We start from the raw sequence: 72089 nt of genomic DNA, 5'->3' as shown, positions 1-72089 counted from the left end.
ATCTCCAGTCTGCCCTCTCCCTCTCCTTACTCTCCTCTTTCCCCATTCCATTGCCCTCTCCCAGACACATTTCTCTTTTTTATCTTCTTGATCCTCAGCAGATAGCACAGTGAGGGTCCATCAGGGTTTTCCTCCCAAGTCCTTGTTGAAGCTGCCAGAGATTGCTTGAGGCGAAAGTATATAGGGCAGGCCTAAAGCGGAAATGCCTCCCCCTTTTCTGACTTGATCCGTCACTGTTAAGAAGGGGCCTCAAAATGGTTTAAGTATCTGTGCTTTAATATTTAGCATCACATTTGTTATTTTATGAACTAATATTCCCTGTTGAGGCTTGAGCTAATAGAAAGTGATAGATACAGTAATTTTAAAAAGAAATCTCTTTAGGTTGTGGGTAACAGAAGTATAAGTTCATAAACTTGGAATTGAAGGAAATTTTGTTGATCCAGCTTTCAGAAACCTGGGAGTGATTTACATTTGTTGACATCCCTGCTCCCTCCAGGCTGCCTTATTTGCTTTCCTTTGTCCCTCCACTCTTTAAGCAGGAGACTCACATGCATTTAGTTTGTTATTTTCCATGACCACAGCTAAGGTTAACGGAAGATACCCTGGGCCTGCAGAATTAAAGAAGTTCTTAAATAAACAGGCCTTGCTTAATGCTGATTCTTCCCATCTTGAGCTTAGCTTTCATCTGATATACAAAGCTCTTCAAAAATTTGCCTACCTCATTTGCTCACAGCAATTGTATTGTCATCTCAGCACCACAAGGAGAATGCGCCAGGGCAACCCGGCATAGTTCCATCTTCGGTGAGGTCTTGGGTTTACTTGGTTAATCTCTAGCCAAGCTATGGGCTCAACTCACTGTTATAGCTGCAAGAATGCCATCTTTCTGTAGCATAACAGCTGATTTTTCTAGATCCCTCTGACCCACACATTTTTCTTCAAACTGATTTTAGTCAAACTAATTAACCCTGATAAGTCTCCCTCCTTTAATATACTAAACCCCTCTGCAGGTCTGCACTCAGTAGCATCCATTTGGAATCCACCTTGGACTTTCAGACCACATGCCACTCCCTGTAGGCAAGCCAGGCCTGGACATCTGTTGTGGGGCACATAGCTGCATAAGTCTGCAACTCAGAAAGCACCCATGGTTCTGACTGCTGAGTTTGTGAGTTTCACGAGGGAAGGGCTCTATCCTTCCTAATCTGGCCCTGAGACTATTTTACCACTGTGGATTCTTTTTTTTTTTTCCAAATGCACATGGCCTTATTATTCATTTCTGACTATAAGAATAATCTGTGATTTGTGTAAAACTTTCAAACAATGTAGATTAGTACACTGAAGTAAGGAAAACATTACCCTAAATTCCACTATTTGGAGATTAGTAGGTTTTGCAGGCCCTTTTTGCACATGGGTGCAATTTTCTGCAGCTGAAATGTACTCTGTTGACTGAATATATTGTTATTACTTCAGCAAGTACAGATATTAAAATAGGTATTTATTTCCACTGGATTGAACTGCAATGTAAACAGAAGCCTATGGCTCTTTATAATTTCTATATCTTCACCTTATTTTCCCACCTCTACCCCATTTCTTTCTTTACACTCCTTTTCCTCTTACCAGGACCCTTGGCAGCCCCTGAGGGGCAGTTTTGGCTGCTGCAGTTGCCAGGGAGAGGAAGAGCAGGAAGGAGGTGCAGGTGGTTGGGCAGCAGGAGGCACATTCCATGCTGTCACTTCCAGGAGAATTGGCCCTCTCTACTCATGCCAGGTGGGAGGCGAAGTGATGTCAGTCTCCCATTTTATACCGTCTCCTCAGTTTTTCTACTCCCTCCACCCCTTTTCCTCTTTCGCAGGCAGCAGAAGGGAGGCATCTACATGGCTATCAAGCTCCTCTGGCAATTCTGAGTTGGGGGCACATGGCTACTCTCTGAGACATGCTGCTCCACTCATTGCAGACCAGGTGCAGCTCACGGCTGAATAGGAATCACCTGGGGAGATGATTAATCATACAAACTCCTGCACCTCATTCCTGGAGGTTCTGATTCTGTAGAGCTGGGATGCGGCCCAAGACTTTTCTTTTTCTTTCTTTCTTTTCTTTTTTAAGGAAGATCCCTAAATACTCCCGATGAGCAGCCTGGTTGGCCAGGCTCTCCTCTCTGGCTACTCAAAGTGTGGGTCATAGATCAGCATCATCATCACCTGTGAGCTTATTAGAGCTGCAGGATTGCAGGTGTTGCCCCAGTCCTGCTAAATCAGGGTCTGTATTTTAAAGGAATGATCCCCAGGTGATTTGGATTGCACACTGAAGTTTGAGAAACACTGCTTTCTCCCAGTACTATAGGATGGGGAATTTTTTTCCTTGTTGGATTTAAATAAAACTTTGTGGCTTACCTGATTCCCACCTGTTGGTGAAATTTCCCAAAATGTACCTATAACTTATGGCAACATTTTCCTAAGAGAAGGTGATAAATAGTATAAAGATAATAGGAAGTTAAAGGAAACTCTACATGATTTTGAACCTTGGCCTACCTTTGATTTTATGCATGAAATCTTCACGAAAGAAAACAAGATTTACGTAAGTATTTTAAAGGTTAAAATTGGAGCATGTTTTTAGAGTGATCTGACATCTCAGCTCTTAAATAACAGCTCTTTGTGAAAAATTCAAGAGATTCTAGGTAATGTTTGTACTAACTTATGCACTGCTGATGTCCAGCCAATGACAAATGCATTTCAGAAGAAAAATGGAAAATGAGTGTTCAATTTAATCAGTGCACTCACCCTCCCACTAGTTCTTGTGGGACCATCATTCAGGGACAACTTTGGCCTTCTGCATTGTTTATGAGAGCTTAACTAGAATTGTGATTCACCTAGATTTGTTCCAGAAAAATCTAAGCCTCAACATGTTGAGTATTCCACTTATTATTTCATAAAGATACTGTGAAGAAATACTGCCTTTTCTCCCACTTAAAGGAGGTCCTGGAATTATTTCTCCATTTATTTAGTTTCAATGCAGGATAAAACCAAAGGAAAGTTGTTCATGATAAGCTGGTTTTTAGGGCCCTATAACTTCTACTCCCAGCATTTTCTGTTTTGAATGTGTCTTGATTCCATGTCGTTCTTGGAGTGCACACCTTCTCTGTGCCTTCTCACTCATCACAAAACTCACTCCCTGATGATTTCCAAAACCTTGGAAATACTGCATGCATTAAGGATTGTTTCAGGCTCCCCATAACAGACACCTATCTCTAGAGAGTTTGGTTTAATCCAAAAATGATGCCCCTCCACTCAAATCTGGGAGGGTGTGGCCCGACAAAGCACCATAATAATGATTCTGTGATGCAATCAACAAATTAAGCTCCTATCTTCCTGTTGTGCCAGGGATAGTGTGTAGTTCATGTCCTTGGGTTTACAAGCTTGCTGTTGTGCTTCCACCAATTGTGTCTATCTTTCCTGAAGGAAGGATGGAAAAGGGAAAGATGTACTATTTTTAGAAATCTGCTTCTTTTAACAAGCTTTCTGGGCAGCCCCCAACTGTTTTCTATGTACAGATCCTAAGCCAGTGGTGGGTCACATGACACCCCTAGCTGAAATGGAATCTGGGTATGTTGTTCCTCTGCCTCCCACTCCCACTTGAAGTTCTATAACTACAAAGAAGGGAACAATGGATATTAGGTAGTTAGCAGGACCTGCCACTATCACTAAGGTGTTAGAAAGTCACAAGATCTCTGCATAGTAATGTGGAAAAAAGAATAATCCTTGAATAGTAGAATCTCAGGCCTTAGCTTCTGTGTAGTGTAGTTAGTCTTTGTGCTTAATGATGAGAAATTCCTATTAGCTCTTGGTTCTCAGTATGCAGAATACTTGCCTGCTCTGTCTGGGTGTAAATTGGGCCCTGCTTAGATAAGAAAGCACATCCTCCACAATGTGAGACTAGGTCCCCTTAGCTCAGCCCCAGCTGTGCTCTGCTCTGCTTTGGGTCATGATGTTCCTAAACAGAGTCTCTAAAACAGGAAAATCCTCCCCAGGTCCTGCTTTTATTTTGGGAAAGTGTCAGAATAGTTATCCTGAGTTTTATTATTTATATTAAGTTTTTATCTGGTTGAGATTCTAATGCAATCAATATATGCTTCATTTTTAAAATTACAGCCATGTATTTCAGGTAAGGATTTAGTAAAATCAAATTCTTAAACAACCTCCATTTTTAATGAGGGTGCTCTGGTTTTCCAGTCTGGATAGGCCCTTGATCTGGCACTTACACTCTCTGGGAGAGAGGACACTGTAGGACAGAAGGATAGTTGTCTTTCTGGTCTCAGGCTTACTGTTGGAAGCATGGGAGGCAGGTCGCTAGGGTGGTGAGCTTGGATACCTGTGGAAAACACTGACTTCAACAGAGAGAGGGTTAGTCATCAAGTCTAGAAACTGAGAGCAAGAGAAACTAGAGAATTGTTTTTTCTGCCTTTGGAGACTGGAGGGAGAAGTGTGAAGGAGAGTGCTGAATCTTAACCACTAGGGCACCAGGGAACTTAGAACTGTGAAGAATGAACACAGATGTCTCCCTGGATCTAGGGCAGGTCAGAGGATGCCTTGTGCAACCAGGACTAGGTACTTGTGTTTTCATATGACCTCATCTCAGAAATTCTACAGCCCTGCTTTCATCTTTCTTGTGTGGTCTAGGCAGCTAGAAGCCTGCCTAGAATCAAGGAAAGTGCTGATGTGAGGAATGTAGATGAATTGGAGGCAAACAAATGGATGCCTACTCACTAAACTTGCAGTTGGAATCTTGGCTAATATTTTGTAGCTGTGTGACCTTGGAAAAAATTCAGCTTTTCTTATGTCTACTTTTCTCATCTATTAAACAGTAGGTCCCAATCTCATGGGGTTTAGATGAGGAGTACATGAGATAAACTTACATTGAAGCATCTAGCACATTGCATGGAACATAATGAGTGTCTAATACTGCTTGAGCCTAAAATTTAAGAAGGTTAAGGAACATCCAGCCTCAAGTAGGGATTGTTTTCTCAAATACATATACCTATGACATACCCTGGCCAAGGATATTCCTAATTCACGAGTTAGACTTGTATCCAAGACTACCAGACACGATATTTCAGATATTCAATGTTTACAGACACAAATATTTTCTAAACATTTTATCCTCTCCCCCCAAACATATATACAAGGTGTCTTCAAAAATTCATGTAAAATACATATTATGAAAATATGTATGGATTTTGAAGATTTTTGTACCAAAATTCAGTTAATCTTTTAGTTTCCTTTGCTGTGAACTTTTTAAAGTCCCCTCATGCTGTCCAGAATTGACCCTTTGAAAATCTCTTTGCTCTAGGTGGCCATGCACATGAAACCTCCAATGGAAGCAGTTTCTGCAAGCTGGTACTGCATCCCCCTGCAGTAGTCACCTCCTGCTGAGAAGCCACCTCCTACTGCAACCCTGTCTTGACTCCTCTTCCCAAAGATGCCCCTTTTCAGCATGAAGCAGCCAGAACAATGATCGCCCAGTTCCCCCTAACAGATGTGAGGGCTTCCATCTTCTGGAGGAGGGAATGTGAGTCAGATGGGTTAATAGATAGTCAGAGGATCCCAATGGAATTTGGGGTATAAAATATTTGCTTCCTTCCCCCAAACTTTATCTTTAGCAAGAACTAACAGGCTGCCCTCCTTCCTTCGGAATCTCCAAATTAACCATGAGAATAGCAAGGGAGCCCCTCCAGAGCCCACAGCTTATTGTGAAAACAAGTTATCTACCCCACTCTTAGCAGGACAGACAGGATGGAGAATTGTAAATGAGATCTTTTGATTTTTTTTGTCCCCGCCTGGTAACTGAATGTCAATCTAATCGTCAAGTTTTTTTTTTTTTTTTTTCCCTTGGAAATTGTACTTAAAGCTGACTGCCACTAGTCCCCTTTGGGTTTTTCCTCTTTTGGATGCCCTGCTCCATGCCGCTCTGGTTGGAGGTCCTTGATTCTAATAAATACTTTTAAATCTCAAAAGAAAAAAAGAAAATCTCTTTGTACATGTTTGTGATCTTCACTCTGCAGGTCTGCAAGTTTTGCGGGCACTTATTTTTCTGTTCTTGCATCTATTAAGTTCCTCGCATCTTAAAATGTGTGAGGGTGATTAAATTATGATTTCCTAGAAAAAGGATGAACATTCTGTCCTTAGATATGAAGTCCTCATTTGGAGATGTTTTTCTCTGAACAAATCATTGTGGTTCCTGGGTATTGTACCATTTAACTGGCTTGGTGTGACAGTTTTAATTAATCCATGAGAAGGATGAGCCTTCTGGGAGGCTCTCAGGAGAGTCTGACACGACAGACAGCAGTTCCTGCTGAAATAGCACACACATCCTGCCCTGACAGGAGCAGAATCACAGGTACCTAGGCATTGAAAATGACAGGATGGAGAGCTACAATGGACAAAGGAGAATTCTCACAATCCAACAAGTGATAGCACTAGAGAAAATCAAAGTGGACTTAAGAACTGGAAAATAGTTTTCTGTCCATGCTGCATTTGGGTTCTTTTCAGTTTATAGATATCATATATTTCTTTCTGGAAAATTCATTTAATTATGCAATAAATGAAAGCTTAGTAATAGAACATGGAAATATTTTTGATCATGAGATTGTTGAATGGTTCTTAAAATGTAGTTTACTGTAATCAAATGTAGCTGATGCCCTTTTTGTCCCCAAGCCTTCCTGTGACTTCAGCCATAGCTATGGTAGCCATTTCCAGAACATGTTGAAAGGCCTTTCAAGTTCCTGTTGCAATCCTGCTCAGCTGTCTGGGAGTATGTCAAGGAGTGAGGAATAGGAATTAAGACCTTTGGATGCCACTTCTTGAACCAAGGAAGACAGGAGTAGGTCCGTAAATGCTCCACTCCTGATTCCAGCTTCCTACTAGGGCAGAGCCTGGGAGGCAGTGGTGATGGCTCAAGTAGTTGGATTCCATATCACCCATGTGGGAGGGCTGGATTGAGTTCCTGGCATCTGGTTTTGGTCCCAGCCCAGAATGGCTACTGCAGGCGGTTGGAGGTGAACCAAAAGATGGGAGCTCTACCTGTCTTTCTCTATGCCTCTCAGATAACTTCAAAAAAGTTGCAAAAAATATAAAAACTATAGGTTTGTGAATTGGGTTTGGAAGGGCATCCTAAGCATTATAGTAGTGGTAGAAATCAGCAGGAAAAAAACTAAAAATTTGACAACAAATGTAAGTAGAGATTCCAATCTGCAAAATCACTGTATCTGTGAAACAGGAAAATATATTTGTAACATTTATGACAGAGAAAAGATTAATATCCTTAGCAATCAAAGAGCTATTATAAATCAACAAGAAAGACTAATAAAAATTGATTAAGGCTGTGAATAGTAGTAAGCTTACTAATGAAGAGACCTATGAAATACTAAAAAATGAGAAACAAGTAAATGCACATTAAAATAATGAAATATCTTTTCTTAGAAAAGCAAGGATTAAAATGATTGCAGACACATAGTCCTGGCTGACATATGGGAAAACAGACCATATACTGATGAATTATTCTGCTGAGAAACTTGGCAATATATATCCTATTCATGTATATATTATTTAGTTCAAAAATTCCACATGTAATTATTTACCTAAAGGCAGCGATTATATATATATATATATATATATATATATATATATATAAAGATGGGCAAATAAAGTGTTTATTTTTATACAATTTGTATAGAATAAAGAGGGTGTAATCTAAATACATGAGGATAAGAGACGGCTTAAATAAATTAAGATTGTATAAAATGAATACTAGATAGCAATTAAGAGTAGTGATAAAGTTCCATATTTATTAATATGAAAGGTTTTCTTTATTTAATTGTGACTAGAATATATAACTCACAAATCTCTCGATACTCTGTGATACCATTTGCTTGTATGTATATACCAGTATAGAAAAAGTGGTAAAATAATAATGGTATTATCTCTGAGTGATATTATTATTTGTAGTTTTAAAAAGTATTTTCTTTTTATGTATCTGTATTACCTACTTACAACAAATTGTGTAATTTGAATAAGATATATTTTAGAATTAAAATTTAGATTGTATGTTTAAATTGCTAGGTTCTCATATATCTGATAATGAAATATTTCTAGTATTTCTCAAGGACTGGCCAATATAATTAATTAATTTTATTATTTGAGAGGCAGGTAGACACACATAAACATGCTAACACAGGATGTGGTGGTGGGGGTGGGGGAGAGCACTCCTATCTGCTGATTCATTCCCCAAATGCAGAAGCCAGGAGACAGAAACCCAGTCCCAGTCTCCCATGTAGGCGTTGGGGACCTAAGTACTTGAGCCATCACCTACTGCTTCCAAAGGTTTACATTAGAAGGAAGCTGGGGCCGGCGCTGTGGCTCAACAGGCTAATTCTCTGCCTTGCGGCGCCGGCACACCGGGTTCTAGTCCCGGTCGGGGCACCGGATTCTGTCCCGGTTGCCCCTCTTCCAGGCCAGCTCTCTGCTGTGGCCAGGGAGTGCAGTGGAGGATGGCCCAAGTGCTTGGGCCCTGCACCCCATGGGAGACCAGGAGAAGCACCTGGCTCCTGCCATCGGATCAGCGTGGTGCGCCGGCCGCAGCGCGCCAGCCGCGGCGGCCATTGGAGGGTGAACCAACAGCAAAAGGAAGACCTTTCTCTCTGTCTCTCTCTCTCACTATCCACTCTGCCTGTCAAAAAAAAAAAAAAAAAAAAAAAAAAAAAAAAAAAAAAGGAAGCTGGAATCAGGAGCAGAAGGCTGGACTTGAACTCAGGCACCCCAGCATGGTATGTGGGCTAAGTGGTGTCTTAAGTCGCAGCCAAACTCCCACCCTGTATTTAACTTTTAAAGCAACTTATGTTAAGGAAATCTTGTATATAAATTAGCATTTCCTCAGGGCATCAATTTCACCTCTGTTTCATGATTACTATCTATTTCTCTTTGATATTTGCATTTTAATAATACTGAAAGGACTAAGAAGAGCAACAGGAATACAGGCAGGGTTCTATTTCTCTAGAGTCTCAAGTAGAAATAGTCACCTGCTGGAACCCAGGCTTTTTTTTTTTTTTTTTTTGGTTTGTTTTTGGTAACATTTGTTGAGATACAATGCACGTGCTATCCTCTAGTTTCAACCATCTTGATACAAATGATATCATTTAATTCTTTCTATAGCTAAATAGTATAGCATGCAATTCACCCATGTAAAGTGTATAATTCCCTAGATTTAGTATACACACAGAGTTGTAAAGCCATTAACAAAATTAATTTTCATCTCTAAATAAAGTCCCTGTATCCTCTGCAGCCAACACTCCCATTATCTTCCAACTCTTCCAGCCCTAGGCAATCATTCTATAGACTTGACTCTTCTGGACATTTCAATAAAATTGAACCAAACAGTACGAAGTCTTTTGTGAATATCTTCTTTCATTTAGCACAGTGCTTTCAAGGTTCATGTATATTGTAGCATATATTAGTATTGCATTCTTTTTTAAAATTTATTTGACAGGTAGAGTTATAGACAGTGAGAGAGAGAGAGAGAGAGAGAGAGACAGAGAGAAAGGTCTTCCTTCTGTTGGTTCACCCCAAAATGGCCACCATGGGCAGAACTGCGCCGATCAGAAGCCAGGAGCCAGGTGCCTCCTCCTGGTCTCCCATGTGGGTGCAGGGGCCCAAGCACTTGGGCCATCCTCCACTGCCTTCCCGAGCCATAGAAGAGAGCTGAACTGGAAGAGGAGCAGCCAGGACTAGAACCGGTGCCCATATGGGATGCCAGCGCTGCAGGCGGAGGATTAACCAAGTGAGCCACAGCGCCGGCCCCAATATTGCATTCTTTTCATTGTTAAATTATATTGCATTGAATGGGAATATATTCTATCAGTTCACATACCTTGGGGTTATTTAGACTTGTTGGCTAGATTGAATAATGCTGCTATGAAAAGTACTATGCAAGTTTTTGTGTGGGATAATTACCATTTCCATCTTTTTACCTGTTATATAACTCTCCAGAGTTTCTATTTCTTTTGGAGTCATTTTTGTTAGTTTGTGCCTTTTAATATTTTTTCTATTTTACTCAAATTATCTAATTTATTGGAAACCATGGGATTTTGAAAAATATTTGGAGAGTAAAGGGAAGGACAGGAAGCTAGAGGAAAATTGTGTAGCAGTTTTGAGCTCTCTCATATACCCCCTGAAAACTTTAATAATAAAGTGATTGAACTTACACAATCTTTGGCATGGCTTGATTTTTTTTTTTGGTGAATAGCAATGACAACCAAATGAAGAACAACAACAATAACAACCAAGAAAACCAGAGATCAAAGTAATTTTAGGGGCCAGCACTGTGGTGTAGCCAGTAAAGCTGCAGCCTGCAGTGCTGGCATCCCATATGGGCGATGGTTTGAGTCCTGGCTGCTCCACTTCTGATCCAGCTCTCTGCTATGACCTGGGAAAGCAGTAGAACATGGTTCAAATCCTTGGGCCCCTGCACCTAAGTGGGAGACCTGGAAGAAGCTCCTGGATTTGGATCAGCCCAGCTTCGGCTGTTGTGGCCATTTGGGGAGTGAACCAGCCTATGGAACTCTCCCTCTCTCTCTCTCTCTCTCTGCTTCTGTCTCTCTGTAATGCTGCGTTTCAAATAAATAAATTTTTAAAAAAAATAATTTTATATTTGGTTGAATTAATTGACAAGACTTCCCTTGCCATATATTGTAGATTCAAGTAGTTTGTTCTGTTTGTTCAGCTGTTTGTCTAAGAATTGCACTCAGCAGTGGCCTATGTGAATGAAGTTGGGATGTCAGAAATATGTTAGTACCACGTGAAAAAGGAATCCAAAAGCTTAGAGGACAAGAATGTTGGAGTCTATTTATCATGTGCAATTGCCTTGCCCAAACCGCAGTTGTGTTCCCTGAGAGAACTAGAAGATTTCCTTTCACTGTGGCACTGAAGAATAAATTGGTGAAGGTCAAAGTAGCATGCTTGAAAAGCACAGTATTGATGGTTCTCTGCAGGCAGGAGACTAAGATGGGAAATGAAACCATTGAAATTGGAGGGGCTGAAGCAGAGGCTGAGTAATAGCAATTAGCCACTCGAGGTTATTGGGTATGTTTACTGTGACCAGCAACAAACTCAAATACTTGTTAGAATGTCTTGACCCACAGGGTTCTTTGGTGGTGGCTAACTGATTATGGTGTTTCTAGGGCTGAAATACATGACAGCTCACTAAAGTAGTTACTTATCTATGTAATCTAAATTCTTTGGTGAAGAGGGGTTGAATCATAATGTTAAAGTATGGGATTCTCTTCCAATTCCTTGCATTTAGCTCATCCATAGGTCTAGTCCCTTCAATAAAGCAGTATCTGTGTACCATTGTCGGACTATAGATTTGACTTCTAGCCTTTTCCAAAGGGGTGAAGAGCTATTTAACTAAGTTATGTCACTAGGGAGAAGTGAAATGCACTGAGTTCCCAATCACTCCCAGAGACTCAGCATGCCAATGTGGCGTGCCTGTCAGTGTGATGGTGCTAACAATCTTAGATGATAGAAATTTGGTCCAAGTTCATGTAACTGTGGGCCTGGGGGTTTGTAAGCCCTTCTGTCAGGCCTGCCATAACAAACTATCACAGATGGAGTGCTTAAGCAAGAGAAATTGATTTTCTCATAGTTCTGGGGTCTCTAAGTCCAAGATCAAGGAGCACACAGGGCTGGTTTCTCCTTGGTTTGCAGATGACGATTTCCTGCATGTCTTTGTATGACTTTTTCTCTCTGTGTATGCACACTGCTGGTATCTCTTATAAAAAAATGAGTATTTTAGGTTAAGGATCCCACTCATGACCTCATTTAACTTTAAGTACCTTCTCAAAGTCCCTAGCTCCAAATAAAGTCACATTGAGATTTAAGGATTCAACATATAAATTTTTGGGAGGGGCAATTTAGTCCATAGCACTATCCTATTGTTATTTCCAGTTTGTGAGCATAGAGGTACCAATGATACACTCAGCAATTTTCAGAATTCTTCCTGAAGAACAATACAGGATGAAGATATACCATATCTTTAACAAACTATTCAATCAAATTAAAATCCCTGGCGTAACCTAGAGATGAGTGCTCTCAACAAAACTTGATAGATTCAGTGGTGGTGAATCTATTCCTCTATTCTCCCCTAGAACTTCAGCCTCAGAACTGAATTCTACACTACCAATTTGGGCATCAAAACTCAACATATCCCATTGGGCTGATGTTGTGGTGTAGTGGATAAAGCCACTGCCTGTGATGCTGGCATCCCTTATGGGCGTCAGTTCATGTCTTGGTTGCTCCACTTCAGATCCAGTGTCCCACTAATGGCCTGGGAAAAGCACCAGAGTATGGCCAAGTGCTTGAACCCCTGTAACTCATATGGGAGATCTGGAAGAAGCTCTTGGCTTTGGTCTGGCTCAGTCTTGGCTATTGCAGCCATCTGGGGAGTAAGCCTGTGGATGGAAGAGATGAGTCTCTCTCTTTCTCTCTCTCTCTCTCTGATTCACCCCCTCTCTAACTCTCACTTTCAAATAAATCAATCAATCTTAAAATAAAAGCCTCAATATGTCCCCAAAGTAACTTTGGGATCTTCTTCCTTATCCCAAAGATTCTTCTTCTCTAGTCTTTATTATATTCCCTCAGTTGCTGAGGCCAAAATCTAACATGCCACCTTTTACTATCCTCTTCTCTCATGCTCCATTATATGTAATCTATGAACAACTTCCTTGGAATTTACTTTCCAAATATAATCTAAATTAATCCCCTTCTTCTCTATGACTGGCTCCCTAGTTCAAGTTCCCATCTATTCCTGCCAGGATTTTGCATGACCCTAATAAACATCTTCCTGTATCTACTCTTACAATCCTATAGTTGACTGTCTACACATCTGCTCGAACAAATGTTTAAAACTGTACATGAAGATCACATTATTTCTTGCTCAAAACTCTCCAATAACTTGCTATCACAGTTAGAACAGACGACAAATTTTTACTGTTGCTCAAGAGCCTTGGTTATCGTTACTATTAATGTATACTAAATCACTTCAAAATCTAGTGGCTTAAAAACAACCATTTTATAATACTTTATAATAATTTCTAGATTTCTTTCTATAATACTTTTATTATAATACTTTCTAGAAGGTCTTGTCTAGTTGGTTCTTCTGCTCAGCATGGAGTCAAGTGAGATCACTTGTGGGACTCAGCTGGTTGATCTGGAGGATCCAAGACAATTTCATTTACATGTCTGGGCATGGTGACTAGAAGACTGGGTTAAGCTTGGACTCTTGATATGAGCACTTATCTGTGACATTTCCAGCATGGCTGTCTCAGGATAGTTGGACTTCTAATATGGGAGCACCCAAGAAACCAGGGGGAAACTATCTGGGCTTTTAAAACACCTTTATTTATTCGTTTGATTTGATGGAGGGAGAGGGAGAAAAGTATCTCATCAACTGGTTAACTCTTAGAATCCCCAGGGGCCCAGAATTCAATCCAGGTCTCCCACATGGGTGGCAGGGATCCAACCATCACCCATTGCTTGTCAGGGTACATATTGGCAGGAAGCTGGAATTAGAGTAGAGCTGGACTTGAACCCAGGCACTCCAATATGGGATGTGGGCATACCAGTTAGGAGCCCAACCAGTGTGCCAATCGCCCACCCCTCCATGGGCTTTTTATAATTTTGCCTCAGAGGGCATATAGTGTCACTTGTATAGTACTCTACTGATGCAAGTGGTATGAAGTCCACCAGATCCAAGGAATGTAGATTCCTCTTCCTGAAGGCGGGAGTATTAAACCATTTGTGACCTTTAAAAAGCAGAACAATTGCCACAACCCTATATGATCTAGTTCATATGATGGCCCTAATCTCATCTTCAGCTTCTCTTTGCCTTGTTCACTGTGCTTGATCCCCACTGGAACACTCTGAACTCTCTCATGCCTCAGAGCCTTTGCTCTTACTGTTCTATCTGCCTTGAATATTTTTCCTTCACAATCTTGCATCGCTTACTCTTACACTTCATCCAGGCCTATACTCAAATGTCCACTGATAGAACCTTCCTTGACCTCCTGTCTGAAAGAGCATCCTTCTCTGAATGCCTCTATCTCCTTACCCTCCATTAATTTCTTTACAAACACACTCAACCCTGTATTATATTTATTTTTAGTTGTCTGTTAATGCCTCATTCACCAGATTATGGGCTCTGTGAGGACCAGGACTTGAAGTGATGTGCTCACTTCGGAACCTTCATGCTTTAGACAAAGAGGGACATACAGAGTAGCTCCATTTTATCTGTTAAATGAATGACTGAATTCACTTGCATGTTTTCCATTCTCTCTTGTAATCCTTCCTTTTCATTCCACTTTGAGGAGAAAATGGATTTTCCATCTCCTTTTCTTTGGAGAAAGTTTTCTACCATTGGTGGCTCTTTATCATCTGTCAGGAATTTGATTTTAAAAGATATTTGGTGCATCCATTTGACTTTTACACAAATACTAGACTTGAGCCACAGACTCTATTTCTCTGGTCTTTGATCTGTTTTTTAGTTTGTGGCTTTGTTTGTGCTTCTTGATTATGCCCAGACTAGATAATAGATTTATGTTTTCTATGTGCCAAAGTCAAAACCTGAAGGTGATTTAAAATTTTCCATTAAAATGTATTTACCAAAATAAAACCTTACAGAAACTTCTTATGTAAGACTTTGTTAGTCTGAAGTTGTTTAAGGCTCTGGTATTGCATGTGCCTTCCCTTACAGGAGAATCTTAGGAATGAATGTGTATTTTTTCATCCCACCTCATGTCAGAAACAGATTCAAGGCAGAGTGTACACAGAATAGGAGACAATTACTAAATTTGGGGCCAGGGAAAACTAAGGTTTCAAAAGGTTAGTAAATAGTTTCACTTGTAGATACATGCTAGTTTTTACATTAAAATACAAAAAAAGGAAATTATCATGGGTTTTATCTATTATCTTGGAATTGCAAAAGTTCCATTTGGGGTTTGAGGTACAGGGGAAAGACAATAATGAAAAAGAATCGATTCATGCTCTTCTGGACTAGACCATGATTGGAGCATACTCATTTTTCAAGACATAACTGAGAAATCTGGGCCTTTTCAATGAATTTTTAGGTATTTTTAAAACTTATTTTGTGTGACTAAATTGATAACATTTAATTAGCCTTTTGAAAACTAACATTCTGAATATTTTGAGTGCCACCTCTGGATCCACTATTATTTTAGTGTTCTATGCTAACATTTGCAATTCTGTGGTATGAGTCTTTATCAAGTGCTTTTTTTTTTGCCACTTCTCTATTTATGGATTGAGGTGTCATAGAATTTAAAAGAACATTCAATGAACAAATCATAGCATCAGAAGTGTTTGCAATGCATTCAGTTCAATCATATTTGTTGGATACTTACTAGATGAGTCATGAACTCAAGTGCATCTAGAGTCCAAGCAGACAAATTAGTGAAGCATGGCAGGTGTACAGAAAATCAATTGCCAGAAAGGTAATCAAGCATTCTTTGTTTTTACTGAAATGATTTAAACAGTAACATAATAAACACAATATACTCCATACATGAGAAAATGAAAATTTGAAATAGACATAGTTATCTCTAAATTATTTTCTTTAATTTTTCTTTTGATTTGCAATTGGAAGACAAATACCCTTAGTGTCTGCAAAAACATGAAATGTCAGGTCTAATGTTTCACACTGAGAGGTACACGGTAAAATTGAACCCTGAATCATCTCACTGATTTTGATATTTAATTTAATTTCACTTTCATAACAGAAAGAAGCTCTTCATAAATTGACAGCTTCTTTTGGACATGGATAGCTTTATTGCATAGTACTTTTATAAATACATGTTGTTATTTCCCTTTCAGCATTATATTGTACTGCAGTTCAGTAACTCCTATTTGGAGTTCCCAATTCACACTATTAATAGTAATTGAGGAATATGAACTCCAAAATACTTGCTTATTTTTATAAAGTGTCAGATCTAGGAAATGTATTTGGAATTTGGGATTAAGTTTCACACTTTTCGGAATGGAAATCTGGTTGTGGCTTTCACTTATTTTAATAAAGAAGGGCAGATGAGATTATTTTCTGATAAATGAAATTTCAAGAGACCTATTTTTTGGGGAGATGAGGTTAGTGAACAAACTTGCTCTGTTTTCTAATGCCCTTCATGATAAATATTAAAAATATTTATGAGGGGAGCTAGCACTGTGGTGTAGCTGGTAAAGCCGCTGCCTGCAGTGCCGGCATCCCATATGGGTGCCAGTTTGAGACCTGGCTGCTCCACTTCCATCCAGCTCTCTGCTATGGCCTGGGAAAGCAGTAGAAGGTGGTCCAAGTCCTTGGGCCCCTGCACCCGTATGGGAGACCTGGAAGAGGCTCCTGGCTTCAGATCAGCACAGCTCCGGTCGCTGCGGCCAACTGGGGAGTGAACTAGCAGAGGGAAGACCTTTCTTTCTCTCTCTCTCTCTGCCTCTCCTTCTCTCTCTGTGTAACTCTGAATTTAAAAAAAATAAATAAATCTTTAAAAAATATTTATGAGGTTCATGATGTCAAGTCTTTGATCCAAATTTTGCTGCTAAGTTGAGATGGAGATTTTTCTTTGGGTAACATGAACCAGTGGTGATGATTTTTAAGAAATCAAACTCTCAGCAAACTTGAGAATTGTACTGAAGCAACATAGATCTTCTTGTCCCTGGAATTCCCTAATATCATTTACGTAATAGTGATGACATAATTATATATTAACACTGCTTCAAGAATCTTGCTGCTATGATTCTTTTAGATGTGCTTTGTGGATGATGACCACAAAGGCAAATCTTATTCACAGTATGCAGAAACATGTGAATAAACCATTTTCTGATTGTGTTAAATTTACCACCCAGAATTTTATAGTGCAAAGATAGAACAGCACATCAACTAATCATTATCTTTTCTCGAATTCTTTAGGCGATCCTCACTGCATTTCTAGAATGCAATCTCTATCAGTGCTGACTAAGGCCCTTCTGTGCACATACTGCCACCAGTAGGGAAGAGAGTGGAGGACTGATGAGGCCCCATGGGCTAGGCAAGAAGAGCTATCTCATTTATACAAGGAATATCCATCCCTAGTCCCACATGGCTTGAGACTGACCTGGGAGAGCACAATATCACTACATCAATCAGAAGCAAGAAAGGACACAGATGTAATGTTGGCTTTGTAGAACAATAGTTTCAGAAGACCTCAAGATACAAGCAAGGCCTTCTTTTAAGTACCCCTGACAAGTGGGTCATTGGAGGCTGAGATAAGAGGGTACTGGAAGATCACCTTGGATACTATCAGGGGGACATACAGAGTAACAAATGCATGCCCCCAACCCTGTTGTCCTGAAGTGCTATAAGTTGGCAGTGGCACTGCCAAAGTGTTGTTGGTGGACCATTGGTAGCTCAGAGCTACTTGTTCTGTGTCTGATATAAATGAGAGTTAGCCCAAATCAGTGATTCATCACCAACCTTAGCAATTTTATAAAAGATCTTGTGGGATACAGGTTTCACAGACTGCCTTTCTGAAACTGGGGCTTCAAGACCAGACCCAGATTCCCAGAGCATCTGGCTGACCTCATGGAAGAGGCAGGGTAGTGGGTCAAAGAGGCCCTGGAAAGGGAATATGGCAACTGATATGGTAACACAAAGGTTCCAGTCTGGGCAAAGTCAGTATGCATCACCTGATTAGCTGGTTGGGCCAGTACCAACACCTGAGGGGAAGTTAGGACATTTCCAGAAAGGCAGCTCTCTGAGGCTAGGACCCCTTATATTAAAAATATTTTGTTTTATTAAATCCCTAAATGTAAATGCTGTGGTACCAGGCAATTAAATTGATATGGAACTGTATTTCATAGCAGCATTGCTGATTTTATTCACATTCAAAATAAACACTATCGAAATTGCACTCTTTGTTTTCAGTTTACCAACTGTCTTCTCACACAGTCTGTTGGTTATGAGCACAGGTTCTGAAACTGTGAGGCTTGGATGAGAATCCCAGATCTTCCATTTACTGGCTCCATGACATTGGGCCAGTTACTTAACCTCTGTGTATGCCAGTTTCCTTATATATATGATAAGGAAAACAATAGTGCCAACCTCTCAGGGTTGTACTGAGGATTAAATATGTGAAAACATGTTCATACCTAGAGCCTTGCCAGCTGCATGCTGAACAGTCTCTAAAAGTGTGTGCTGCTATTATTTTATGTAGGGGTTCTCAGCAGGGCTACGTTTGTCCCTCTGCTATATTTGGCAATGTGGAGAGATGGTGTTGATTGTTACCACTTGCAGTGGGGGGTAGTGTACAGAGTGCTTCTGGCATCTGGTGGGTAGAGGCAAGGATTCTGCTAAACATCCTACACTGCACATTATGTGGCTGCAAATGTCAATGGTGTCAAGTTTGAGCAAACCTATTGTATACTCTTCATAGTTCTTATTATAATTTGTTTCATTATAGTGTCTTCACTGCATTCTTCAGACAAGAGTGACCTCTCTTTGAAAAAAACTTGTTAAAGTTAGTAAGTTACAGTTTTCATTGGCACTGGGAAATATACTCTTTCCCATCTATTTTTTTTTTTTTGGTAAGGGAAAGGGTTTATTGGGAGAAATCCAACAGACTGGAGGGAAGGGTTGAAGAAGGAAAAGAGGGAGAAGGAGAGCATAAGAGAGAGATCAAGAGAGAGAGAGAGCAAGAGAGAAAGATCAAGAGACACAGAGAGGGAGAGAGATCAGGAGACAGAGAGAGAGCCAAGTATTCAGTAACAGGTCTTCTTAAAACTTTGCTGGGGGGGGGCAGGGAAGCAGCAGTAAATCCCATTAGGATGGGGGTGGGGCTGACACCGGTGGTTGGGCCATGTGGCCACCTGGCTTCCAGCAATGGCGACAGGGGCTAGAGCCTAGGATGGTGTCTGGGGTGTAGATAGCACCATAGATAAGACTGCACCATTTTACTACCATTCCCCCATTTTGTTTTTTATAAAGCAACAGTAGTATGGGGTTACATTAGCCCCAAAAGTGCAGGAGGGGTAGAAGGATGATGATCTGTCTTTAGAGCTACTTCCTGCTGACATGGGGTGATGAGATGCTCTCTGCTGGCATGTTTCCTATCTATCTTGATGTAGGCTATCCTCTTAATCTGTTGTAGAGATAATGGGTACAAGAAATATTTTCTGGCTCTCCTTCTTCTATTATAAACACAACAGTAACAACTGAGAGCTAACCACTGGCTTCAGTGACAGCAATAAAATAGAGAGTGAAGGAGTGATAGGGTGGCAGAGAACTATCCTTAGGTCCTTGAAACCCTCAAATCTGAAAAGAAACCACTTTCTTTCCATTTCCTCCCTCTTATGTTCCAGAGGAAACCACATCAGTTATTGTCTGGGGGGAAGGAAAGGGTGAACAAAGGACAAATGGACAAAGGCTGCATTAGTTGATATTTCAAATCTGTTAACTCACGCAATTGAAAAAATTCATGAGGGTGAACTGAAGCAATGACCAAAACATTGTTCGTGAGGCAAAGGTTGGACAGGTTTCCAGTGAGAAGCTTGGTCCTGAGTGAAGAGACCTTACAGGACTGTGAACTCTCTATGTCCTCATTGCTCAAAGTGGGGTCCACAGACTAGCTGTATCACCCAGAGCTTGTCCACACCCCAGACCTGCTGGATTAGAATCTGCATTTTCACAAAATCTCTAGCTGCTTTACATGCACATTAACATTTGAGAAGCACTGGAGTGTTCTCTCTTTTTCTGGCACAGACTGTGTGCAGGTCAGCTTTTAATTCAAGAATAGGTCTATTAATAGGCTAAAGGTGACAGAGAAAGCATTTTTAATCAATGAGAAAGCGATTTCCCCCTTCTTTTAAGTAATTTGCATACTTTTAAGTTTATTTATAGATTTTCCAATGATCTGATTTTATAATATATGATCTTTTCATTAAACTGATGTATGGGTAATTATTCATGTTATATTTATAATTTCAAAGGGAAGAGTGTCAATGCTTTGAAAAGGTAGTAAAGTGTGTTGTGCTATCTTTGTAATTTGCAAACAGAGGAGAACCACACTTGCTATCCAGTAATGGCATTCTATATTTCTGATCTCTATAGTGTATATTTATTTGCATAAATCTAAATATGGTAACTCTAATCTCCTACACACTTAGCTGACTGCCACAGTCTGAGACTGAAAAGGAAATTACAGTAAATTGAACAGTGTTAGAAGAGAAGGACACATTACTCTAATGAAGCACATTTCCTACTAAATAAATTGGACTGGTAGACCGGCAGACTGAAAAATGTATTTCTAGCAGGAATCCACGTAGAAAAAGGTAATGTGGGGGCATTGGTTCTTCACTGTCTCAGTGACATTTGCACCATCATGGGTGCCTGCCCCTGGCTTTGCCCTCATTTTGTATTTGGTTCTCAGCCCAGGGAAAGAGGACAGGGCAAGTATCTCATTCTCTGGCAAGGGGGCCAAAGGGTGGAGTGTGCAAATGATGCTAAGCCCTATGAACTGCATGTTCACAATTCCTTGCCAAATATACCATCACTACTGCTTTCTTCCCTAAAGCTCCTGCTACCCCACCCTAGCTTTTCTAATTCTGCCTACTGAAATTCCAATCAATTCCAGAGAGCTTGATACAATTGGAAAACTTGAGGCAGATATAGAACTCTGGCTTTCAAACCAGAAAACAAAAACATTCCTGTGCCTTTTCATATTGGGTGATTTCCAAAGTACTGTAATCTGTGTGCCTTGGAAATGGTCGGGTGTTTTGGGCTGCAAGCCACCAGTAGGAATAAATTTCAACTTTATCGGCTGCTGGTGAAGGATAATGAGCGTTTTCTTATGAAATTTGGGGCCTTTCTCTCCCAAACAGCTTATGCACATCTATTGTGCCAGCTTTCATATACTGTCATTATCATTATTAGACACAACAACATCTAAAACACCATCAAAATAAATCTCATCTCAAATTGCCTTCCTGAAGTGAACTGAGGAGAGTCTGGCATCCATAAATGTGGAAATGTACACTGCGATGGGCTGTGTGTTCTATCAGACCAAAAAATGAAATGAGGAACATATCAAGCTTGAAGGTTCATCAGGAGCTTCTAGATAATTCTGTCACTATTTCAATTTAAGTGGTCTCTTATGAAGCATTGAATCTCGTTAGGTTTTCAGCTCTTAAGCCCCAGGATGCATTGTATTTAATTAACTCTTCTTGGCATAAAACTTCTCAGAAGCTCCAAGTCCTGGTAGCCAAATAAAATACTCTCAAAGGTAATCTCAGAAATCCCTTTACATATATATGTATATGCAATATATAAAGATTGTAAATATGATTTATATATTTATTTCTAAAGAGATTATATATAAATTTTACATACATATATAACATCTTTCAATAGGCACTCAAATCTTTGAGGAGGTGTAGGTACAGAGATAGAGATGTCAATAGATGTCTAAGAGGCAGTGTGAAATCTGGCTTAGAGAGAAATTAGCCTTATTACTGTTGAGTGGTTGTGAGCAGGATGCATGCTTACTTTTAGCTTGGATCAATGGCATCGGTAAAGCTTATCGAAACATTTCTGAGATAACAGAACCCTGGGCTGAATATATGCAAGTTGTGGTGTGCCAGCCTTTCATAGAATTTTAATCACCTCCTTGCTATGGATTTTTGCCTGGTTTGCCCATTTGACATTGTTACAGACTGAAATATCATTTGAATGTGGAGTTCTTAGTAAGAAATAATAGTAAATAATAATAAAAAACAATAATAACATGCAATAATGGTCACTTTTTTTTGGTCACTTCTAAGTACTCTTAAAACTATTTCCTGGGATTCAAGAGATGACAGAATGCCCTTTTCAATCAGGATCTCAAAAGTAGAAATTCCAGAGAAGAATTCAAAATCCTCCCAATTTCTCTTGTCTGAACATGTTACTCAACAGGAGAGTCGCAGAGAGGGGGTGGAGGTTGGAGGGAAGGCAGTGAGAGTGATGGTGCCCCTTGGAGAAGGTAGTGACAGAAAAGACATGCATGGAGGCTATTGAAATGTTGGTAATGTTCTATTTCTTTCATCTGGGTGCTGGTAATGTGGGTGTATTCAATTTGTGAAAATCTATCATGCTATGTGCTCATCATCAATGTACATTTCTCTATGTTTTAATAAAAACAAACACCCAAGTATGTAGTTGGTGAAGTTACGCTAGGAAGAACCAGGCATCTGGAAGGCAATGCCATGATGAGGGCTGGGATGGAATAATGTCATTTGAAGTGGAGAGAGGATATATCAAAAGTATCTGGCCAGACCAGTAGCCAGAATATTTAGAGGAAAGTTTAAGAGAGAAGGAGGTGAGATGGCTATGGTAGCTAATGGTGGGAAGAGGGATAGTGAATCAAGATGATAGAACTCAAAAGGAGTCAAAAGAGAAAGCTAATTCAGGATCCAGGTGTATATGCACCACGGAATATTGCTAAAATTATTGAGGACTTAGAATAGATCTGGGCAGCAGAGGAATTGGGTGTGGGGCCCTTCTCCCCAATTCATAAAGTGGCAGAGATCCTAGACAGGCTCTTGGGTGGGACCCAGTACTTATTTAGAAGGTATAATTATTGACTACATAGAAAACCTTGGCTTCCTAGGTAGTATGTCCTCTGAGATTTGGTCTTGCTTATGTTGGGGATCTCTTGAACACTTCTAAATGAGGAAGAGCCCCTTTTAAGTGCTATTTGAATTACAATCTCAGTCAAGGATTGGATTTTGTGGTCAAACCTAGCAAGGCAGTGACTGGATGCATCTATCATTGATCATTCGACACTTGTTGAGAACCTACTATGTGCCAGGAGCTGCTCAAGGTGCTGGGGAGGCAATGAGCACATAGAGAAAGCCCATGCCCTTGAAGTTTATACCATAATTGTTTTTGTTTAATATAGCAGATATAATAGTCAACTTTGTGCTACTGCAATGAAATACCTGACATGCTACCTATGAAGTAAAGAGAGGTTTTTTTGGAGCACAGTTTTGGAGATTCATGGTCAAAGACTGGGTGTTCCCATTGTTTAAGCCTCTGGTAATGGTGTTCTTGCTGGTAGAGTCCCAAGGTGGTGCAGAGTACCACATACCAAGAAACAGGAAGTATACCTGTATGTCATCTCTCTTCCTCCTTATCAAACCATCAAGATTCAATCATTAGGGCTCCACCCTAATAATCTAATCCAATGGAATCACTTCCCAAAGGTCCCACCTCAAAACACCATAATTAGATTAATATGCATAGTTTTGTACTAGTAACAAGACATTGGAGACTAAATTGCGTGAGATGTTTTTCATTTTTTTGGTAGGGGGTGCAAATATTCCAACCATAACACTAAAACTGAAGGGCATATTTAATTTGGAGTTTTATAAGTAAATAAATAATCTGTTGAAAATCATAAAAAAATTACAGCAGCTAAAACAAACAAAAATGTGTCCAGCAGTTAGCCTAGGCACATAGACATATAAAAGGGTATCATACACAGACATGCTCTATGTTAACTCTCAGACCAACTAGGAGATATTTCATAGGGTCAAAAAGACTGGTGTTTACGAAGATTAGAGATGGGACATGGGCACTCCCTTGACTTGCATCCTCTGGTCTGCTTTAACAAAAACCAGGAGGAAAAGAAAGCTAGGCATCAGAAGCAATGGGTGGCAGGCCTATTAATGGCTGATCTGTACAGTGATCTGCCCTCAAGGAGACCCAACAGGCCAGTCCACTGCAGTGGCTTTCAATGTGGTAAGCCTGGGCTTCAGCAGAAGTCAGCTTGTGAAGAGCCCTGGCAGCTCTGCCAAGAGTTGGATCACTGGAAATGGACCTGCCCTGGAGTCGAAGGATGCCCAGGTCAGAGCCACAGATCTTATTGGCTCTAAGCTGAAAAGCCCTTCACTCAGCCCAACTTCCAAAGTGACCACTGTAGCTGAGGGGATGGTCAAGTAGGGTCAGCAACATTGCAGGCAGAACTGTAAATTTCTTGTTAGAGATGCCCCCTGCCTTTACCTGGCCAGCTCTCCTCCGAGGCCAGCCAAGTAATGAGAGTCAACAGAGTGCCTTCCCCTAGGAGGTTCACACCTCCCTTAGGATGTACCCCATGCGAAGAGATAGATAGGTCTGGGCCTCTTAACTTAAAAGGCCTAAAGCCCACCAGATTATTACCAGGCCCCTTCTGTCAGGTTCTATTTGCCTCTCAATCAGAAAACTTAAATGTAGCTTAGACAGCACCTTTCTTAGTTCCTCTAATAATGACTCTGTCCTTTGTTCTAGACCCTGTCTAGCGCACTTGGGCCTCATTCCTTCATAATCATAATCTTTACCACCAATGGCTCTACTCCCAACCTGTGTGTACTGATGGTCCTCTTCCCCACTTAATACTGTATAATTGTTCAGACCTGGTTAACGCCACTCTTAGGAACATTGGTTACTACCCTCACCCTGTCTTTTATGACCTTGTCTAAATATGATCAGAGTCAGCGAACTTGGAAGGCTTCCATAGCCTTGGCAACTCATGACGAGAGCCTAGGGTGGTTATTGGCACCATAAACTAGAGTGTCAATTTGTTGGGTCAACAACAGGAGCCACTGTGCACTTGCTCCTCATGTGGGATCTCTGTCCTTAATGTACTGTACATTGTGACTTAATGCTATAACTAGTACTCAAACAGTATGTTTCACTTTGTGTTTCTATGTGGGTGCAAACTGTTGAAATCTTTACTTAATATATACTCAATTGATCTTCTGTATATAAAGAGAATTGAAAATGAATCTTGATGTGAATGGAAGGGGAGAGGGAGCGGGAGAGGGAGGGTTGCGGGTGGGAGGGAGGTTATGGGAGGGGGAGGCCATTGTGATCCATAAGCTGTACATTGGAAATTAATATTAATTAAATAAAAGTTAAAAAAAAGAAAAAAAAGACTGGTGTTTAAGGTTTAAGACTGTTCCCTCTTTCTTGCCAGGTGAATGTACAATGACTTACTCTCTTGGCTCCAGTTTTCTCATTTATGAAGTGAGAATAATTTGAGTACCTATACTCCCAGGTTGTGAAGAGGGCTAATATATTTATCCCTGGTCCTAACTTATAACAAATCCATTTTAATTATTTAACAAAGAGCAATTCATGCCTGAATACTCCAACTCCTCTAGTCTATTGAGTCCTTCTTTTTCGTTAGCCACGTAAACTTCTCAAGCTCTCATATCTATCTTGTGTGATACCCACGGTCTATTTCAACCTTTACAAGGATTGGGGAGATAGGGAGACTTACAGCTTCCTGGGCATGTTACTTTCTGTGTTTTTATTGCATCCAAGTTCTTGATTCCATTCATGAAGCCATGATCAGGCCTCCTGCACCTCGGCCTGACAGTTGGCCAACAGCTACTTCCATTTGTCTTTCTTTCCCTCCATGTATCAGTAACATGAGGCTGTTGAGTATCAAAGATTTTGAGAGTTTGGAGACAACCAAGATCCCACAGAGCCCAGAACTAGAGCACCCTCTTAATGGAGGCTTGGCTTCCTCCCTAACTTCTCTTTATAGCACTCTTTATATCCAATCCATCAAGAACTTCTGTTGACTTTACCTTCAAAATACACAAAGCAGGAATATTTTTCTTTCAAGCTGATGTTTTCCAAGTGCCCAGGACAATGTATGGCCTAAAGTAAGTGCTAATAATTGTTGGGTAAAATATGCTTAGAATGACACCTGACACATAGACATATTATAAACATTTAAGATTTTATTAATATGATTGTTTATTATGTATAATCTAGCCTTTGAAGTGGTTATTGTTGGGTAAGTTTTCTCTGGAGAAATCTGGCTGTCATCAACCTCACATTTCAAGTTAATTAGCACCTGAGTGTACCAGTCATATCCTGTTTCCCCCCAATTGATCTTCTTGAGTGCTTGGTAAAGTCAGTTTCCCAGGTTTGCAACGCTGTGCAAGAGAGAGCAAGGCCTTAATGACCCCCTAAGGGGCAGGTACCTTGTGAGGATCAGCTTGAAACCAGATGAAGTCTCTTTCTTAACTGCAATCGTCATACTCCTATATTTAAATAGCATCAGGCTGATTGAGGAAAGGAAACCATCTGAACTGTCAGGTGTTTGCAATTAAAAATAAAACTGCAACAGCCAAAAAGCCATTATCACAAGTTCTGCACGTGTTAGACATTTCGGGTTCTACCAAGTACATCACAAGAGGTAATAAGAATATGAGAAAGGCACACATTGCACTTTTAGTTCAGTGAGACAGCTTTTCTTACTGCTGCCTCAATGCAAGGACAGATTTTAGACACATATTAACATATCTGCCCTGCTCTAATCTTTTAAATGATTTTCCATAAAACATATCAAACACACTCCCTTAGTTTAACATTCCAGGAATCCCATATCCATTACACGGGTGATATTGAGCCCAAGAGACCCCAGCTGTGTTTTCATCCCTTGCACACCCACAGTGAGTAGGTGGTGGCTCTCTTTCCTGTTCAGTCTGAATTTTGTCTTGGCATTCTTTCCCACACAACATTCCCTGCAGTTGTTACTGATTAAGCCTTTGCCTTCCAACTGTCTACTCTGAATAGGGCAGGCAGAATGGACCTTTAGCATGTAATGCAGAGTGCTATTCTGCTCTGTTCAATGTCCCAACCCCAATCCTTTGCACACATGATTTGGCTCTCCCACTTTTTGATTTTATCTCTTGATAGACTCTCCCTGATTCACTGTGCCAATTGTGTTGGACTTCTTGATCTTTGAATATATTAGAAGCTGTCAGCCTTTGGACTAGCTATTATCTCTCTCCAGAACATGCTCAATAAATGTATCTTCATAGGTAACTCGCTTATCTTTTCTTCAAAGTTTCTTTACTTTTATTTATTTGAAAGGAAGAGAAAGAAGGAGGGAGGGAAGAGAGGGGAAGGTCCAGACCAAAGCCAGGAGCCAGGAATTCCATCTAGATCTCCCACAAGGGTGACTGGAAGCCAAGGACTTGGACCATCATCTGCTGCCCCGCAGGTGTGTTAGCAGAAATGCTGAATTGCAAGTATTGAGTAGCCAGGACTCCAACCAGGCACTTGGATATGGGATGTGGGCATCCAAAGTGGAATCTTACTTGTTTCACAATGTCTGCCCCTTGCCATCACTTTTATTTTAAATAAACTCTCCAGTCTTATATCTGGTGTTCATTTTCTCGCTCTTTCTCTCTCTGTCTCTCCATTTAGAGTTCTCTTCCCTTGTCAGAGTGGGCCCATTGTAGCTTAAAGCTCTTCCATGAAACTCTCCCTTGACTCAGCAGTACCTACTGAACTATACATTTTCTGAACTCCTAGAGCATCTCCTGTCATTATCCCACAGTCTTGCACTTATATTCTCTTGATTTTGTATCACCCAGGCTTTATTTAGGAGGCAGAAAATTACACAGCAAATAGGATGGGGAGAGTTCTATACAGGTTGAGTAACCCTTACCTGAAATGTTAGAGACCAGGAACATTTTGGATTTTGGAAATTTTAAAAATTTTGGAATATTTGCATATACTTAATGAGTTATTTTGGGAATGGGACCCAAGTCTAAACACAGAATTCATTTATGTTTCATATACATTATACACATAACCTGAAGATCATTTTATGCAAGATTTTTTTTTTGACAGGCATATTGGACAGTGAGAGAGAGAGACGGAGAGAAAGGTCTTCCTTTGCCGTTTGTTCACCCTCCAATGGCCGCTGTGGCTGGCACACCGCGCTGATCCAAAGGCAGGAGCCAGGTGCTTCTCCTGGTCTCCCATGCGGGTGCAGGGCCCAAGCACTTGGGCCATCCTCCACTGCACTCCCTGGCCACAGCAGAGAGCTGGCCTGGAAGAGGGGCAACTGGGACAGAATCCGGCGCCCCGACCGGGACTAGAACCCTGTGTGCCGGCGCTGCAAGGCGGAGGATTAGCCTGTTGAGCCACGGTGCAGGCATTATGCAAGATTTTTAATGTGTCTATGTTTTGACTGCAACCTGTCACATGAGGTCAGGTGTGGGATTTTCCTTTTGTAGCATCATGTCAGTACTCAAAAAGTTTTCAATTCGGGAGCACTTTGGATTTCAGATTTTTGGATTAGGTATGCTCAACCTGCATAAAGAATTATTAACAGGGGCTGGTGCTATGGTGTAGTGGGTTAAGCCACTGTCTGCAGCACCAGCATCCCATAGGGGCACTGGTTTGAGTCCCAGATGTTCCACGTCTGATCTTCCTCCCTGCTAATGCTCCTGGGAAAGCAGCAGAAGATGGCCCAAGTACTTGGGTCCCTGTACCCATGTGGGAGACACGGAGGGAGCTTCTGGCTCCTGACTTTGACCTGGCCCAGCCCTGGCCATTGCAGCCATTTGGGGAGTGAACCAGCAGATGGAAGATCGTTCTCTTTGTCCTCTCTCTGTAACTCTGACTTTCAAATAAAATAAATAAATCCTGGAGCCAGCGCTGTGGCGTAGTGGGTAAAGCCACCGCCGCCTGCAATGCTGGCATTCCATGTGGGTGCCAGTTCGAGTCCCGGCTGTTCCACTTCCTATCCAGCTCTCAGCTATGGCCTGGTAAAGCAGTGGAAGGTGGCCCAAGTCCTTGAGCCCCTGTACCAGTGTGGGAGACTCGGAAGAAGCTCCTGGCTTCGGATCGGCACAGCTCCGGCCGTTGTGGCCACCTGGGGAGTGAACCAGTGGATGGAAGACTCCCCACCCCCACTCTCTGTGTAACTCTGATTTTCAAATAAATAAATAAATCTAGAAAAGATACATGTGCTTTAAAATTTGATATACATTATTAAAATAAATAAATAAATCCTTTAAAAGAGAATTGTTAACTAATAAGAAGGAAATAACTGATAGGGGGGGAAAGGGTAAGTTTAAAGAGTGCAGGGACAGCAGACACAGGGAACAGCTACTACCTTTCAGACTGAGTCAGAGTACCTAAGAGAGGAACACATTTGGAAGAGCTCCCCTGAGCTCCCACCAAAGCGGGGCTTCAGATCTCAGTGGAGAGGGTGTGGCAATGACCCAGCAGATAGAGAATTTCACTGAGGTGCTGCAGACAGGCAGGCAAACAAAAAACTGCTCACTGGAGTGTCAATCGAATTCACTAGGAAGCTATCTGCTGGAGTGCTGATGAGACTCACCAGGAAGTTGCCTGTGAGTGCCACTAAAATGCTCTGGGAAGTCACCCTCTGGATTACAAGTGGAACTTGCTAGGATACCACCTATGAGGGGTGTTACTGAAATTCTCAGAAGAGCAAGCACTTTTGTGTGATCTACATGCCACTGGCACCACTGAAGCAAGGAGGAAAAAAGCACGTTAAGGAGAGGTGTCCCTTTGCCCTGCCATATGCCTCCAATGCCTTCTATTGACAAATTCTAATACTGAACCAGCTGACTAGAGAAATATTCATATGGTCCAGCTCCAGTATCACAAAGCAAGGTGGAGAAGGATGAGTTTGGAGCTGAGAGGCAATGTATTAATAACTGGCGCATCATTGCACATATAATTTCTCTTGAAGGTTAGCTATATCGTAAGCCTCTTGCGGGCAAGGCCAATGTCACACTTTGCTGTCTCCTCCCTCCCTTCACTCCTGCCATGGTTTCTATAGCATTCAGTGCGGTGCTGACCGCATGTAATAGGTACTTGGTCAACTGTGAATAAGATTTCCCTGAGCTCTTATTTGCTCAACAGCCTAGCAAGCCAATGGCATCATCCCCTTCCTTTGTGTTACTCTATTCTGCAATCTAATGACAGAGCCATTCAACCATGAGTGAACAACAGCTGCCACCAACCTAGCAATTTCCAACTGCAAACCAGGCTGTGATTTTCTCTCCTGCGATTATGCCATCTTGGATGTCATTCTCAAAAATGCTGGTGCCAAGCAGGGGCCAATTGTGATTTTGTTTATGAGACTCTCACTTGGTGGGAAACAGCCTTATCAGCTGCTGGTTCTCCCAAAGTCAAATCTCACCCAGGCTTCCAAGGTCAAGTCATCATGGAAGTGTGCTGCAATGTATCCCACCTTCTCCTTTTCTCACAAGGACTTAAATGCTTCATAGACTAGTCCTTTCAGAATCAGAATGACTCAAGCTGCACACACCTGCTTTGTGGCCAAAAGGAAAAGAGTACAGTCTAAGAGTTATTTCATTTGCATAAATTTCTTGGCTTTCAAAGGCCTCCACAAATCTTATTTTGTGTGAATCCAAAAATCTCTCAGTCTGGGAGCACTCACTATTAAGTAGCCCATTCTAAAACCAAAGTTGCCTACCATTAAGTTCAACACCAACCCTATGCCTTTCTATTCCTCTCATGCCCATGATTGACATGTGATGGTGCTTTTTTTCTTTACCCTCTACACAATGAGTTTGCCTCAAATATTAGCCTGATATCAGTGATTATGGTTCATATAGTTTCCTAAGAGCAAGTTGGTTCTGAATTTTGAGTTAGATACATTTGTATGAGTTCAGAGTCTGTTACTTATTACTTAGAAGATTTTGAATATGTTATTTACTCTCCTTAAATTTCAGATTCCTCCTTGGTAAATCCAGGTTACTTGATGAAAAAGAGGCAAGTTATTCTCTTTAAATATCAGTTCCCCTCCTTAGTAAATAGGAGCTAATGATCATACTCCATAGGGTGGTTATGAGGATAATGTTTGTAAAGCCATTAGCCAGTGAGTGTTCAATAAACATCAACTGTGATTACATCACAAACCAGATGATGTTGAGCTTTCTAGTCCAAACACTACCATCTCTTCCCTGAACTGCTGCAGTTACATTCTAACTGGTATTCTGCCTTGCACTCTTCTATAGGGTCTATTCACTACACAGCTGCCTAAATAATCTTTTCTAAAATCAAGTTTTATCACCCTCTTACTCAAAGCCCTGTGTGGGATTCCTATCACACTTTGAATCAAATCCAAAGTCCTCATCATGCCCTACAAGGCCCTATGTAATTGTGCTGCAGCCTGTGTCTAAGATCTCCTTCCTCACTGATTCTTTCCATTTTTCGCTTCTGTCTGGTCATGATTTTCTTCCTGTTCCTTGAACATATTAGCATGCTAATCTTAATCTCTCTTATCTGAATGCTCATTACTCCAGATAGATAGTCATAGTACACATGGCCTCTGTCTGCATTTTGTTCAGATCTCCCCTCAAATGTTTTCTCCTTAGAGAAGCCTTTCTTAGTCACTATGTATATAATGGCTCCTGCCCCCTTTCCATTGGTCTCTAGTCCTGTAACTTAACTTATTTAATTCATGCTACTTATTGGTAGCTTACATTATCTTCTAAGTTTACTTTTTTATGAGATATTTTCTCATTAAAATATGAGCTTCATAAAGGCAAGGGCTTGGTTTCTCTCAACATGTCCCAGTGCTTTGCATATGGTAGGTGCATAATAAATGTTGAAAGAATTATTATATTTTATGTATGATTTGCGGTGGCCAGTTAGAGCATGGTGCTAATATTTTATGTATGATTTTTATAATATCATATTATATATATATTATTATAAGGGTATTGTTATTGTTATTATTCATGAGTTTGAGTCTTCTGGGACTTTGAGTCATTTGTGAGGCTCTTACTGGAGTGCTAATACCTCTAACAATTGGCCAACTTGGCCCCTTCTTGCTGATTGGTGTAAATCTTAGCTGAGATTCCCAGAAATGAGATTCATGGCTTGACTCCAAGTCTTTGGGGAAACATAAAATGTAAAAAGAGTAAGGAAGGGAAAGAGAAGCCAATAGGAGATATGGGAATATCTTAAAGAAAAATCTTCACCCAACTTATTATTTTGTCTAGAACCATCCCTGCATACTTATTCAAATCAGAATTTTATATGAGAGCAAAACTCTTTTTCTCTGCTCCCCTTTCCTGAATCTACTTATATTCTGCCTATACAACATAAATGTAATGTCAATTGCTGAAGACAAGCCAATTCTAACATTTTTCAAGCTGTCTGAAAACAAAATGGAAGGATTTCATTTTTGCTGTTGCTTTAGCAGTGAAACCATGCTCTATTTTATCATCAAACAAAAGAAACTGAAATGCTAAGTCGTAGTGAAAGTGTATACCCGGGATTCTACAAGTCCACGACTGGGAATACTATGGTTGTAGATCAAAAGCACTTTGGCTTTTAGACCACTTTCCCTGGTAAGGACTTTAGAACTTCTATTTTAAAGTTGGATAGTTACCGTTTGTTTTAAGTGAGTTCCGCAATACTTTTGGGGGCATGATTGACAATGATTACATGGGTGAAGGGCAAGTCATGGGGCCACTAAGAACTACTGAAAATTACTGGGAATGAAATACAGTAAACTTCATGATACCAAGACCTACAATTATTCAAATTTGGTTAATGACTGGCATTTGTTCTCCCAACCTTGACAGTGGGAGAGGGTGCAAAGTATTATGAAGGGAAGGGTGAGGACTGGTAGGACAAATGTCCAGCTACCCTGGACCACTTGAAGGTGGAAGGTTGCTGCCTGAGTGTCTAGTATTCTCCTGACCCCATTTTCCTTATCAAGCCAGCAGAACTTGTGCCAACTGACATGGAAATGCTTGGAAATGCCACTCTCCTATGTACTCATGGGACCCAGAATCACTCCTACGAGCTATTAAATTGATAATGAAATTAGGAGATGCCAAAACATAGCTTGAATTGGGATGGATTCAGATCACACACACTTTGAGGGAACACATATTTCTAATGCTTACTCAGCACACATATTTCTAATGCTTACTGAGCAGGTTATTAATGAAAGCTTTTATTAGATTAAGCAGTGATGTCTGTCTGCATATGTAATATATGTTTTGTATTCCATATATAAGATTTATGTGACCTTTGTGGTTCTCATACTGTATTTTCTTGGTTTCACCCAATACTACTCAGATCTATCCTACAAGTTTCTAGGATTGTTCAGAGTGTTAGATTTATACTGAGAAGTAAACCTTTACAGATATCTTTTATTTCCCTTCTCTTACATTAAATCTCCCATTAAGCATATTTTAAACCCACTCTCTCTTTATATTGGTTTAAAAACTATGGGAGCACTTGAATTTTTAAATGATTGATGGTAAGATTTTCCTGGACCTCAGTTTCTTCACCTCTAAATTAAGATCAGGATTAGATGATCTCTCAGATATTCTTCCTACCTCTGTATATATTTCACCTAAGCACTGGTCAAAACTAATACTTTTGTAAAGACACTTTCAGGTTCACAATGTTCAAAACTATAGAGTACATTCATTGTTTAATCAGAATGTGTGTCCGTTGCTGGGAAATTCAAACAATTCTGTCACCCTTGAAAAGTAAATCACAGTCATCAGAAGCTTCTGTAATTAAGCTTATTACTGAGATTACAATATAATTCACATCTGTAAACTCTGAACTAACTAAAGTAATGCAATGTCAGTGTTCATAAGTACTCTGCCAAGGTACTTTTGTTGGAACAGCAATAATACAAATGAGGGCTTGTAAGGTCTGCATGTCAGACCAAAAGAGTTATAGAGCTAGACAACTGAGAATGGAAAGCTAGCCAACCTACTAGTTCTTAATTCTAGGAAGAGTTCAAGAATATCCTTCTTGAAATGGGCCAACAAATTTTTGGGTAATAGACAATTTATTCACATTCTACCTCTACACATGCCAGCCCCTAGCCCATTGCCATTGCAAATTACACTTATATATGCCTCCAGATATTCTGACTGCACTCTAGAAGTAGTATAAAGTTAAAAACAAACATTTCTGGAAACTCTTCATTGTAGCAACTAAGAACTCAAATAACATACTTTTGTATTTCATTTGTCCCTGTTAATTTGATGTATTGGTTAGGAATGCTTTCAGCTGCAAGTAGCAGACTATTAATTTAATGACATGTAATATCACAAAGACTGAGGTTACTTACTCAACCTGAAGTCCAGAACCAGGTGGTTCAGTGTCAGTTATGAAGCTCTGTGATGTTGTCAAGGATTCAGGCCTTCTCTCCATCTTCAGTGAGTTCAGGGTTGCAGGACAGCTGGCTCATGTTTGTATGACACCATGCTAAGCAGGAAAAACAAAAGGTGGTAGGAAAAGAGGCTTTATCTTCATTATCTGTCTTTCAGAGAAAACAAAATTGTCCTAGAAGTCTGCAGCACACTTTTCTTTGTTTCATTCATTAGAACTAATCCATATACTCACCCCTAAAACAATTACTGACAAAAGGATACAAGAATATTTGAGATTAATCATAATTTACTCCCTGGGGGAGGATATGGTCAAACTAAATTTTAAATGGTTAAAAACAGGATTCTCATGCAAGCATAGAGTAAGCGCATGTCACAGGTGACTCCTTTATAATCAAAATACTAAAGCTGGGGACAGTGTTGTGGCATAGTGGGTAAAGCCATAGCCTGCAATGCTGACATTGCATATGTACACTGGTTTGAGTTTCGGCTACTCCACTTTTGATACAGCTCCCTACTAATGGTGTGAGAAAACATAGTGAAAGATGGCCCAAGTGCTTGGGCCCCTGCTACCCACGTGGGAGACCTGGAGGAGGCCCCTGGTTCCTGGCTTCAGCCTGGCCCAGCCTTGGCTGTTGTGGCCATCTGGGGAATGAATCCATGGATAGAAGATTTTCTCTCTCTCGGCAAGCGCTGTGGCTCACTAGGCTAATCCTCTGCCTTGCGGCGCCGGCACACTGGGTTCTAGTCCCGGTCGGGGCACCGGATTCTGTCCCAGTTGCCCCTCTTCCAGGCCAGCTCTCTGCTGTGGCCAGGGAGTGCAGTGGAGGATGGCCCAAGTGCTTGGGCCCTGCACCCGCATGGGAGACCAGGATAAGCACCTGGTTCCTGCCTTCGGATCAGCGCGGTGTGCCAGCCACAGCGGCCATTGGAGGGTGAACAAACGGCAAAGGAAGACCTTTCTCTCCGTCTCTCTCTCTCACTGTCCACTCTGCCTGTCAAAAAAGAAAAAAAAAGAAGATTCTCTCTCTCTCTCACCCGCTCGCTCACTCACTCACTTTCACTCTCCCACTGTGTGTGTGTGTGTGTGCCCGCGCACGTATGTCTTCCTTTCTCTCCGTAACTCTGACTTTCAAATAAATAAATAAATCTTTTTTTAAAAAAGGTTCAAACATGGTCAGGGGAGACTGACAGGCAGGGTCAAGGAATGATAGAATATTGATTGCTGCAACTCAAGGGACTTGAAAAACAAGAACAAATCAAATCCACAAATAAATGACATGGAGACTAAAAAATACAAAGTATCAATGAAATGAAGAGCTGGCCCTTTGAAAAGATAAAATTGAAAAACTTTGCTATATTAACAAAAAGATCTATAGAACTGGGGGCCGGCACCGTGGCTCACTTGTGAATCCTCCGCCTACGGCCCCGACATCCCATGTGGGTGCTGGTTCTAGTCCCGGTGCTCATCTTCCAGGCCAGCTCTCTGCTGTGGCCCGGGAGGGCAGTGGAGGATGGCCCAAGTGCTTGGGCCTTGTACCCGCATGGGAGACCAGGAGGAGCACCTGGCTCCTGGCTTCAGATCAGCGCAGCGCCGGCCATGGCGGCCATTTGGGGAATGAACCAACGGAAGGAAGACCTTTCTCTCTCTCTCTCTCTCTCTTGCTGTCTAACTCTGTCAAATAAAAAAAAAATAAGATCCATAGAATTAAAGCTAAAAATGAATACATTACCACTGATACCATAGAAATACAAGGATTATTAGAAGTTACTATGAACAAGTAACTATACAGCAATGAATTTTATAACCTAGAGGAAATGGACAAATACTTAGACATACACTTTACTTAGATTGAGTGCTGAGCAAATAAAATACCTAAACAGACCAATAATGAGTAGCGTGATTGAATCAGTATTAAAAAATCTGCCACTGGGGCCCATGCTGTGGCACAGCAGGTTAATGCCCTGGTGTGAAGCGCCAGCATCCCATATGGGCACCGGTTCTAGTCCTGGCTGCTCCTCTTCCGATCCAGCTCTCTGCTATGGCTTGGGAAAGCAGTAAGAAGATGGCCCACGTGGGACCACGTGGGAGACCTGGAAGAAGCTCCTGGCTCCTGGATTCAGAGCAGCACAGCTCCAGCCATTGCAGCCAATTGGGGAGTGAACCATCGGATGGAAGACCTCTCTCTCTCTGCCTCTCCTCTCTCTGTATAACTCTGACTTTCAAATAAAAAATAAATAAGTCTTTAAAAAAATCTGCCATCAAAGAAAAGCCCAGGAATAGATGGCTTCACTGCTGAATCCCTCCAAACATTTAAAGAAGTAATACCAATACCTGTTAAATTTTTTTCAAAAAATAGAAGAGGAGAGAATTCTTCCAAATTCATTCTATTCGGTAAGAATTACATTGCTTCCAAAACCAAATAATGACACAATAAACAAAGAAAGCTACATGATAATATAAAAATGGATCCAAAATTTTTCAATAAAATACTAGCTCATGAAAAAGATCACTCACCATGGTCAAGTGGGACCCACCCCAGAGAGGCAAGAATGGTTCAATATACTCAGATCCATAAATGTGATACAACACATCAACAGAAAGAAGGACAAAAATTGTATGATTGGGGTTGGCATGGTGGCACAACAGGTTAAGCCCCTGGCTGCTATTCTGGCATCCCATACCAGCACTGGTTTGAGTCCCAGCTGCTCCATGTCTAATCCAGCTCCCTGCTAATGTGCCTTGGAAAGCAGTGGAAGATGGCCCAAGTGCTTTGGCCCCTGCCACTCGTGTAGGAGAAAAGGGTGGAGTTCCAGGTTTCTGGCTTTGGTCTGGCCCAGCCCTGGCCATTGTGACCATTTGGGAAGTGAACCAGAGGATGAATGATCTCTTTGTCTCTCCCCCTATCTCCGTAACTCTGCTTTTCAAATAAATAAATAAATCTTTTTAAAAATATCATGATTATCTCAATACATGCAGAAAAGGCATGTGATAACATTCAGCATCCCTTCATGATAAAAACTCTGATTAAGGCCGGCGCCGCGGCTCACTAGGCTAATCCTCTGCCTTGCGGCGCTGGCACACCGGGTTCTAGTCCCGGTCGGGGCACCGGATTCTGTCCCGGTTGCCCCTCTTCCAGGCCAGCTCTCTGCTGTGGCCAGGGAGTGCAGTGGAGGATGGCCCAAGTGCTTGGGCCCTGCACCCCATGGGAGACCAGGATTAGTACCTGGCTCCTGCCATCGGATCAGCGCAGTGCGCTGGCCGCAGTGCGCCAACCGCGGCGGCCATTGGAGGGTGAACCAACGGCAAAGGAAGACCTTTCTCTCTGTCTCTCTCTCTCTCACTGTCCACTCTGCCTGTCAAAAAAATAAAAAAAAAATAAAAAAAAACTCTGATCAAATTAGGTACAGAAGGAACACATCTTAACATAATAAATTCCATATATAACAAGTCAATAGTTTGCATTATAGTTAATGGAAAAAAGTTGAAGGCTTTCTAAGATCTGGAACACGCCAAGTGTGCCCAATTTCACCAGTTTTATTCAACACACTGTTGGAGGTCCTAGTTAGAGGAATTAGGCAAGGGAAAGAAATAAAAGGCATCCAAATTGGAAAGGAGGAAGTCAAACTCTTGCTGTTTGCAGATGGCATGATCTTATATATAGAAAACCCCAAAGATTCTGCCAAAAAGCTGTTGGTACTAATAAAAGAGTTCAGCAAACTTGTAGGACACAAAGCTGAAGTACTAAAAGCAGAAGCATTGTTACATAGCAATAGATAACAATCTGAAGATGAAGTCAAGAAAGCAATCACATTTCTAATAGCTGCAATAAAATAAAATACCCAGGAATAAATTTAACCAAAGAGTTGAAATATCTCTATAATAAAAACTGTAAGTCACTGATGAAAAAATTGAAGAGGGCACAAAGAGATGGAAAGACATATCATGCTCATGGATGAGAAGAATTAATATTGTTAAAATGTATAAACTACCCAAAGTGATTTACAGAATCAGTGTAATCCCTATCAAAATCTCAATGACATTTTTCACGGAATTAGAAAAAACATTACTAAAATTTGTATGGAACCACAAAAGGTCCCAAATACTCAAAGCAATCTTGTGCAAAAAGAACAAAGCAGAAGGTATTATACTACCTGACTTTAAAATAGATTGCAAAGCTATAGTAATTAAAACAGCATGGTATTGGCAGAAAAACAGATACACAGGCCAGTGGAATAGAAAAGAGATCCTTGGAGTAAACCTACACATCTACAGTCAACTGATATTTAACAAAGGTACTAAGAATATCCATTGAAAAAGGAAAGTTTTTTTAATGAATGGTGATGGAAAAACTGGATATACACATGCAAAAGAATAAAACTAGAACCCTGTCTCTCACCATTTATAAAAAATAAGTTCAAAATGGATTAAAGACCTAAATGTAAGACCTGAAACATTGAGAATGGCAGAAGAAAACATAGAGGAAACATTTCAGGACATTGTAATGGACAAGGTTTTCTGGACAAGACCTCAAAAGCACAGGAAATGAAAGCAAAAATAGACAAATCAGATTTAATCAAACTAAAGAGCTTTTGCACAGCAAAGTAAAAAACAGAGTAAAGACACAAATGGCAGAATAGAATAAAATATTTGTAAGCTATACACATGGGGTTAATAACCAGAATATACAAGAAACTCAACAGCAAGAAAACAAAACAAATAATACAATTAAAAACGGGGCAATAGATCTAAACAGACATTTTTCAAATGAAGACATTGAAATGACTGAAAGGCACAAGAAAAAATGCTCAATATCACTAATCATCAGGGAAATGCAAATCAAAACCACAAAAAGATAGGGCCTCACTCCAGTAAGATTGGTTATTATCAAAAAGATAAAATACAACACGTGTTGGCAAGGATGTGGAGAAAAGGCAACTCTTGCACATTTTGTTGGTAGGAATGTAAATTAATACAGCCCCTGTGGAAAACAATGTGAAAGTTACAAAGAAAACTAAAAATAGAACTAGCATATAATCCAGCAATCCTACTACTGGGTATATATCCAAGGGAAATGAAATCCTTCTGTCAAGGAGACATTTGTACTCCCATGTTTAATGCAGTACTATTTACACTAGCAAAGAAATGGAAGCAACCTCAGGTGTCCATCAACTGATGAATAGATAAAGAACATATGATACATAGAAACAATGGAATATTAGCCATAAAAAGGATGAAGTCTTGTCATTTGCAACAACATGGATGGAATTGGAGGTCATTGTGTTAAGTGGGATGAGCCAGGCACAGAAATACAAATATTACACAATCTCATTCATAAGTGGAGTCCAAAAACTATAGGTGATTTCATAGAAGTTAAAAATATAATTGTGGTTATCAGATGTTGGGGAGGGAATTAAGGAGGGGGAATTGGGAAAGGTTGACTGATCTGTACTAGGTTATAACTTGACAGGAGTAAGAAGTTCTAGGGTTCTATTGTATAGTTTGCTGAAGATAGACAGTGTTAATTTACTGTATATCTTGCTATAAAAAGCTTAGGAAATAGGATTGTTGAATGTTTTGCTATAAAGAAATGTTAAATCCCTGAAATCATAATTGTGTTTACCCAGATTGGACATTGCACAATGTATACATGTAATTAAACATCACATGATACCCCATAAATATGTACAATTTAAAAAATAAAATGAAAATAAAGTTGCCAAACTAGATATAAAACTGACTTATACTCTACAGGACCATAAACATATTACCTTAGGATCATCTTTTCTAACAGACAGAAATTCATTGAAACATTAATTTCTACAAGATAATTTCTATCTTAACAGAGGCAAGAGTAAATTACAGGTCGAAGGTACATTTCCTAAATAATTAGATAGTCTTTGGTTGGGCCTGTTAGACATTGAAAAGCAGACAATTATTATTTTTGCTTATTTCCAAGTTTGGGATACTATTTTTAAATAGCATCCAGCCAAAGGAATTCAACTGAGGTTTTGTCAGCAAAGATGAAGGAGGATATATTTGTTGGGTAGGCAATCAATAGTGTCTGTCACACGCCTCTTATTTCAAATGGCTAAAAGTCATCAAGTGCTTAAATATCTTTTCTAGAGTATCATCCTAAACATGGACAACAATATCAAGCATTTTAAAACTGTTAACATTATATCTGCTATTTTTAGCATTAGTAAGTAATATTTTGAGAAATACTTAGTGTCACAGGTGCAATTTTTATTGACATTTCAGTCTAGGTTCTAATTTTGGATGGACATGCTGATTTCTTCACTCAGCTTCCTTGAATGTAAAGTATTAGTGCTGATGAAATGATTATGTTAATCAGAGGAATTTATTCAGAGTGTTTTCTGCTTATGAATTTATAAAGATTGGCCCTTGAAATTTATCTCTAAGGAGAGATTGTTTCTTTCTTTCCACAAGCTCATCTAAATTCCAGTGATATTCAAGTTTCCCAGTAGCCTGGTCTGTGTAGGCTTTGTTTTTTTTTTTTTTCTTTAGTTATTATTTTTCCTATTGACTCACTAAAGCCAAGTGCAGAGTTCTATGTCAAGACTACCCATGAAGTCCACAGTGTACATTTTGACCTTAGGGAAAAGCAAAGCTTGTCTTCAATTCCAAATGGCCTGAAAAGAACTGCAATACTAGCTATAAGAAAGTAATAGTATGATATAAGTACATTCTATTTGGGATAAGATCCACTGTTAAGGAATTTGTTTTATGTTAAAGCTTAGAAATAGCAGTTATAATTAAACAGGTGATTCTCTCTCTAATAATTTCACTTGCAAGTGAGTCAGATCACTAGAGTTCTATGAAAGCACCTGAGACGCAAGTCTTGTGCTCACTGTTCCTTCTATGGCACCTCTTAGGTCGTCCATTTTTTCTTTGATGGTTTACAGAGAAGATTCTAATGAGTGGGAATTTTAACGCTGTTTCAAATGTTAAAAACCGGTTAGATAACACTTTTTGGAGGGGAATAGGGACAGTGACTTAATCTTAAAATCATATTTCTTTATATCCAGGTTAGGGTGTTTTTGTCCCCAGTGATAAGAAGAGGCAGAAAAATTTCTGTATTTAATTACAATTTTCATAGGATGCTCTTTTATGGTTGAGACTTCCCCACTACATCAGGGGACTATAGCCTTGAGGGGAAATGTAAAGAATAAAATAGAAAAGATATAGATTTTTCTGAGTAGGCCCGTGACACTAAGGATGGAGAAATATGATTCAACTGCCTAAATGAAGAGAAATGATTGTGTAATTTTCTAGGATCCCACCTCTTTTTATTAATTTTAACCATGTTAAAACAAATATTATGAACTTTAAAAGCTTTCCTTTACTTCAAATCTTGTGTTTTGATCTTCTAATGTTTTAATTAAAAATGTATTATTTGAAGGAAAGCATTAATTTGCTATAAGTGTATGGGAAAATAATAAATTTGAATAATTTCTTTTAAAAATGTGTTTACTCATTTGAGAGGGAAAGAGAGAGCATGCTTGAGCTCCCACCTGCTGGTCCACTCCCCAAATGCCTGCAATGTCTGGGACTGGATGGGGTGAAAGCTAGGAGACAAGCACTCAGTTTAGATCCCCAGAGTGGGTGGTAGAAACCCAATCACTTGACCTATCACTGCTACCTCCCAGGATCTGCTTGAATACTTTTATTAACAGCATCATAAAACAACTATATATTTCCTGCCTTCGTACTCTACCATTTATTAAACACTCGTTTTATTTCTTTCCAGGCCTCTTTTTAGTTCTGTATGCAGATACATATGATTTGTTTTAAAATGAATGTCAAAGAAGATACAGTTTGTAATCTATGCTCTCCATTGAATACTACATCATAGTCTCAATTGTTTTAATCTTCAGCTTCATTGTCTGTTAAGTTGTATAATACACATACTTGACTATTTGTGTTAGACATTTATGACCTTATCTCTTTATAATGCTGCAATAAAAACCCTGTACACAAGGTTTTTTCTATTTAAAATTATTTAATTGTCAAGTGCATTAGGATGAGCTAGCTTATGTTTCAGTAAAAGATTGGCTCTCAAATGCCAGTTGCTTAACACACTAATAACTTGTTTCTCATTCATGCTATATGTTCAACGTGAGTCAGTGAGGGGAGGAGGCTTCACAATACTGTAGCTGTCATCTGGAACATATGCCTAGGCCAATTTTTATGGCATAGAAGAGAGAGTAGAAAAATATGCTGAGGCCTTTCACTGCTTATATCTGGGAATAACACATGTCCCTCTGCTTACAACCCATTGAGCAGAACTAGTCTGGAAGGGGGCTGGGAAACAGTAGAGCAAATGGAGTATTTAGAGAACATCACAAATTATTTAACTGCAGAGATACTGAAGGCAGAGGAAAGATTATTTACTTAGAACAAATTCGTGACTGGTGGGATTTCTTGGTCAAAAAAGGAAATATCTTATTTAGAGTGTGCTTACCAGAAGGATTACCTTCTTCATGGTGAGTGGTGGTATTGAGTAGTGACAAAGATCATGAGCATCAGTCAGAGGCATATTTGTGTTTGTATCCTGGCACTTAATTCTTGTGCAAATTAGTTTTCTAATTTGATGTATTGGTATAATTGTATGTACTGCACTAGTAGGATTAGATGAAAGATTATGCATAAAATAGTGGCACAGTGTGTCTGGCCTGTGATTAATGATCAATATATGATAAATATTGGTTACCACTTTTCATTATGGTTTTCATTATGAACACATCCTTTCTAATTTTATATGCATCCAATGTTAACAATTTTAAATTTAAATTATTTGATAGATTCAGCAATCAATTGGTTTAAGCAGTATGAATATTCCTCAAAAAATTAAAAATAGGGGCCCGTGCTGTGGTGTAGCATGTAAAGCCATCATCTGCAGTGCCAGCATCCCCCATGGACACTGGTTCGAGTCCTGGCTGCCTCACTTCCCATCAAGCTCCTTGCTAATGCACTTGTGAAAGCAGCGGAATATGGCCCGAGTGCTTGGGCACTTGCATGTGGGAGTCCCAGATGAGGCTCCTGGCTTTAGCCTGGCCTGGTCCTGGCCATTGCAATCATTGGGGAGTGAACCAGTAGATGGAGGAGTTTCTCTCTCTCTCTCTGTATGTGTGTGTGTGTGTGTCTGCCTCTGCCTTGCCTTCTCTGTTACTGACTTTCAAATAAACAAATACTCCTTGAGAAAAAAAGAGAGGGATTTCGCTCTGTCTCTCTGTCACTCTCCTTTCAAATAAATAAGTAAATAAATCTCAAAAATGTTTAGAAAGTAAAACTATCATATAATTCAACAATCCCACTTCTAGGTATACATAGAAAGGAAATGAAATCAGGGGCCAGTTTTGTGTCCCAGCTGCTTCACTTCTGATCCAGGTCCCTGCTAATGGCTTGGCAAGCAGTGGAAGATCACCCAAGTTCTTGGGTCCCTGACACCCACATGGGAGATCCAGCTGGAATTCCAGGCTCTTGGCTTCAGCTTTGCCCAGCCCTGGCCATTGCAGCCATTTGGGAATGGAAGATTCTGTCTCTATCTCTCCCTTTCTCTCTCTGTAATTCTACCTTTCAAATAAATAACGACACGTAGTAATCAAACTCACCACAGTGAAACATAAAGAAAAGATTCTAAAATCAAACAAATAAATCTTAAACAAAAAAAGATAAAGGAAATGAAATCAGTATCTTGAGGAGATATCTGTACTATCATGTATATTACAGCATCATTCACAATAGCAAAGATATGGAAACAACCTAAATGTCCATTAGATAAAAGTTGTGACAAATGTGTGTATGTATGTATGTATATATATTAATGAATAATGAAATAGTATTCATCTTTCCATGTGCATCAACATGGATGAACCTGGAAGACATCATGCTAAATGAAAGAAGGCACACACAGAAAGACAAATACTGTCTGATTTCACTTAAATGTGGAATCAGAAAAAGTTGAACTCATAGAAGCAGAGAGTGGAATGGTGGATTCCAGTGTCAGCAGAGAGTGCATAATGGGGAAATGTCAGTCTAATGTTGCCAAGTTTCAGTTATAAGATAAATATGTTCTTGGGATCTAATGTACAACATGGTGATTATCATTATAACTCTGTGGTGTGTATTCGAAATTTACTTGAAGAGTAGCTCTTATTATCATCACACACACACACACATACACACAAATAATAATTATGTGAGGCGATGGATTTGTTAATCAACTTGATTGCAGTAATCATTTCACAATTACATGTATATCAAATCATCACATTGTATATCTTAAATATATACATACTATAGTCAATTATGCCTCAATAAAGCTGGAAAAAACTAGTAGTGGTGGTAATTATATATACTTTCCTTTAAAATACATGAGGTGAGGGATCATATATGTTCTCTAATCATAGAGGATCTGACTAGGAGGCTCTCTGATTTACCACCAGGAGGCCAGGAGCCAGGGGCTTCTTCTGGGTCTCCCACATGGATGTAGTGACCCAAGCACTTGGGCCATCCTCAGCTATTTTCCCAGGCCATAGCAGAGAGCTGGATCCGAAGTGGAGCAGCTGGGACTTGAACTGGCACCTATATGGGATGCCGGTGCTGCAGACATTGGCTTAACCTACTACAACACAGCACTGGCCCCAGGGAAATTGTTTACTATGGAAAGGAGGGTTCTAGAAGTCAGAGTGTGGAGATTTTGGGAGGGGAGGAAACATTGAATTGCTGTATCAGGCAAAGGAACACCCAAAACACCAGGGGAAGAAAATGTTGAGTTAAGATGAACCAGAAGGGGCTTTGATTTTCCTTGAGCTCTTGGAAAGGCAGCAATGTGAGGCAGGCTCTGCGGTCCTCTGGGGACAGGTGTAGGGCAAGGACATTTTACTTGTCCGCAGGAGCCAGCAGGCCTGGATGGATTTTTTTTTTCTCTGGGGGAGGCCTACTCCAGGCAAGCAGCCTTCAACCTTGTGCACTATACATCGATCAATTCATTGATTCATTCAGTGCCATTCATCATTTAGAGAATTCTGGCTTTGTACAAAACTGGGCTAGTGACTACCATTTTGTCAACAATAAATGGGCAACTTGCCTTAAGGAAACAAGCACTAACATGTGGAAAAGAAATTAAATTTCACATTACCACAGAGTTATTTATTTGGGGTAGTGGATGCAAAGCAGGGTCTTTTAACATTTCAAACCAAATTATGTGTTTAATATGATTTGATTGACAAAAAATGTTTTAGATGACTTTCTTGAACCTATCTACTGTGCAGTGATATAAACATGCAATAGCTCCCAACCTTGCCCCTCTTTCCCCAACAATCCTGTAATGGACACATATTCAACCAGACTTGGAGAGGGAGCATTGCACAGTGGTTGACAGCACACAGTGGAGCCAGGGTGAGTCTGAACATGGCTTCACCATTTGCTCCCCTGTTGGCCTTTGGCAGGTTACTTTGCCTCTGTAACTCCTGTTTTCCTTATCTATAGGTAAGATGGCATTGCCTACTGTACAGAATTGTTTTGAGGATTAAATCAGTTAATATTTGTAAAATGCTTAGAGCAGTATGTACTGAATAAATGTTAAACAAAATCAGAGCATACAGGAAATTTGCAAGCAAGGACAGAAATCATAGGCTTCCTGTCCCAATCCATTGTTACTTATGTTAAGAAAGGATGTTTTTACATTTATTTATGTGTCAACTATTTTGCAGACCCCAGTGGTAGATAGTAAATAGATTAAAATGCACAGAATCTGATCATGCTGGGAGAGGGGAAAGGGATGGTGCTTTTCTTTTTATAATATTGAGTCTCCCTCATCCCATGCTCACAGTCCTTTTGGAGAACAAGAGCAAACATTGTGCTCTGTGGAAGCTGAATAGCAACATTCTGCTTTTAGGAGGTGATGTGAGGATAGCAGACAGATCTGAGTGCATTCAGCAGGAGCATTCCCTGGGGCTTGCTGTGTCTCCATTCAGTGACACTGATGTACAGTGACTGCCCTCTCTTTTCCTTCCTAACCAGTGGTAACTGTCGTGGGCTGAGTGTTTTGGGTCCGTGAAGACCTCGATGTCAGCACATCTCCACAAATGCATCCAAGTATTACAAGAAAAAATAAAGGGAATAAAAAGCAACTCAACAACAACAAGAAGACAAATGACCCAATTAGAAATGAGTAAAGATTTTGAACAGACATTGCTCCAAAGGAGATACACAAATGACCAATAAGTATGCAACAAGATGCTCAACATCAATAGTCATCAGGGAAATGCAAATCAAAATCATGAGAAAAGCACTTCATACCTACTAGAATGGCTATAAGCAAACAGACAGACAGTGACAAACATTAGTGAGGATGTGGGGAACCTGGAATTCTCATACAGCTCCAGTGAGAATGTAAAATGGTTCAGATGCTTTGGCAAACAGTTTGATATTTCCTCAAAGTATTAATCATAGAGTTACCAAATGACCCAACAGTTCCGCTCCTAGATTTACTTTCAAGAGAAATGAAACATGTCTATATAAAACTTATACAAAAGTTCATAGCAGAATTATTTATAACAGCCAAAAAGTAGGAATAGTTCACATGTCCATCTGTGAATGACTGGATAAGGACATTGTGGCATATACATATAATGGAATGTTATTTGGTAACGAAAAGGAATGCAGTACTAATCCATGGTTCAACACAGATAACCACTGAACATACCATGCTAACTGAAAGAAAGCAGTCACAAAGGACCACATATTGTAGGATCTAATTTATATTAAATGTCCAGAATAGGTGGAAGCCTGGCCAGGAGGAGGGCTGGAGAGAAATGGGGAATGATCACTAACAGGTATGGAGTTTATTTCTGAAGTGATGAAACTGTTGTCAAATTGTGTAATGGTTCCAGAACTCTGTAAATATACTAAAACCCACTGCACTGTAAACTTTAAAAGGTTGAATTTCATGGCATATAAATTATATCATTATATCTAAGAACAGAAAATTGGTAATAACAAAATGGAAACATAACATCTGATTGGAGCCGTGTCAAGTTATCATTCATAAGTTTAGAGATCTAAGTTCTCACCATTTTCCATCCTTGTTTTCATCTGGAGAATATTAGAGACTGGAAGAAATCTTGAAAATCCTTTGCTCCATTCAACTGCTTCCAGTTAGCGAGGCAAACACCGAGGGACATGAATTGTAAAATGCAGCCCTCCAAATTTTAATACCCCCACATGATTAGATTATGAAATTCCCCCAAAGCAATGGACTAAGGGAACAGGGTAATAGGGTGTAGGGTGCAGTTAAGGTAGGGATTTCCTCAGGAGATACTTCATAGGTTGCTGCTGCTGGGAAATTTCACTGCAGAAAAGTTACCGTGTTGCTAGGCAACACTGTAGCCTGAATTGAATTCAGGATGATCAGAATGCCTCACATAAACTCACGATTCATATTCTTATCCGCAGTAAGAACAGTGCAGATAAAAAACATTCTTTAAATTAAAAAGGATATAATTACAGCACTGAAGAAAATAAAAAACAGGGCTCACTCATAAAGCTCTAATTTAAACAGTTATTAAAATTTCTGTATATTTTAATAGATTCTAATTATTCACAAGCATACATTTTACAGGACCATAATTATAATGCATACGCTACCTAACACTTCCCTTTTTCTTTTAATGTATTATAAGATCTGTATATATTCCTAATGTCTTCCTAATGATTATTTTAAATGACTGCATAACATTTCCTTTGGTTGATCTCTAACAGTTTGCTAAACCTTTGCTTTATCAATGGACATTTGTACTTTTTCATTCCCCCCTTTTCGTAGAAAATTTCAGAGCATGTGGCTCCTGTGAGAAGCATGCATAATACAAGAGCTTGACGAGTTAAGTACTGCTCTTCAATGACTATATTTAATTAGCCTCTGTTTTTTTTTTTTATATAGCTGTTTAGAAATCACTTCGGAAGTACATTTAATCCATCCAATCAGTCATTTCTCCAAAGTGGGAACGCTGTCTCAATGCCTGGTTGAGTCTTAAAGCTGCCTGTGTGCCTGGCAAAGGCCTCTGATGGAAGGTTTTGCATTTTTGAGATTTCCAATTGCATGGAATGTGGTTGGGGGAATTAGCAAAATTATGTGAAAAGCATTCCACAGGAAAGAAAGAGAATTCTCTCCATGGAAAGGAATGGGGCTCCCTCAACACATGAAATTAATGTGCAAAAATGTTGGTCAAATGTAGATCCTATGTATTTTTAAGAGATAAAAAGAGATTAAAAAATGAAAGGAATTTCATTGTTTTCAGTTTCAAGATTGTTAGAGTTGCTAATCAGAGGCCTCAAGGGTTTATTTAAGATTGGAGCTTTCCTTATAAATATTGTAAGATCTGCCTCATTTCCTTGCTGCTCTGAAAAGCAGTACAGATTAGGGACCTAGTAAAAATGCCAACTATTTCTTTTAAGAATGTCTGATGGTTGTGGATTTCATATCTACAGCTTCAATTATTGCCATTAGCAAGACTTTTCAAAAATAAATATTTGAAAACCATGTAGGAAAAAATGAAATAGCTTTTCCAAGTTGAAACAAAAAAAATGGAAATCTTCAATCAAAATGAGTGGGTCTTTTTTTTTTTAAATCTACCTTAAATCATAAAGATAATTTAGTTCTGTTTTTAAAAAAACCAAGCTTGTATCCCTTTGGCCCTTACCTTTCAAAACTGAAATGTTGCAAATTGATTTGGAGATGGGAAGCTCTGCTAACGTCAGTTGAATGCTTACCCTGGAAATTTTTTGCCATTTCAAACAGAAAAGCCTCTGTGGGCTTCCTTCTGATTCAGCAGCAGCCTGCTTAGCATTAAGAAAGGGCAAGGCAGACTCCAGAGTGGGGTAATTATGCTTGAGCTCTTGGATTTTCTCTTTGGGAGATAACAAGGTCGGGTCTTCCCATGTTACGAGAAGCCAGGAGGTGCTTGCTGGCTGGCTGGCTGCATCCTGCATTCTGCATTTGGAAAGTGGTTCAACTTGGAACACTGTTGAAGCCTCAAGTAAAGGTACAACCCTTGCCAAATGGAGTTTGCTTTAAAAAGAAGCTGACTGGGAATCTGGTTCTCTGCAAAGGATCTGCAGGGATCTCTGAGCAGGAGGCCCTATTAATCATTCATGATCAGAATGATGCTGCCTAACTCAGTGCAAACATTTGTTCCTAAGGAGCTAAAGCGTCTTGCATGTTGGGATGCAGTGACCACTCAAAGGAATCAAAGCAGTATTTTATAATTAGTTAGAACCAAGTGTCTGTCATCCTCTTTTTCCTTTTGTAAAGAAATTCTAGTTTGTCATGGTAAAATATACTCTTTATATGTGGACAATTCTGTTTTGACATATAATCATGTAACTACCATCACTATCAAGATATAGAATATTTCCATCACCTCAAAAAGTTTGTACTCAACTCCTTCCCTTACCTCCTGTCCCTGGCAACCACGGGTCTGTTTTCTGTCTTGACAGTTTTGCTATTTCCATAATGTCACATACATGGAATCATACTGGATGTAGCCTTTAGAGTCTGGCTTCTTTCACTTAGCATAATGCAGTTGAGATTCATCCTTGTCATTGTACCCATCAGTAGACTGTTCCTTTTAACTGCTAAACAGTATCTCATTGTGTGCCTGTACCACAGTTTATTTTATCTATGCACCAGCTGACGGACATATGGGTTTTCACCTTCATTTTACTCTCAGTATTATTTTCCTTTTGTGTGATGGTGTACATTTTACAAAGCTCTTACATTCACTGATGTCCTGTTATAGGAATACTGTTATTCTAATGTTTCTCATTATATTAATCAGAGCAACAGCATGCTTATGTGGCTATCCAGACTTAGCAGCTGGAATCACAGCTTCAAATGTGACTCCCAGACTAACCTTCTTTCCACTATGCAATGCCACTTCTCTGATATGAAATGAGGATCACTGATTGAGGATTTTTATACATTTGGACCTAATAGTGTACTATATAACAGTCTTGGGAACATAGGCACTATAATTTTTCAAATAAATGAGGACCCTAATTATGTTAATGTAGTGTGGTAGGAAAAAAATCAATTTTGGACTCAGGCAATCTTGGTTACATATCCTCACCCTTCCAGTGATTAGCTCTGTGACCTGGGGAAAGTTCTTTGACCTCTCCACGTCCCAGTTTTTTCATCTGAACAATGCTTTCGACCACAATAGGCCTTATGGTGATGAAATGAAATGATGCGTGCATGATTTACCTTACAGAGAGCCTGGGACAGAGGAGGCCCTTTGTATATGTTATTCTCCTCTCCTTGCCGCACGTCCATTTGTGTGCACACTCATCCACTCACCCACTTGTGCACCACTATGAAAACAAAGTGCTGGCAGGCTGGTGCAATGAGGGGAAAAGATTGGAGAGGGACAGAGCCTATGACTGGAGAGAGGAAGGAATGAGCTTGTCTCAGAGGTGCAGTATGGACTGATGGGAAAGCCTTCTCCACCAGGAACATCCTAAGTCTTCTTTAGGGACTGACCCCACCTGGGAGGAAGCCCTCATGGCTGCCATCTCTGGCTCCTTCCCATCTTCTCCTACCCACAGTCTTTGTTTCTTGCAGAATGATATTTGGAGCTCATCTTGAATGAAACTGTGGGAAAGGCTCAGTTTATTGCAGCTCTGTTTCCATGCTAACTGTGACTTCCCCTCCCTGATCTAGGGAGGCACTGAGGATTTCTGGCTCACTGGAGTGCTTTTCTTCCCTGGTGTTTTTTTTTTAAGATTTTATTTATTTATTTGAGAGACAGAGTTACAGACAGTAAGAGGGAGAGACAAAGAGAAAGGTCTTCCTTCTGTTGGTTCACTCCCCAAATGGCCTCAATGGCTGGAGCTGCGCCAATCCGAAGCCAGGAGCCAGGTGCTTCTTCTTGGTCTCCCACATGGGTACAGGGGCCCAAGCACTTGGGCCATTCTCTGCTGCTTTCCCAGGCCGTAGCAGAGAGCTGGATTGGAAGAGGAGCAGCTGGGACTAGAACCGGCACCCATATATGATGCTGGCACTGCAGGTAGAGGATTAACCTACTGCGCCACGGCACTGGCCCCTTCCTTGGGTTTTATCCCTGTTAGGTGCCTGGCTTCATTCTCAGATCTTCTTTCTTCTATATCAAAACTGCCTACTTCTATCATCAGAAAAACCTTGATAATATAATTTTCTGAGAGCTCTTGACTTCCTGTCTATAACTTCCTGTAATAAATAATACTTGATGAAGCTACATTCTTTTCAGAAATGCTAGCATTTTACTAGTAGCCACTTGGAAAGGAAGTAATTCTAATGTTAGATTTTCAGGCAGTATGTCATAGTAGGAAAAGTGCTGGAATAGATACCAGGAGATCTGGGGTCTTGTCTTTGTGTTTCGACCAACTTATTCTAGGACCTGAGACATGTATTACTTCCCTTCTAACATGGTCATGTAGTATCTGTTCCACCTCTTTCCTGGTTCTTTCTGGAGCATTTCATGCCATCCTCTATGTCAGTCACTATTCAACCTATTCCCACGTCCAATTCTGTTTACTCAAGTATCCAAACAAATACTCTTGGGCTGTGCCATTTTTATTTCTGATTACCTCTTTCTTGTCACTAATATCTGCTTCTTTGTTGTATGTGGGCAGCTTGACCCTAAGGGCCATATTTATAGTTTTTTGCCTGTCATCTGTGCAGCAGTCCTGGTGAGCACTCTACAAAATCACTGACCACTGAAAGGGACCACTAGCTTTTCTGCTATTATCAGCAGCTGTGACTCAGTGTCCCAGGAATCATCTGGACAAGATCTGGGACATTTATACCCCCTGCCCTGCCAAAGGAACAAAAACATGCGTTTTGTATCCTGAAGAATAGTGACTCATAGAAAAAGGGAAATAAAAACTGAAAGTTGACAAAGCAGGGGAACTTTGATTTTTCTTTAAATGGAGAATTAGAGGAATATATTTTTCCATAAATCTCTGATAATAGTTTTTAAATTTATATTAGAAAAAAAAGAGACTTTGGGAAGAAAGATCAGTGTATTCTTAGAACTTTTTTTTTGTATAATAAATCCTGTCTTTTTGAATAGAATGTAATCTAATACATTAAAAAAAGTCCTGAGGCTTTTATTTTAAAGGCAATGATATTGCTACAGGCAAAGTAATTATAACCATTAACTTCTCAAAATGTCAGTGGAAGCTATGGCATCAAAATCCCAGAGGAATCCCAAATTGCCTAACCATTTTTAAAATTTTAAGAATTGTATTCTTGGAGGAGAAAAAAGTAGTTAAGAGAGAAGGAACTCAGAAGGCTACATTATGCAAGAAAGTCACAATAATTCAAACTTCTTTTTCAAAATTCATTCATGTGTTACTTTGGGGCTTTGCCTCTACATCAAGTTTTGTATAGTTTGCAAACAATATAATCCCTGAATTTCAGAAAGAAAAATCATCATTGGGCTGTATAATTATGAACACCTCTTTGATTGGCAATATTTCATCGCAAAGATCACTTTTAATAAAATAAAGCAAATCTGTTATGAAAAATAGCAAATGTTTCCTTAATAGGAAAGAACTGTAACATAGATATTACTATTAATTATACTTCTCGGTGATTTGTTGTCCTATTTAAGTAATGATAAATGAAATGAAATCAGTAATTAAAATTGAGGTAAGGGGGAAAAATTCATTCATTCACTTTATATTTACCAGGCATTTAACTAAATATGAAGGACAGTGTAAGGTACAGTGAAAAGCACCACTGGTTTACCTGTGACTTGCCTGGTCTTTGCTTTGGAAAGTCCCGTATCTGGGCCCTTCCTCTGTCTTGGACAAACTGACATGATTTGGTTACTCTAAATCAACCTGCCTGATAAAATCCTATTCCCCAAGAAATCTAGTCTTCTAAGGGGAGATGAGATAGATAGATGCAAAGAAAAGTTTAAATAAAACAGTAAAAAATAAATAATAGTATTAACAACATACTACCAAAGCTAGTGCAAATTATGGCAATACAAAGACTTTAAAAATATTCAATCTTGAGGAGGCAACTCCAGATTGGACACTTGTCATTATACTAAGGTAGCTATTTGCCAGGAAAATTACATCTTCCTCAGAAAGCTAGAGTCGAACTTTAGCAGCTAGAACAAGAGTACAATATCAGTAAAGAGCAGAGCTAGAATTTGAGCTTAGGTCTTTTGGAGTTTGAAATTCAGTCTTCTCCTTATCCCAGAATACTTTGAAGATCACAATCTTGGCTCCTCTTCTCATACACAAAGAGGCTGGATCCTGGACTAGTGGGCTGCACGGCATCCTACAGCTTTTGCAATGATAGAACTGAGATGAAATCCAGATTTCTTTGCTTACAGTCCATGGCTGGTGACACCCCAGTGTATTAGTCAGCTTTTTATTAACATTAACAAAATATTGGAGACAGCTGAATTCCATAAAGAAAGAAGGCTTCTTTCGGCTCCCAGTTCTGGAGGTGCAAGTTCTAGGGCCTCATCTGGTGATAATGTTCTTACCGCCCGAGTTCTGAGGTGGCACAGTGCATCACAAGCAAGAGGGAATGTGTCTGTTATTTATCTGTTTCTATCTGTGTCTGTCCCTTTCTAAAGCCACCAGGATTCAATCATGGAGGCTCTGCTCTAATGACCTAATCTAATCTGATCATTTCTCAAAGGCCCTACCAGCTTAACTACCGTAATTGGATTGAGTTTCCACTCTCTTAGTGCCAATAACATGAGACTTTGGAGGCTGAACTCCTGAGTCTGGGGAGTGGGTGGGCAAATATTCAAACTGTAGCATAAGGAGTGACAGATCACATGGTGTGGGACAGATAGTGAAGATTTGAGTAAAGGAATAAAATTTGGGCTATGACTCCTTGTTTTTTCTTTCCCCTCCAAGCCAGTTAGTTGGCCTTCTCATCTGTCTAGTATGCAGTATCATTGGAAGGCTGCCTGTCAAATCTGCAGGATAGGTCTTAGGGAACACCAGTGACTTAGCTGTTTGTAACCAATTACCTTGTTTAGAGCGCTGTTCCTGCCTTTAGGCTAGTGTTTGCCAAATGTGAAATCTGTGACATCTGGAATCAACATCATCTGTGGTATATATTAAATACGCTAATTCTCAGACCCCTACTCCAGATTCTTTGAAACTAGTCCAGAAATCTGCATTCTGTTGTATTTCTCACATGATGGAATCTAGGGCCAAGTACCCTTTATTTTTTTAATGATTTTTTTTTTTTTTTGGACAGGCAGAGTGGATAGTGAGAGAGAGAGACAGAGAGAAAGGTCTTCCCTTTTGCCGTTGGTTCACCCTCCAATGGCCGCTGCGGCCGGCGCATCTCGCTGATCCGAAGCCAGGAGCCAGGTGCTTCTCCTGGTCTCCCATGCGGGTGCAGGGCCCAAGGACTTGGGCCATCCTCCACTGCCTTCCCGGGCCATAGCAGAGAGCTGGACTGGAAGAGGGGCCACCAGGATAGAATCCGGTGCCCCAGCAGGGACCAGAACCCGGTGTGCCAGTGCCGCAAGGCGGAGGATTAGCCTGTTAAGCCACGGCGCCGGCCCAAGTACCCTTTATTGATCTATGTCTTAAACTTTTTTTTTCTTAAACTCTTAATACATTCCAAGGAATCAACATCTTACTGTTTGCTTTCTCTAATCATAAGAGAAGAAAATTAGTCATCAATAACAAAAGATAATTTAACACATTCCATATGTCTAGGGCTTAGAAAGAATGTTATTAAACAACATCTCAGGAAATCATGGGAAATCAGAAAATACTAAGATCTGACAACATGAAAATTATTATAGAACAAAATACAGATTGTATAGCTAAAGTGAATTGTAGATATAGTTTATAGTTATAGTAAATATATATACATATATATTTGCACATATACGAACAAGGAAGGTTAGAAACAAATAATTCAATTAAATACTTTGAAAGTATATTACAGGGGCTGGCATTGTGGCATAGCGGGTAAAGGCACTGGCTGCAATGCCAGCATCTCAAATGGGTGCTGGTTCGTGTCCTGGCTGCTCCACTTCTGATCCAGCTCCCTGCTAATGGCCTGGGAAAAGCAGTAGAAGATGTCCCAAGTGCTTGGGTCCTTTGTACGTATGTGGGAGACCTGGAAGAAGCCCCTGGATCTTGACTTTGGCCTGGCCCAGTCCCAGCCATTGCAGCCATCTGGTGAGTGAACCAACAGATGGAAGATTTCTCTCTCTGTCTCTCCCTCTCCCTGTAACTCTGACTTACAAATAAATAAATAAATCTTTTAAAAAATAAATAAAAGGAACTTATTGAAAAGAAATTATATTATAGGGGTTGGCTCTGTGGCACAGTGGGTTAAAGCCCCAGCCTGCAGTGCCAGCATCCCATATGGGCGCCGGTTAGTACTGGCTGCTCCACTTCCTATCCAGTTCTCTGGTATGGCCTGCGAAAGCAGTAGAAGATGGCCCAAGTCTTTAGGCCCCTGCTCCTGTGTGGGAGACCTGGAGGAAGCTCTTGGTTCCTGGCTCCTGGCTTTGGATCAGCTCAGCTCTGGCCATTGTGGTCATTTGGGGAGTGAACCAGCAGATGGAAGACCTCTCTCTCTCTCTGGCTCTACCTCTTTTTCAAATAATATTCTTTCAAATAAATGAAATAAATCTTTCAAAAAAGTATAAGTATGAGCTCAAAATAAGTGAAAAAGAGAAGACATATGGATAAACAAGTAAAAAAAATCCTTTGATCCTCTGAAAATATTAGTAAGATAAACCTATGACAAGACTTTTGAGAAAAAAAAAAAACGCAGAGGCTTATGATTAGAGAAAGCACAATTTAGTTTGCTGAGTCCTTGGAGTATATTAAGACTTCCTTTTGGCCTAGAACATGATCAACTTGTTTCCCATGTGTGATTAAAAAGAGCTGCATATTTTCTGCCTAGTTTGTGTAAAGCTAAATATGTGATATACATGCACTGAAGTTCACCTTCTGTTATAAACCTCCATTCAATTTCAGCACTGGCCTTCCGAATTTAGGAAGCCCAAATAGTACAATGCCTGTTTAAACATAATTTCTATTAGCCCTGAATTCTGAGATAAATGATTTCTGATTACATGCTACCATCACACATAATCAGTACAACAACATCTGTAATATAATGTTGGCACATCATTTGAATTTATTTTTGATTTAGTCCCTTTAAAATATAGGTCAGATGCTGGCATGAATTTGGGGAGTGAACCAGTGGATGGAAGACCTCTCTCTCTGTCTCTCCCTCTCTCTGTTTATAACTCTGCCTCTCAAATAAATAAATACATCTTTAAAAAAAGAATTATATATATGAAAAACATGAAATCTGTTGTCTTTATATTAACAAAATTTTTAAAAATTGTATTTATTGAATACTTAATGATTAAAAATTTGCAAATAAGGTCTTTGAGTCACTTTAGTTTTTTTTCTTTTAAAGATTTATTTATTTGAAAGGAGGGGAGAGAGAGAGAGAGAGAGAGAGAGAGAGAGAGAGAGAGAAAGTCTTCCATCCGCTGCTGGTTCACTTCTCAAATGGCCGTAATGGCTGGAGCTGAGCTGTTCTGAAGCCAGGAACCAGGAGCTTCTTCCGGGTGTCCCAAGCAGTGCAGGAGCTCAAGGACATGGACCACCTTCCACTGCTTTCCCAGGACATAGCAGAGAGCTGGATCAGAAGTGGAGCAGCCGGGACTTGAACCAGTGCCCATAAGGGATGCTGGCACTGTGGGTGGTGGCTTTACCCACTACTCCACAGCGCTGGCCCCTACTTTTTTAAAGAGGTAGTAAATGAATATAAGCATGAATTGATTGATACTTGTTGGACTCTTTATTTAGTGGAGCATTAAACCTTTGACTATAAATTATGTTAAAAATGTTATCTCAAAAATTAATAAAAAAGAGGGGCCCAACACTGTGGCTCAGTGGGTTAAAAACATGGCCTGCAGCACCATAATCCCATATGGGCACCGGTTTGAATCCCTGCTGCTCCACTTCTGATTCAGGTCCCTGCTAATGCACCCGAGAAAGCAGTGGAAGATGGCCCAAGTGTTTGGGCCCCTGCACCCACGTGGGTGACCTAGAAGAAGCTCCTGGCCCCTGGCTTTGCCCTGGCCTCATCCTGGCTGTTGCAGCCATTTGGAGTATGAACCAGTGCATGGGAGATTCTCTCTCTGTCTGTCCTCTCTCTCTCTAACTCTGCCTTTCAAATAAATAAATAAACTTTTATTTTTTTAAAAAAGTGAAACCTTAATTTGAAAAAAATTAACAAAAATAGACAAAAGAAAGAGGGGGGAGGGAGGGAGGAAGGGGAATATCATTGTATTCTTCAAATTGTATCTATGAACTACATTAAATCTATTCTCTTTATAGTAACATCACAATAGAAATTTTCAAAAAGTTTGTGGAAAATAGAATTAAAAATACATTTATTTTGCTACACAAAGTTGAAATCTATGCATACAGAGGGTATTCAAAAAGTTCAAGGAAAATGCATATTATGAAAAAATTATGCATGGAGTTCACAATTTTAATAAATTTATCTTTTAATTACATTTTCCCAAGAATGTTTTGAAGCCACCTTTTATTTATGTGTCAATTAATTCTGTGTTTAATTCAATTGCTATTAGAGAGAAAGGAACATGTACTTTGGGATAACTTTGGTGCAAGCACATTACAAGATGAGCTAGCAAAAATCATCTTGCTTCTGCAGAAAAATAGATTGTGACTAAGTGCACTGGGTTGAGTGGTGTTCCCTTAAAAGTTTGTGTCCACCCAGAACCTCTGAATGTGACTTTATGTGAAAATAGGGTGTTTACATTGTAATTAGTTAAAATGTGGTCACACTAGGTTCGGGTGGCCTGATGACTAGTATCTTTATGGAAAGGCTGTGTGAAGACATACAGCCATCCACAGGGAGAAGATGAGCATGTGAAAATGGTGGCAGTTTCTGGGGTGATGCCACTACAAGCCAGAAAATGCCATGGATCGCTGGCAACTTCCAGAAGCTGGGAGGCAAGGTCAAGTTCTTTCCCAAAGGCTTCAGAAAGAGAATGATTCTGCTAACACCTTGATTTCAGACTTCTGGCTGCCAGAACTGTGACAGAACAAATTTCTCTTGCTTTCAGCTGCCTAGCCTGTGGTATTCTGCTCCAGCTGCCCTAGGAAACTAAGATGTTGAGTATTTATTTTGCCTTACACATGTACATAATAGTGACGGCAGCAGCAATTCAGTAACTGACAAGGTTAAGAAATTATTCTAGACATCTAAAATTAGACTATGACTTTTTATCATGAAAGTGATATATTAATTGCATTTAAAACTTTTCAGGTACGATATTAACATTTCTGCCCCGAGTTGTGCTACCACAGCCACCCTGGCCTTCTGAAGGTCCCTCATTAGGAGGCACATGTCACTGGGGAAAACTTTAAATGATCCTAGATATTCATCTGGAAGGGTATTGGAAACTGGGGAGGTAGATGGAGACTAGAAGGAATGGAAGTGGTTAACAATGAAATGGCAACATGTTGGCATGTTTTGTTGTTGGCCTGCTGCTTTTATGAGATTCTTGCAAATATTTTCTCTTCCTCTGTTTTATGGCTGGCTTTGCTCCTGACTATTTAGAATGATTGGCTGGGATAGAAAGAGTGAGTGACAGGAGTACATGCAGGGCTGAGGAGGAGTGATGTGTGCACAATGGCTATGGAGTGAGTGCTGATGCACATGTATCTCGATGGTATTTGCCAGCCGTGGCTGCAGTGCTGGCTGCTGACAATGATGACACACGGTTATAGACTGCACTTACTTATGATTCAGAAGCACAGGAATGCAGATGGATTTTTTGGGTGGCTGAAATTTATTGACTCTTTTTCTCCAGCTTTAGATGGAAACCAAATAGACGAAGAAGAGAGAAAGAAGGAAGGGAGGAGGAGCAGGAACAGAAAGAAAGAAAAGAAAAGAAAAAGAAAAAAAACCTGAAGCTGAATACTAGTGGTTTGCCAGATGTTAGAAAGATTTCAAGATTGATATTTCTTTTAATTCTTACTCTCGAGTGACTCCAACACAAGGTCCTTTTCTTTAAAAATGTGTGCCATTCCCTTGGACTTAACCCTAAGGGTAAAGCTAAAAACGTGCCATTGAACTCCAAATCCCATTAAGTTGGCAGGTACTAATGCCATCTTACTAGTTAACGTGATCAGTTTAAGTGCATAACTGATCATAAAGATAGGAACAACTGTCAAATGGATCACATAAATAAGACCAAGTGTCTGCTAATAATAATAGATAGAATTAAAAAGGAGAGAACAATTCAACATCGGAAGCAGGACACACAGTAGACTCAAATAATGACAAATACCCTAAACAGCACTCTGGTCTCAGAATCAGCCTGTGAGGCATTCAGATATGGCTAAAAAGCCCATGAGAGTTTCTCAGGCATGGAAAGCCAAGATAATGTGGCAAAAAATGACCTACATGAAAGATCTGTGTGAGTGAGATCCCGGTGGAAAGAAGGGGCCATCAAAGAAGGAGGTACCTTTCTCTGAAGGGAAGAGAGAACTTCCACTTTGATTATGGCCTTGTCTAAATAAGATCGGAGTTTGTGAACTCAAGAGGCTTCCATAGCCTTGGCAGCTCATGACAAGAGCCTCGGGTGATTACTGACGTCATAAATAAGAGTGTCAATTGTTAAATCAACAACAGGAGTCACTGTGCACTTGCTCCCCATGTAGGACCTCTGTCCTTAATGTGTTGTACTATGAGAATTAATGGTAAAACTAGTCTTCAAACAGTACTTTATACTTTGTGTTTCTGTGTGGGTGCAAACTGTTGAAATCTTTACTTAGTATGGAGTTGATCTTCTATATATAAAGATAATTAAAAATGAATCTTGATGTGAATGGAATGGGAGAGGGAGTAGGAGGTGGGATGGTTTGGGGGTGGGAGGGCAGGTATGGGGGGGAAGAACAGCTATAATCCAAAAGTTGTACTTATAAAATTTATATTTATTAAATAAAAGCTTTCTATACAAAATAAAAAATACAAATGTGTGCCAACAAGAATTCTATCATTGTCTGATAAGTGAATCAAACTATGATTTTTCTATCGTTCTTATTGGGGTTTATTGATTCAAGATACCTGCGGCTAAGTACTTAGTACCAAACGGTTCATGTGCTCTCTTTATTTCCGGCCTCCCTTGAAGTTAAGCTAAGGTCATGAAGTTGTTTCTGGGCAGGGGGATGTGAGTGACGTGATATGTGCAGTTTCCATTCTGAAGCATTTAAAAGTCAGTGTGTCATTGTCAGGCTCACTCTTCTCTCATTTTAGTATCTACTGGGGTTATGTGTTGAAATGTCAGGGTCACAACATGGAATAAGTCTTGAGTTTTGAGTTACTGCATGGAGGAAATCTGGAAAGTCTTTTGACCTCCATCTGACTCTGTGGCAGTGAGAAACAAACCTGTGCTCTGTTGGTGACTGAACTTTGAGGAGTTATTTTACCCTGCAACACAGCTTAGCTGATACTGACTAAGCCAAGTACTTTGCTCCGTAGTGGGGACAGAGCTGAATAATGCATAATTCGTGCTTGTGAACAATGCAGTCTGTTGTAGAAGATCAGGACACACATTTACAATATAGGACAGTGAAATAAGGGCTAAGATAGAGATAGACATAGGGGGTGAGGTCAGTGGATTCTTTCAGGTTCAGTGCCTTGCCCTCCAAGTAGGGATCCAAAGAAGTGGGAGTTTCAGGAGGGAAGGTGCTTGTAAAAGAATGAAATGCTTCTGTAATGTTAAATATGCCCAGGGTAGAAAAGAGTTCATCAGATTTAGAATTAAAGTGTTTTAATGGTGTAAGAGAAATTTCAGTGAAGTAGAGAGGGGAGGTTGCCATTAAGTTCAGTATGTTGAGGAGTGAACAGGGGGAGACAAGGTGAAGTCAATAACTAGAGGTTGTTCTACTAAAAGTCCTGGTTGGCCGGCGCCGCGGCTAACTAGGCTAATCCTCCACCTTGCGGCGCCGACACACCAGGTTCTAGTCCCGGTCAGGGCACTGATCCTGTCCCGGTTGCCCCTCTTCCAGGCCAGCTCTCTGCTGTGGCCAGGGAGTGCAGTGGAGGATGGCCCAAGTGCTTGGGCCCTGCACCCCATGGGAGACCAGGAGAAGCACCTGGCTCCTGCCATCGGATCAGCGTGGTGCGCTGGCCGCAGCGTGCCTACCGCGGCGGCCATTGGAGAGTGAACCAATGGCAAAAGGAAGACCTTTCTCACTGTCTCTCTCTCACTGTCCACTCTGCCTGTCAAAAAAAAAAAGTCCTGGGTAAAGAGAATGAAAACCCCAAGGCCATCAGTTGAGACACAAAGTAGAAGGATTTTATTTTTATGTTTTAATGCCCTCTAGTCAATCATCTACAAGATAATTAATTGTTCACTCTGTTATACACATACACACACACACTCATACCAATAAAGAAAAGAAAGTTCTTGTCATAACATTGTGGTAGTACACACTCTTCAAAATGAATATTAGACTTCCTGTTCTTGAAAGCCCTTCTGCCAGCCATCACCAGGGACTTTGAACACAGGCAAAGAAGGACAGCAATGTTTGAACAGCTACTCTAGTACAGCTGAATTGGGGCCTATAAGTCTTTAATAATAGAAGCCCATGATTTCTGGATCCTCCTTTACCAGCTTTCAGGTCCCTAAATATCGGAATGTCCAGAAGAACTGGAGTCCTCAGGGCTTGTAATTTTCTGTAGTAGCAAAGCTAAAGAATAAGTCTGTTGAGAGACTGGGGGTTAGGGCAAGAGTTTTTCTTTTCTTTATCGGAGTGTGTGTGGGTATAGCTGCGCAAACAATTTCCTTGTGGGGGATTGGCTGAAGGACATTAAAACTTTCCATTTTTTTATTTGACAGACAGAGTTAGACAGTGAGAGACAGAGAGAAAGGTCTTCCTTTTTCCGTTGGTTCACCCCCCAAGTGGCTGCTAAGGCTGGTGTGCTGCGACTGGTGCACTGCGCTAGTCCAAAGCCATGAGCCAGGTGCTTCCTCTGGTCTCTCATGCGGGTGCAGGGCCCAAGCACTTGGGCCATCCTCCACTGCCTTCCCGGGCCATAGCAGAGAGCTGGCCTGGAAGAGGTGCAACCGGCACAGAATCTGGCGCCCCAACCGGGACTAGAACCTGGGGTGCCGGCGCCGCAGGCAGAGGGTTAGCCTAGTGAGCCGCAGCACCGGCCAGGAAATTAAACTTAAAACTAAAATAAACTTTTTCTACTCACACATGAGTACCCTTCTCTTAGTGTTTCCCTAATGCTAAAGCTTATGTATTTCCATACTGCTCTGCTTCTTCATTTACCCTCCAGACTCCATTTCCTGATCTGAGCAAAAGCAGCACACTCAAAACTCTAAAAGACTCCTTCCATCTCTTACATTCATAAGTTAGGAAATTTTCTGACTACCCTTTGTTGAAGGAGCTCATCACTTGCTCTAGTGACTAGAAAGTTTGAACCTTTATATTAAGGTCTCATGTCATTAGTTGTTTTCTTCTATTTTTGTTTTCATCTTGAGACAGAATTAATGGTGTTTATCATCATCAGGACTTTATCCCACCAAAAGTTGCCTGGATCTTTATTACATTAGACAATGAATTAACACAATAATTTTAAAATGTGGTTGTTTGAAATCCCAGGGGGATGCCAGATACAGAATCTATTTCCATAATTCCTTGGAACAGGAACTGTTCTGTTCTTGTTTCCAAAACTCTGGCTCTCTAAAAGGAGGAGGGATGAAACTACGGAAGTTGAAAGACTGAAATGGTGAGCTCTGGTGCTCTTCTGTCCTGAGCATGGCTCTTGGGAGAAAAATACTCAGCAGAAACAGAACAGAAGGCCAAGGAACAAAGTTCTGGAGTGTATCATTGCTCAAATACTGTTGCAAAGGTGATAGGGAGTCACTGAGGTGGTTTTGATGAGTTGTGATCCTTGAGACTTTCAGGAGGCTCGTTACTTTTATTATTTGCATTTATTTCTAGTGGGTAGGCATCAGCTCATGTAGTCTTCCTAAATCTCTCTGATATAAGTGGATGTTAGGAAAGAAGCTGTGGGTATGAAACAGGCTATTGCTTTAGTTCCTGAGTGTGCCTTGGTTGAGTCAAAAGGCTGCTGCTTATATTGTAAAGCAATTATCAGAGAGAGCATCGAGAGTGAGGTTACCCAGCAACACCCACACTTTATTGCCACGCCTCAGAAATAATGATGTCCACAAAGGTTTCCTAACTTTCTTACTTCATGCTGTCTTTAGATTCTCAGTAATTTTTTTTCCCACAGAACAAATACTTAGCAGTTCCATTTATTAAGTAGTTTGGTTCAAATAATCATACAAGTCTTTGTAACAATCTGGGAACTGTTGACCACTACACAGCTTCTCAACCTTAGGATCCAATTGGACACTGCTACTCTCATTTCTTATTTCACATTGACTTTCATGTGCTATTTGCTTTTCATCATAGCAACCACTGACAACCCAGCTGCTCAAAATATGCCATGGTCAAAAGGAATGTAGCAATCTAATGATGAAGGTAAACTCTCTCAAGCTAGTAGTTCACATGGTGTTTGACAGATGCTACCGTGTTTCCCAAGAAAACTTCAAATGTCCCATAAAACCTCAATAAACTTTCTGTTGTGCCTTGGGATATCCACAAGGAAATATTTATGACTCTAATAGGGCCAAGGTCATGATCAGTCCTGATGAAGTCCAATGTGTCTTCTGCCTTAGATACTGTCCCTTTACCTCCAATCAGCAAATACACAGTGTTGGATGATCCCAAGAGTTTGTTATGGAACAACACAATTCCTCAGTGTCTAACTGATGGTCAGCTCTCAAAAAATGCAGGCTGTACAAAATTAACAATTGGGATTGCATCAAATTGAGAAGTTTCTGTACTGCAAAAGAAACAGTCAGGAAAGTGAAGAGGCAACCGACAGAATGGGAAAAAAAGATTTGCAAACTATGCAACTGAGAAAGGATTAATAACCAGAATCTACAAAGAGATCAAGAAACTCCACAACAACAAAACAAGCAACCCACTTAAGAGATGGGCCAAGGACCTTAATAGACATTTTTCCAAAGAGGAAATCCAAATGGCCAACAGACACATGAAAAAATGTTCAGGATCACTAGCAATCAGGGAAATGCAAATCAAAACCATAATGAAGTTTCACCTCACCCCAGTTAGAATGGCTCACATACAGAAATCTACCAACAACAGATGCTGGCGAGGATGTGGGGAAAGAGGAACACTAACCCACTGTTGGTGGGAATGCAAACTGGTAAAGCCACTATGGAAGTCAATCTGGAGATTCCTCAGAAACCTGAATATAACCCTACCACCCAACCCAGCCATCCCACTCCTTGGAATTTACCCAAAGGAAATTAAATTGGCGAACAAAAATGCTCTCTGCACCTTAATGTTTATTGCAACTCAATTCACAATAGCTAAGACCTAGAATCAACCTAAATGCCCATCAAAAGTCGACTGGATAAAGAAATTATGGGATATGTACTCTATAGAATACTATACAGCAGTCAAAAACAATGAAATCCGGCCATTTGCAACAAAATGGAGGAATCTGGAAAACATCATGCTGAGTGAAATAAGCCAGTGCCAAAGGGAAAAATATCATATGTTCTCCCTGATCAGTGACAACTAACCAAGCACCAAAAAGGAAACCTGTTGAAGTGAAATGGAAACTATGAGAAACAATGTCTTGATCAGCCCTTGTCCTGAATGTTGATGAACAACCTAATACTTTATCCCTTTTAGTATTTTTTTTTGTTCTACTTAATACTATTGGTTGAACTCTGTAATTAACACACAATTATTCTTAGTTGTTTAACTGAAAAGTGATCTCTGTTAAATATAAGAGTAGGAATAAGAGAGGAGAAGATGTACAATTTGGGACAAGCTCAAGCTGACTTGCCCCAAATGGTAGAGTTAGAAACGTGCCTGGGGATTCCAATACAACCCCATCAAGGTGGCATGTACCAATGCCATCTCACTAGTCCAAGTGATCAATTTCAGGTCACAATTGATCACTCTGATAGGTCTAAGAGTCAAAGGGATCACACAAACAAGACTAGTGTCTGCTAATACTAACTGATAGAATCAAAAAGGGAGAGAAGGATCCAACATGGGAAGTGGGATACACAGCAGACTCATAGAAGGGCAGATGTCCTAAACAGCACTCAGGCCTCAGAATCAGCCCTTGAGGCATTCGGATCTGGCTGAAGAGCCCATGAGAGTATTTTAGGCATGGAAAGCCAAGACACTCTGGCAACAACAACAACAAAAAAGACCTAAATGAAAGATCTCTGTGAGTGAGATCCCAGTGGAAAGAATGGGCCATCAAAGAAGGAGGTACCTTTCTCTGAAGGGAGGATAGAACTTCCACTTTGACTATGACCTTGTCTAAATAAGATTGAAGTCAGCGAACTCAAAAGGCTTCCATAGCCTTGGCAACTCATGACTAGAGCCTAGGGAGATTACTGATGCCATAAACAAGAGTGTCAATTGTTAAGTCAACAACAGGAGTTACTGTGCACTTGCTCCTCATGTAGGATCTCTGTCCTTAATGTGTCGTCCAATGTGAATTAATGCTATAACTAGTACTGAAACAGTATTTTACACTTTGTGTTTCTGTGTGGGTGCAAACTGTTGAAATCTTTACTTAATATATACTAAATTGATCTCCTGTATATAAAGAGAATTGAAAATGAATCTTGATGTGAATGGAATGGGAGAGGGAGCGTGAGAGGGGAGGGTTGCAGGTGGGAGGGAAGTTATGGGGGGGGGGAAAGCCATTGTAATCCATAAGCTGTACTTTGGAAATTTATATTTATTAAATAAAAGTGAAAAAAAGGGGGTTGTCATTATCATCATCATCACTCTTTGACAATACAAACACAAAGGGACCCAAACTCTCACTATCCTGGTTGTACCAGTCCTTATATACAGAAGCTCTTGTTGTTTGTTTCTTCTCCAATGGTTAAGAAAAACAGTACCCTGGGAATTGAGTGAAACAGAGACTATGACTGAATGGAAGGTGTGAAGGTGAAAACACAAGCAAATTAATCTCTATTTGGTGATGCACATTTGAGTAGGCATCACCCTTCTGTCTCTCCTGGTCTTCTAGCCATAAACAATTACATAGATAAGGAGTCACGTGAAGACCTGCAGAGAATGGCGGGAGAGAGAAAAGTATGGTCTCGGTGGGGGTGGGGACAAGAAATCAACAGCAAAAAAAGGGGGGGGGGTGAGACAAAGAAACAAGGATGTTTTTGACATATCCTTAAATAATCCTACTTTAAGATGTTCATGGAAAATGAAATAAGAAGATAAATTTAGGAGCAGGTGTTGTGGCACAGTGGGTTAAGCCACTGCCTGCGATGCTGGCAACCCATTTGAGCCTTAGTTTGAGTCCCTGTTTCTCTGCTTCCAATCCAGCTCCCTGTTAATGTGCCTGGGAAGGTGGCAGAAGATGACCAAGGTATTTGGGCCCCTGATATCCATGTGGGAGTCTAGGATGTTCTCCAGGTTTCTTGCTTTGGCCTGGCACAGCCCTGGCTATTGTGGCCATTTCGGGAGTGAACAAGCAGTTCAATGATCTCTCTCTCTCTCTCTCTGTCTCCCTCTCTCTGATACTCTGTCTTTCAAATGAATAAATCTTTTATTAAACAATAAGTTTATTTTGATGCAAATTTTTTTTAAATGAATGCAGGGTTTTTCATAATATGCATTTTCCATGAATTTTTGAAGTGCCCTCATATATATCAGGATACAATTACTATAACCTAATAATTATGTGACTACATGACATACTTATGTAATAACTATTTATATGAAAACATACACTTATCTGTTTAATGATATACATATTTTTTTGCCTAGAACCACTATGTTATACCCACTGAGAACTGGAAGAATTTAACTCTTTTATAAATTCTATTGATACCTATTTATGTGATCCTGAACAAAATGCTTTGTAAGAAGACAGTTTTCTTTTCCATAAAGTGAAAAAAATTCAGAGAATCTCTAGAATTATAATTGGATCCTATAGATAACATTATTTCAATTAAATAATCTTGTTATGCATTCATTTATTTATTCATTTATTAAAATGTTGATGAAATTATTTCTACGTGCTCAGATTTGTAGCTGATCACAGGGATGAGATGGTGAAGAAGAGAAGGAAGAAGAGAAGTTTCACCTTGCAGAAGATTACATGAAGGCATTCTTTCCTTCCAGGAAGCCATCCTGGTGTTTGAACAAGAGATTGGCTGTGAAAGGTAAGAAATATTATCAACATCTGGCAAGGTGGTGACTGGCTCTCAGCAAATGACAGCTGGCCTACTTTTCTGGGGACTGATTTACTTTTGAGGATGAAGTTTTAGTGCTCCATAGACTTGTAAGTCTTTAGATAATATGATTTGGTAATGGAATTCAGACTGTTGAGATGGCAAAATTCATTTGAAAGATGGCAGTAAGCAAGGCAGTTCTAGCTTCTCTCCAAAATTCATGTTTTCTCATCATCCCACCCTCGCCCCCAGGCACACAATTAGACTACATTTCCCAACTTCTTTGGCAGGTAGGAGTAGTCACATGGCTAACTTCTCATCAAAGAAATGTGGCAGAATAGCCTGTGAAAGTGCTCCACACTTTCTCCTTCAGGCATAGTGAAGACAACCATAGAGAACTTGAAAGCCACATACTGAAGATGACAGTCACAGGATCAGAGAGGCTTTGGTGTCTGAATCCTGCCTTGTAGGATGTATTATATTATTCAGTGTTCTCCAGAGAAATAGAACCAATAGGGTGTGTGTGTGTGTGTGTGTGTGTACAAGTCAGAGAGAGAGAGAGAGAGAGAGAGAGAGAGAGAGAGAGAAGCAGATGTGTGGAGGCTGATAAGACCAAACTCTGTAGAATAGTAGACCAGCCGGGTGGAGACCCAAGGAATAGCTGAGGTTGCGGCTGTAGTCTGAAGGCATGTGTAACAGAATTGCCTCTTCTATAGGGGACTTTACTCTTTTTCTGTTAAGGTTTCCAATTAACTTGCTGAGGCCCACTTACATTCCAGAAAGTAATCTGCTTTACTCAAAGTCTACTGATTTAAATGTTAATCTTGTCTAAGAGATACCTTCACAGCAGCTTCCAGGTAGTGTTTAATCAAACATTTGAGTACCATGGCCTAGCCAAATTGACACTTAAAATTAACCATCACAGAGGCCAACTACCTGTTGATGAGGGAAAGTTCTTTCAAATCACAGACCATTGATAAATGTCTTCCGGAGCATTTGAGCCATTATACTTCTTTTTGTTATCAGCAACTAGCATTACTTTAATAGACTAAAAAAATCCACCAATTACTTTTTAGAATTCCAATGTATTTATTTGCAAACACTTTCAGTTTTGCACTGATTCCCTGATGTGGAGGACTAGGAAAGGGACAATTGTATAAATATAATAAATAACAGTGATGGTTATTTGTTGAAACTTACCCTGGGAATGTATTAAATACCTCGGGGGTGCCATTATCTTCAGTAGGTCACCAATAAGCACAAAGAAGCAATCCATTACTAATTGGTAGCCTACTGATTCAAGGAAGTTAATGCACCTTCTAAAGTGATTTGCTCCTATAGAGTAATTGATTTATTGGCATTCCATGTCTGAACATTTGGGAAGCCCTCAGTGTTAATCAGAATAAATGTGCTGAACTAATCTTTACAAAACTGTCAACAACATTTCACATGTCCACCTTTTAGATGCAAGGCCTCTAAATTCAGTAATTTACAACATGTTTTACAGTAGATAAACACATTTACTTTTCTGATATGAGTTGTTGTGATGGATGATATTTTCCACAGGGGGGTGATGAGATACATAATAGCAACCATAAAAACCCATGACCAATGGCTCATTATTTAAAGAGAAATGTGAGGACATAATAGAAGGATAAGGGCTAAGACGGATATCATATTTGTAAGATCATGATGTGTTCTGCAGTCTGTTTTGTGCAGGGCAGAGATGATAACAAAGAGGTTTTACATCATTTAAATTAAGTTGTCAACTCAACTCCTTAGATGGAGGCTTCCTCAGAGCCATTCCCTGTGCTGTTAAGATAGCACAGAAATTTCCATAGTGATGTGGTAACCACTACTTGCCAGCCACTGAATTTGTGTGAACCTGTTAAGTCTGAGAGAATTTTTCTTGTCTTTTTCTTGATCTCACCCCGGGCCTGGCTATTTCATGGGCTTCAAAAGTGGCAATGCAGAAATCGAAAGTGCTTGGAGATAGTGCCTTCTCAGTAGGAAAATCACTTAAATACATTGATTCAAAAGATCTTTTGTTCTCTATGAAGGCACAAATGGCAAAACCACACCCTCATTTTTCTGGTACTCAAAAAAGACAATAATCAAAGCATTGTAGTGAAAACTCACAGGCATTGAAAATAATTATTTTTTCCAAATCACTGATCTCACACATAGGCATTGTACAGCAGTGTGTGGTTCTCAAAGCATAATTCCAGGGCCAGTGTCATGATGTAGTAGGTAAAGCCACCTGCAATGCCTGCAACCCATATAGTTGCTGGTTCAAGTCCTGGCTGCTCCACTTCTGTTCCAGCTCCATGCTAATGCATCCGGGAATGCAGCAGAGAATGGTCCAAGTGCTTGGGACTATACCCATGTGGGAGACCTGGAAGAAGCTCCTGGCTCCTGGCTTTGACCTGGCCCAGCTCCTGCTGTGTGGCCATTTGGAGAGTGAACTAGTGGATGGTAGACCTCTCTCTGTCTCTCCCTCTCTCTAACTCTACCTTTCAAATAAATAAAGTACATCTTTAAAAATATATTTTTTTAAAAAATAGCTCCTGGACTGGCAGCATTGCAGTCACTTGAGGACTTACTAGAAATGCTCCATCTTGTATCTACTGAATCAGAAACTCTAGGATTGAGGCTCAGAAATCCGCATACGCTCAAGTTTGAGAAGCAGATTTTGTACTTACATGAACCTGGGTTAGACTGCAGCTCAATCACTCCACACATGTATGATCTTGAGCAAATTACTCCCTCTCCCCATCCTCTACTCTTTTGCTTGCCATTTTAATAGTTAACTACATGTGGAAAAAATTAAGCCACATAAAAGATCTTAAAACAAAGAATAAAAGTTTCTTTCCCCCTGCTCCAGTTGCTAGCTTCTCACCCCAGAAGTAAACACTTTGAACCAATTCCTTTCTAAGCATGTTTTTCTGGTAGCCTTTTAGTGCTTTTGGACAATAAGTATATAATTATATTCCTTGCTTTTATTAACCTTATACTAGATAACTTCTTCATGTCCAACTGTGAAAGACAAGGAATTTGGCTTATTTACACCATCTGATACAACTGATTTTGTTAAATTATCATTTTCATATGATCTAGGCTCACATGTTTTTATTTATAATTGTCTTTGTCTTTAGATGAATTCTGAAATATTAAAGCAAATAAATAGCACTTATGGTATTAGGTTTATTTAAATGTTCTTCACTACAGGAGGTTCTTCATATAGAAAAGTCTAGGCCAGAAAAGTTGAGAAAGGATTTTATAAGCAGCAAATTCCAGTGGTTCTTTCAGATCATATTCAACCACCATTGCTTCTTTTATCTGAAGTTTTCATGTGTAACATTCTTTTTTTGGCTACTCCAACTTTTTAAGGAACCTTTCCTATAAGATTCATGCAAATTACCTACACTTTTGCACGTCTGAAAACGTACTTTCTTCCTTACACTTGTGGTATGGCTAAGCATAAATTAGAGGTTACTAATCACTTTCCCTGAGAGCTTAAAAGCATCATTCCACTGTTTATTTCTCAGCAAACTTGCTTTAATTTCTTTTTTTTATTCTCGGAGTTCTTAAATTATGATAATTCACCTCTTTCAGTCCGGTTTCTTCCACTCATTTCCTCTCCCAGAGGGAACTAGGTAACTGCAGCCTCTCATGTGTATTCTTCCACAGTTATTTTATGAATATACTACTAAGTACATACACACTAGCAAACAGCATCTTCTAAAGGCTCCCCCCCTTTTTTTTTTTTTAACAAATAGCAGTATTTTACAAATACTTTTTTCTTATTTAACATCATGTCATGATGATCTTCCCAGATCATTACCTGAAATAATGCCACTTTTTTGTTATTTTTGTACCTGTATAATATTACTTGGTATGAGTGTGCCCCATGCCTCTTTGAATGCTTTAAGTGTTTCCAATCTTTTGTAATCATAAACAATGCTACAATGAATAAGCCTATACAAATTCTGTGGGATAAATTTCCTGAAGTCATACTGTTGATTTAGCACCTGTGCCAATGTATAACTATGATAAATACTGCCAGGTTACTTCCATGAAGGTTTAGCAATTTGTACTCAGTGGCAACATGTGAGAGAGCATCTTTCTTTCATCAATTCAGCAGAGCATGTTATCAAACTTCTCAGGCTCACCAATCTGGTAGACAAACTTCTCCATCAGCATAGATTTGCTTCATTAGATGAAGTAGAATCTTTTTAATATGTTTAAGAACCACTGATATTTCCTCTTCTGTACAAAGTGCATTTATATTCTTTCCTGTTTTCCTACTGACTTGTTGCTATTTTCCTTTTTGTTTTGTAGGAACTTTCTACATATCAGGGAAATTGGCATTTTATGGTATGCATTGCAGATAGTTTTGCAAATTAATGCTTGTCTTTTGCCTTTGCTTGTGGTGGTTTTTGCTAAACAGATTTTAAATAAAAATTTAGGTTATAGATCTTTCTGTTTCTTGTTTGGCTTCAGGGTTTTTTTTATACTTAGAAAGGCCATCCTCTCTAAGAGTATGAGAGTTTTCCATCTTTTCACTTTTATTTAATTTTAAAACGAAAATATCTTTGAGTTGGAATTTTTCTTGATATATGATATAAC

This window comes from Lepus europaeus, chromosome X, assembly GCF_033115175.1.
Source record: "Lepus europaeus isolate LE1 chromosome X, mLepTim1.pri, whole genome shotgun sequence".
NCBI lineage: Eukaryota > Metazoa > Chordata > Mammalia > Lagomorpha > Leporidae > Lepus > Lepus europaeus.
Note: the sequence above shows the minus strand (reverse complement) of the source record.